The sequence below is a fragment of the Gordionus sp. m RMFG-2023 genome, chromosome 1 (assembly GCF_954871325.1).
Source record: "Gordionus sp. m RMFG-2023 chromosome 1, tfGorSpeb1-WG-v2, whole genome shotgun sequence".
Lineage (NCBI taxonomy): Eukaryota > Metazoa > Nematomorpha > Gordioida > Chordodea > Parachordodidae > Gordionus > Gordionus sp. m RMFG-2023.
Window position 1 is genome coordinate 57,792,810 of NC_088775.1, and position 72,089 is coordinate 57,864,898.

A 72,089-nucleotide genomic window follows, 5' to 3' on the forward strand; every position below is an offset into this window, starting at 1 on the left:
GAATAATAAGCCCACTTATATTGGGTATTGATAAATATATTTGTCTGCAACAATGTGGCCATAGATAATATTTCCACCTCTGTTGCCCAGACACCGTTTCCCCTAACATTTCTGTTAACTAGGTATTCCTCTACAGGATATCCTATAAATTTTCCCATTTCCAATTTGAAATCTTCGCTCCTCATAAAGAGAACGCATTCCTCCTCAGGTAATTATAATTATCCTAGCTATTTGATATCTATTGACTTAGACACCTATAAACATGGCAAATAATTAAATATTATATAAAGATACTAACCTAAAAAAACAGTTCCCATCACCCACAATATGATCGGTTGTGAAAATCTCTTTTAATATACCACATTTTATCGGTTAATGATGCTTGGTACCTTAAGGTACCATCTATCAAATTTGAATTTTGTTCATTTTTCATTTGGATAGGCACTACCAAATATATTTATAATATATATTTGAAAAATCGTGATTTTTGGAAAGCATCTATGGCCTAGTAGGCAAGAGCTTGGCTTACTTATCCTATGCTCCCGGGTTCGAATCCCGGAAATGATCATGTTTTTTTTCATATTCTAACTTGGTGGTTCCATCCTTGGGGGATGATATATAGAAGGCCGGACTCGACCACGTGATTCCGTATTAATATATTAAATAATAAGGGTCTTATTACATTTTAATAAATTTTGGTCGGTATTTAGCAAATTAGATTGGTATTTAAAATATTTCCATACATTCACTTGGTAGTAAGCATCATTAACCCATTTTATCTTGGGATAACGTCCAATTAGTTTGAAATTGAACCGTTTAGAGTGGTATAGCTTCCAATTCCTAGTTGTGGGCAGAAAAGTTTCACCAATATTTTGGTATTATTACATCCACAATAATTTCGTCATCTAAATTGGGCATGACTAAAATACTCGTCCCCGGTCAAACGGGTTTAATTTATATAATATTAATAAAAAATCTTATTTAGCTTTATAAGATGAGTTAAAAAATGTTTTTTATGATTTAAAAAAAAATTATAACTTAGTAAAATTTTTAAAAAATTATTTTGTTAAATTAAAAACTACGCGTGCCTACGCGTCCCCGGTCAAGAAACATTTTTTTTTTTAAATAAAAGCAGATTCATATTTAGCTCATTAAATGGATATAGAAAATGTTTTTTTTTATTTAAAAAAAAGAGGTAACTTAATAAAATTTTTAAAATACTAATTTTTTACATAAAAACATTACGCGTCCCCAGTCAAGATACATTTTTATTTTTTAAATAAAAGCAGATTCATATTTAGCTCATTAAATGGATACAGAAAATGTTTTTTTTGATTTTAAAAAAAAGTGGTAACTTAGTAAAATTTTGAAAAAACACTTTTTTTCTTCCTTTTTTGACTAAAATACGCGTCCCTACTCGTCCCCGGTCAAGATAGATTATTTTTATAATAATGAATATAGAATCGTGTATAGTTTTTCAAGGAGATTACGAAAATGGTATTTATAATTTTTTTTTTGACTAAACTACGCTTCCTACGCGTCCCCGGTCAAGATACATTTTTTTTAAAAAAATAAAAGCAGATTCATATTTAGCTCATTAAATGGATACAGAAAATGTTTTTTTTTTATTTTTAAAAAAAGTGGTAACTTAGTAAAATTTTGAAAAAACACTTCTTTTTTTTTCATTTTTTGACTAAAATACGCGTCCCTACGCGTTCCCGGTCAAGATAGATTATTTTTATAAAAATGAATATAGAATCGTGTATAGTTTTTTAAGGAGATTCCGAAAATGGTATTATTTGTTCCCCTCTATAAAGTGCTTTAATTTACTTATATTAGCCTTAATATGTAAAATTTTTCCTGTTGAAGACGATAATTCTACATTGCCTAAATATGTATAAATATTTTGTTAAAAAATAATAAATTTACTATTAACAATTGTATATGAACCTACCCAAGGCTGCAACATTTTCCCTCCTTTCCTGTCAGCCCGACAATTATTCCACACAAGCACTTTATCATTTATGTGATAAAGTGCATTCTTAGCAGCATTACGAGTTTTATAATCTCGTTGCTGCTTAAGTTGAGTCTTTACAATATTTTTTGTTGCAGTCTTGAATATGCCTTTCATATTGTCTGCCCTTCTTTGGAAATTGCATTCATAGTCTGTGTCAGAAAGATCATCAAGATCTGTATCTGGTTCTCTATCATCCTTAAATAATAAAAATAAATATTTATTATGTATAATAATTTTATACAAATAGTGATATATATATCATACCTCACAGGGCAGTAAAGCTTTCCTGCCATACATCATTTCATATGTATTGAAGGTCACGGTCCGGTCTTTGGTCCGGACTGGACCGATATCCTTAGACCGGACAGGACCACGGACCTTTATAAAAAGATCGATCCAGACCGTGGTCCTAAATAAAAAAACGGTCCTGGACCGGTCTTTTTATTTGTTTAAAAAACATATTTTTTTTAACCTAATTTAATTTGTTTTATCATTTTATTAAATATAAAAGTATTATATAAACAAAAAAATTTATCCAATGGTATTGAAGAAAGTGATTTTGTGCTTGTGGAGGGCATATTAAAATTAAGAGTAGATTGTGTTTTTGAGATATTTTCATTTTCATCATTAGAAGTATATATTTTATGTTTTATCAGATGTCTGCTTAAGGTACCTAATTATTTTATTAAGAATAAGGTTAAGTTATTTTGACAATGAATTATTCAGACAGTTTCTTAAGAAAAAATAGAACTATATAAATAATAACCAAAATATTTTAATAATAATACTGCTTATTTTGATTAATTTATTGCTTAAAAAATTATAAACAATTATTTTGTTACTTGTTGCTGACGATACATTAAATTTGGTACTGCAGTGAACACATACTCTATGTTTTTTATTGTGAATATAAGTAAAATGTTTCTTGGACAAACTTATGGTTTTCATATTGTAAATAAAAATTAACAAAATTTAAAATAACTCATCTAGAAAAATATCATAAAATAAAATATACAAAAAAATAATATTAATTGAATAGTAAAGCAAACTTAAATAAAAATAAAAGGCCGGTCCGGACCGCGATCTGGACCGTAAAAGATAAAAAGACCGGTCCGGACCACGGTCCTCAAAAAAGATCTGTCCGACAATCGGTCCGGTCCCGGTCTACTCATATGGCATAAATTTTGAGGATTCGTGTCTTGTAGTGTTGTTAAACGGCTCGTTTTGAGCCGATTTAAAAAACGGCTAACTCAACATCATAGCCAGGAAAATATTGCCTAAGCTTCGAGATTTCGACAATATATGTCTGTACCTTTGTTCTTTCTATAAGCAAAATCTTCAGGCTTGCATATTATTTTTCCTAATAAAATATTGAATTAGCCGTTTTTAAAAATCAGCTCAAAATGAGCCGTTTAACAACACTAGTGTCTTGATGTATTGTAGGCAAAAACAATACCAGGGTGAACTTTAGGCCAATCTTTCTGATTGCCTTTTGTACACTTCAAAAGTGAATTTTGAAGAGTAGGATTGGCTCTCTCTACCATCCCATTAGCCTGAGGATGGTAGGCACTTGTAACTGGGCTCCCACGAATGTATGATATTCATTGCTCACTTGGTTTACAAACTCGCGCCCCTGATCATTAATTTGGACCTATAAATATCATTATATTATAAAATTTCATCAACCTTGACTCTACCATGCCTGCATAACAGTGAATATAAAAAGAAGATCACTGAATGGGCTGTCTTATCCTTTAAAGGCTGTGCTTCGATATATTTTGAAAAATAATCAACAGCAATATATTTCTACCCATCAACTCTATGGCAATGAACATAGGTCTACCCCTATTTGTGTCCATACCTTAGATGGAATAGGAATAGACTGCATTTCCAAACTTTTTTTGTCAAATCGGGAATTCTATCTTTGACATAGGTCGCTTGATTTTACAAAGTCAATGGCATCTTGCCGAATTCCTTGCCACCAATATCTAAATGACATAATTGAAATGCTATATTGTTTTTTAAAGTTTTAAGCGTATTAAAAGAAATTTGTTAAAGGTTAAATTTAAAAATTTTTTCCTATCAATTGAAAGAGATGAGTATATTGGTACTGCTTGATGTATAAGTTTTTAAAGTTATAAATTCTTTTTAAAAGTGATGCAAGCTTTTTGGGTCATATCAGGTTAAAACTATTTATTTTAAGACAATATTCTATTAATTGAAAGAGCTTTTTATATTGAGTACTGTATTAAAAATTGTGGAATTTATCAGTAATATTCATAAAAATTTAGAAACAATACTTAAACCAGTTTATAAAATTATGTTATAAATAGTGTAAATATACCTTTCAACTATTTTATAATATGTCTTGTTGATTCCAAAGTGACCTGATGATGACATTTCTGTGAGATTTGTCTCTCATCCTCCATGGAATGAGACTAAAAGTTTTTGTTATTGGCTAAAGAGTGAGATAACTTCAGCATTATGTAGGTGATGGTATAATTTTTTGTCATTCTCTAAGAAACATTTGGCACATTTGACTCTAAGGTTTCTTTATAACCCATGATCGCCGATATAGGAGGTTGGGTAGGTTTTGCATTTAAGGTAATTATAAATATCAGTGATAACATCGAGATTCATTATTGAATTATTTTTATATTAAAATAATAAAATATGTTACTTTTTGAATTAGGATGTATGTTTTCATAAATAAAATTAAAATTCGATTTAAAATTTAAATTCGAATCAAATTTAATATCAAAAATTAAATTTACAAGAATTTCGGTAGTATTAAAAAAAAAATTGCATGATCATATAACTCTCCCTAACAATTTACATTGTAATTAAGATCTTTGTTATTAATCAACTCCCTCCTTAACACTATTTATTAAAGGGTGAGTTAATCTATCATAGTGATTTCTTAACTCCGAGGTATGTGATAAGGGGAATTAATGAATCACGCTATATATTTTTTGTAACGTTTTAAATGAACTCCCGATTTAAATAGATTCTAATTTAGTGATATTGGAATTTATGACTGACATGTTAAGATTTAACTTTATTTTTTTAGTGATTTTGAATGACTGAATTGGGAGTTGGTTTAACTCGGTATCTGATCTGTCAGATTCATTTAACTTTCTTTTGTCATCAAACTATTTAGGGTCAAATGGCAATTTTTTTTTTCTAAAATTTATCATTAAAATATTTTACATAATTATTTACACATATATTTTTCAAGAAAATTGTAAAATAAAGAACAATATTAGCAATATTCTCAACTTAGTATTAGCAAATATTTTTCTGAACCTTAAAGGCAAAGGTAATTTGATTAAAATATTTTACATAATTAATATTTAGATATATATTTTTCTAGAAAATTGTAAAATAAAGAAAAATATTAGCAATATTCTCAACTTAGTAAGCAAGATTCTATATTAATATTAGCAAATATTTTTCTGAACCATTCATAAAGGCAAAGGTAATTGGTTTTAATTAAAATATTTTACATAATTGTAAAATAAAGTACAATATTAGCAATATTTTCAACTTAGTATTATTAAGATTCTATATTAGTATTAGCAAATATTTTTCTGAACCTTAAGGCAAAGGTAATTAGTTTTAATGATGTGATTTATTATTTTTTAGATATTTGCAAGTATTTGACTGCAAGAAGAAGAAGTATTTTACAAAATAATAACAAATATTATCTTTTAAATTTTATTATAAATAGTTAATCAAAATTTTGTTAATATATTTTTTTTTAAATTTTATTATAAATAGTTAATCAAAATTTTGTTAATATATTTTCTTTTAAATTTTATTAAAAATAGTTATTCAAAATTTTGTTAATATATTATCTTTTAAATTTTATTCAAAATTTTATTAATATATTTTCTTTTAAATAATATTATAAATAGTTAATCAAAATTTTTTAAATATATTTTTCCATAATTATCATTGGGAAGAAATGAAGAGATTGTGCCTTCTTTGATATATCATGCACAAGAAGATCGAGAGGATGATCTCCTTGTTTTACCATTTTTGGATAAAAGTTATAGATGAAGAAGTTGTAATCGATATCTTCATTGCAGCTGATAGCTCTGTAACTTTACCAATATCAGTTAGTAACATTCAATTCTCGGGAGGGCCTCCTTTGATCGTATTATTTTGATCGTAAAATGGTACCTTTGTCCATTTCAGGTCAAAATGGTCGATTTTTTAATTCATATGAATTTATATGCACGTAATTTTTCTAATTCTTTATATCAGATTAATGTAGTAATGTATACCTATTAATAAACATATATCAATGTATTATTTATTAGATAATGAAGAGCTACTGATTTTGAATGCCTTTAATTGATGGAAATAGAAGCAACTATAAATATGATTACAACGCAATGATATATATAACTATAGATTGACGATCATGCATAAAAAAACGTCCACCTATTGAAATCAGCTGTAGCGCCATTTTGTAGCTTGTACGTTGATCAAATGCCTCAATAATAATAATAAATTTTTAAAATTTAACAATTTTATATCTAGATATAAATTTAAAAAAAATGGGTATTTGAATTTTTTTTTGGTGCGGTTTATCCGGTGCTACATTTATGGAAAACTAACAAGAATTGTTAATTATATAAATATATGTATTTTCTAGATCATACTACACTTGAATCATGGTCAGTACATAGATAGTTACATCTAAAGAAAGGTTTTGGTACTTGTGGAATCCTAATTATGGACATATATATATCTGTAATGATCTTACATTTGTGAATCCCTTAGTTACACCTAAAGAAAGGTTATGGTATCTGTAGAACCCTAATTAAAGGACAGGTTTTTTAGAACTGTAATGATTTGCATCTATAAATCCCTTTTAAGGAAATAGCATTTATTAACTATAATATAGATAAATACATCTTTTTTACACATATAACTTTAAACCATAATAGTTACTTGTTCAAAAATTTAAAATAGCCAGTTTAAGCAAGAATGCACTTAAATATAAGAAAATAAGGAAATGCTTGGTTCTCTAAAGGGGATTATAATAATGCATATCATACAAATTCTATAACCAAATGATGCAATTTTATATAATTACAGGGCTCAAACTCTAATAAAACTTAATAAGTATATAGAAGCAATTGATTGTAATAGAACTATAAATTTAATTAATAAAAGTCTAACCCTGATTATAAAGATTATATCCATCTTAATCCTAATATTCTTAAAATATTGTCGAAATCCTATTTTAGAAGAGACCTATCTAGGTATGAATTGTTTAATGAATAAACTTCAAATTTCAGATATTGACAAAAATAAGTCAATGCATTGGAGATCTTAAGATGATTTTAGATTTTGAATCTAGCAATGTAATTATTAAGCAATATTGCAAAATTATCAAAAATCTTTTTGAAGTAGCAAATAGTGGAGAACCAACACTTGCTAATGTAGAAATGATTAATATTACCACCATTCTCTTCTAACAACTCAGAATGCACCTAAAAATTTATATCAATTTCTTAAAGATATGTCATTCTTATCTAAATTACAGATTAAAAATATAAATGATCAAATTTTGCTCTTTAAATATATCTCAAATATCAATCCAACCAATTATTCAGATAAAATTGGAAAATCCTTAGAATACTTAGAATTTATAATTAAAATTTTAAAATATAGTCAACTCTCAAAGAATCAAAGTACAAATAATTTTCCAATTGATGTTCTTGGTCATTTAGAACATTTGAGCAATATTAAAAGATTTTGATACTATTGCAACCCTTTTTTAAATGATTCAGATAAACAAAATATCAAAGAAATTTTATCGAACTGTGAATCAAATATATCTGATAAATCCCATAAGATAGAATTATAAAAATTTATTAATTATATAGTTTATGATAAATGTAATAACTAATTCATGTTAAATACATTTCTTTAATATTAATCAACAATATTTGTCTATTATAATATAGCACTGTCTGTCTTTTAGGTTTGAATTTTCATTTGTTATACCATAACTGATGAATTGATAATTTGGGATTAGCTAATTGACATTTAATTTTAACTAGAAACTAAGAAAAAAAAATTGATATGGTAATGATTATCTCAAGTCCGTGAATAATAATGATAACGATTCCGGGCTCACTATAATAATGATAATGTGGTAAATAATGAGGATCCTGGGCATTGCTTGCTTACTACAAACAAGGATTTATAGACACTATTGACTCTAGAATGACGAGAATAATTGAAGGTAAAAAGAAGGAAAATATCAGACAAAGATAGTAAGCTCTTTTAGGATAATGGGTCTCAGGAATTGGGAATACAATTACAGGGAAGTTGGATGCCTCCTAATAGGACATGCTATATAGACATAACGTTATCTTACAAGGATATACATACCTAACATAAGAATTACTTTTTTTCCATCTCTAAAATATATGACCAGGCGTCAGGTATTTTATATTTGGTTACAACTTCTTAACACTATCTTGCCGGTAACGGAACTAATAGATCTCCTCTTTCTTACTCCTCTCTTCTTTACTATGCTAGCTGACTACATAGTGGTACCGTCCACTATAATAAAACGGGTATACATCATGTATAGGATCTATATAGTAGTGAATATACTTGGTGCACGCTACAACTCCTGGTGGGTGATGAAATTGCACTTCGTGCAATTTCTGGCGTGGTAATGAATGAATGAATGAATTTTATATCTAATAATTTGTTAATAATGTAATTATGTAAAATAATTAAATGAATCCTAACCTCAACTGATCTTCAATTAAATTACATTGGTATTCTCTAAAATAAAAAAACTCAACATTTAATACAATAATAGTACATAATATCATTAAATTACTTTCACCCAGAAATTATTTAGAAACATAGATTGCTACAATATCACTGAAGCAAAAATCACCAAAATTATACCCATACAAAATATTCCATACTTATATCTAATACACCCTCAAATATTCAACCTAATAAGGTCCACTGCCTATATATAATTGCCAAAAAAACTTATCACACAGATTCCTTTGACTCAATCAAGAAAATACTTCTTTCAATCATAGTTTTAAGTTAATTTATCTACTTGGTTAATATTATTATAAAAATAAATTTATTTTTAAACATTCCTCAACCATTTAACCCCCAATCATTTATTAGAAAGTCTAATTTATTTTATACATATTAATTGCAAATATCAAAATCATTTATTTTTTTATATATATTTGTTAATTTTTCTAATAAAATTAGTTTTTATAGCTTATCTAATTCACTTGATGTTTCAAAAAAAATCTTACTATCCACTTATTGTTCAATTATGGAATCCTTATTATTAAATATAATAATATTTTATGATTCATATCTTATTAATAAATAAAAATGATGCACCGATATTTATTGTAGTTGCTGGTACTTTTAATTTTAGATAAGTAATTTATACCTTAAAATAATAATCAAAATTTATATAAAAGATCTGTATAGATATAATTAAATAAAATCTACAAATTTTGTTTTACTAATAAGAGAAATCAAGGTCCGTGAAGTTGTAAGAACGATGTAAGGATCAATTAACAAAACCTATGCCATTATTTAGAGTCTTAATTGATCCTAATTGATCTTCAAACCAGACATCAGCAGAATTAAAGGTTTTTGATATATAAGCAAAATAATGAAAGTGCGAAGATTTGCAGCTGTAAGAATGATTTGAGGATCAATTACCAAAACTTATATCATTGTATAGCCCGTTAATTGATCTTCTATCCGGAAAGCAGCAGAATGAACCGTTACTGAGTTATGAGCAAAATAAGAAAGTGTTGGCACTTTGCCAAAACCGAAAATATAAAAGATCACGATCTGAAACTTGGCAATTATTTAAGCTTTAATTTGTGCGTTAATAATATCCAAACCGGATATCGATATCACTAACCGCAATTGAGTTATGACCTGTTTTTATAGCGTGAAGTTGTAAGAATTTTTTTAAAAAATGAGGATCAATTACCAAAATAGAGGCCAAAGTGTGGTGCGTTAATTGATCCTCCAGAATCTTTAAACCGCATATCAACAGAATGAACCGCTCGTGAGTTATAAGCAAAATAGAAAGGTTATGGCACCTTGCCAAAATTAAAAATTTAAGCAATCATTTTTTTAGTTATAGCCAATATTTAGTACCTTAATTGATCCTCCATATTCTTTAAACGGAATGTCAAAAAAATTAAAGGCTATTGAGTTATAAGCAAAATAATGAAAGTGCGAAGATTTGCAGCTGTAAGAATGATTTGAGGATCAATTACCGAAACTTATATCATTGTATAGCCCGTTAATTGATCCTAATTGATCTTCTATCCGGAAAGCAGCAGAATGAACCGTTACTGAGTTATGAGCAAATTAAGAAAGTGCTGGCACTTAGCCAAAACCGAAAATATAAAAGATCACGATCTGAAATTTGGCAATTATTTAGGCTTTAATTTGTGCGTAAATAATTTCCAAACCGGATATCGATATCACTAACCGCAACCGAGTTATGACCTGTTTTTAAAGCGTGAAGTTGTAAGAATTTTTTTAAAAAGTGAGGATCAATTACCAAAATATATGCCAAAGTGTGGTGCGTTAATTGATCCTCCAGAATCTTTAAACCGCATATCAACAGAATAAACCGTTCGTGAGTTATAAGCAAAACAAAAAAGTATTGGCACTTTGCCAAAACTGCCAAAACCGAAAATAAAAAAGGTCATGTTTTGAAACTTGGCAATTATGTAGTATTCAATACGTACATTAACAATCACCAAACCGGATATCGATATCACTAACCAATACCGAGTTATAACCATTTTAAAAACGTTAAATTGGCGGAAATATTTAAGCTGTAAGAACGATTTGAGGATCAATTACCGAAACTTATACCATTGTATAACCCGTTAATTGATCCTAATTGATCTTCTATCCGGAAAGCAGCAGAATAAACCGTTACTGAGTGATGAGCAAATTAAGAAAGTGCTGGCACTTAGCCAAAACCGAAAATATAAAAGATCACGATCTGAAATTTGGCAATTATTTAGGCTTTAATTTGTGCGTAAATAATTTCCAAACCGGATATCGATATCACTAACCGCAACCAAGTTATGACCTGTTTTTAAAGCGTGAAGTTGTAAGAATTTTTTTAAAAAGTAAGGATCAATTACCAAAAACTATACCAAATTGTGGTGCGTTAATTGATCCTCCAGAATCTTTAAACCGCATATCAACAGAATGAACCATTCGTGAGTTATAAGCAAAACAAAAAAGTATTGGCACTTTGCCAAAACTGCCAAAACCGAAAATAAAAAAGATCATGTTTTGAAACTTGGCAATTATGTAGTATTCAATACGTACATTAACAATCACCAAACCGGATATCGATATCACTAACCAATACCGAGTTATAACCGTTTTAAAAACGTTAAGTTGGCGGAAATATTTAAGCTGTAAGAACGATTTGAGGATCAATTACCGAAACTTATACCATTGTATAGCCCGTTAATTGATCCTAATTGATCTTCTATCCGGAAAGCAGCAAAATGAACCGTTACTGAGTTATGAGCAAATTAAGAAAGTGCTGGCACTTAGCCAAAACCGAAAATATAAAAGATCACGATCTGAAATTTGGCAATTATTTAGGCTTTAATTTGTGCGTAAATAATTTCCAAACCGGATATCGATATCACTAACCGCAACCGAGTTATGACCTGTTTTTAAAGCGTGAAGTTGTAAGAATTTTTTTAAAAAGTGAGGATCAATTACCAAAAACTATACCAAATTGTGGTGCGTTAATTGATCCTCCAGAATCTTTTAACCGCATATCAACAGAATGAACCGTTCGTGAGTTATAAGCAAAACAAAAAAGTATTGGCACTTTGCCAAAACTGCCAAAACCGAAAATAAAAAGATCATGTTTTGAAACTTGGCAATTATGTAGTATTCAATACGTACATTAACAATCACCAAACCGGATATCGATATCACTAACCAATACCGAGTTATAACCGTTTTAAAAACGTTAAGTTGGCGGAAATATTTAAGCTGTAAGAACGATTTGAGGATCAATTACCGAAACTTATACCATTGTATAGCCCGTTAATTGATCCTAATTGATCTTCTATCCGGAAAGCAGCAGAATGAACCGTTACTGAGTTATGAGCAAATTAAGAAAGTGCTGGCACTTAGCCAAAACCGAAAATATAAAAGATCACGATCTGAAATTTGGCAATTATTTAGGCTTTAATTTGTGCGTTAATAATTTCCAAACCGGATATCGATATCACTAACCGCAACCGAGTTATGACCTGTTTTTAAAGCGTGAAGTTGTAAGAATTTTTTTAAAAAGTGAGGATCAATTACCAAAACTTATACCATTGTATAGCCCGTTAATTGATCTTCTATCCGGAAAGCAGCAGAATGAACCGTTACTGAGTTATGAGCAAATTAAGAAAGTGCTGGCAATTAGCTAAAATCGAAAATATAAAAGATCACGATCTGAAATTTGGCAATTATTTAGGCTTTAATTTGTGCGAAAATAGAATAATATGTTTATCTTCGTCTTCAGATGATTCTTCAACCGAAAATTATAACAATAAATTTAAACTAAGCATACTTAATGGCAAATTTTTTTAAGTACTTCAAGATGATCATAATAAAGAAATTCATCGTGACTTTGGTATTGCGAAAAAGATTTAGCAACTGTTACAGATAACGGCTCTAACTTTAAGAAAGCTTTCAAGGTGGATATTCTATGGAAGCTGTAGAGAATGACCTTGACAACAATGATGATGAATGTATAGAATTCGAAATCATTGAAAGTATTATTTAATACTTCTTTAAAATATATTATATATTGTAAATTTAGTAAAATTTTTATTCAAATAAAATTATTATTTGTTTATTTAAGGGTCTAAAGAAGCCTCAATAACATTGCCTCAACACATTCGTTGTTTGTGCCATACGATAAGTCTAATTGCCACAACAGATGTCGAGAGAGTTATTATACTAACATTTCTAAAATTCATCATCCTGCAATAGCTAAATGTACTAAGCTGGAATGCAAATAATAGGCCTAAAACTGCAGAACTTATCAAAGCAGTTTTAGGAAAACAATAAGTTACGCCTTGTTGCACTAGATGGAATAGTTTGTATGATAGTCTTCATAGTTTATTAAAATTTAAAAGCGAACTTCCTAAATTATGTCAAAAATTAGAATTTCCTAAATTAAGAGATATTGAAATTCAATATTTAGAAGAATATTGCAATATAATGGCCCCATTGGCTATAGCGATTGACAAAATACAGAGTGAAATCAACTGCTATTATGGAGAATCAGCTCCAATTTTAAATGTCGTTAAAAAAATTACAAATTTAATTCAAACCAATCTACAATTTTGCAAACCATTAGCTGTTGCCATAGAAAATTATTTAAATAAAAGATTTAAAAATATATATGATTTTGATAACAATTTTAAAAGTGCATTTTTGGCAACTATTTCTCATCCCTATTTTAAAAATCGTTGGATTGATGGTGAAAAAGAAAAAAAATACCTTCAGGATTTGTTATTACATGAAGTTTTAATTGTTTTTAAAAATAATATTGAAATTAATACTTCAACAAAATCTTCAATTGATGAAGATGATGATTACTTTTGCCTTAAAAGTACCACATCCAATTCTAATAATTCAATAAATGATTTTGAAATAGAGGTCCTAAATTATATGAAAGATGACAGGCGGAGTATAAATATGTTAAATAGTTATAAATATGAAATATTTATTAAATATAACACAATATTACTCTCCTCAGTCCCCGTTGAAAGATTATTTAGCTTTGCTAATATGGTTAATCAAATCGTCAAAGATTGAACGAAAAATTAATAATATTAAAAAATAATGCTGATTTATAATGCTGATTTATTATTATTTACTAATTATATAATTATTAAATGGAATATCGCATTATCTTTTATAATAAATTTGTTATTTTCTACAATTTATTTTAAATTTTTTTTATAAATTTATATTATAGATAAGAAAATAAAGCTTTTATCTTATATCTTATTGAAATTTTTCAAAAGTATCTAGTATCTTGTTTTGGCAAAGTGCCAATACTTTTTTGTTTTGCTTATAACTCACGAACGGTTAATTCTGTTGATATGCGGTTTAAAGATTCTGGAGGATCAATTAACGCACCACAATTTGGTATAGTTTTTGGTAATTGATCCTCATTTTTAAAAAAAATCTTACAACTTCACGCTTTAAAAACAGGTCATAACTCGGTTGCGGTTAGTGATATCGATATCCGGTTTGGAAATTATTTACGCACAAATTAAAGCCTAAATAATTGCCAAATTTCAGATCGTGATCTTTTATATTTTCGGTTTTGGCTAAGTGCCAGCACTTCTTAATTTGCTCATAACTCAGTAACGGTTCATTTTGCTGCTTTCCGGATAGAAGATCAATTAGGATCAATTAACGGGCTATACAATGGTATAAGTTTCGGTAATTGATCCTCAAATCGTTCTTACAGCTTAATTATTTCCGCCAACTTAACGTTTTTAAAACGGTTATAACTCGGTATTGGTTAGTGATATCGATATTCGGTTTGGTGATTGTTAATGTACGTATTGAATACTACATAATTGCCAAGTTTCAAAACATGATCTTTTTTATTTTCGGTTTTGGCAGTTTTGGCAAAGTGCCAATACGTTTTTGTTTTGCTTATAACTCACGAACGGTTCATTCTGTTGATATGCGGTTTAAAGATTCTGGAGGATCAATTAACGCACCACAATTTGGTATAGTTTTTGGTAATTGATCCTCACTTTTTGAAAAAATTCTTACAACTTCACGCTTTAAAAACAGGTCATAACTCGGTTGCGGTTAGTGATATCGATATCCGGTTTGGAAATTATTTACGCACAAATTAAAGCCTAAATAATTGCCAAATTTCAGATCGTGATCTTTTATATTTTCGGTTTTGGCTAAGTGCCAGCACTTTCTTAATTTGCTCATCACTCAGTAACGGTTTATTCTGCTGCTTTTCGGATAGAAGATCAATTAGGATCAATTAACGGGCTATACAATGGTATAAGTTTCGGTAATTGATCCTCAAATCGTTCTTACAGCTTAATTATTTCCGCCAACTTAACGTTTTTAAAACGGTTATAACTCGGTATTGGTTAGTGATATCGATATCCGGTTTGGTGATTGTTAATGTACGTATTGAATACTACATAATTGCCAAGTTTCAAAACATGATCTTTTTTATTTTCGGTTTTGGCAGTTTTGGCAAAGTGCTAATACTTTTTTGTTTTGCTTATAAATCACGAACGGTTCATTCTGTTGATATGCGGTTTAAAGATTCTGGAGGATCAATTAACGCACCACAATTTGGTATAGTTTTTGGTAATTGATCCTCACTTTTTGAAAAAATTCTTACAACTTCACGCTTTAAAAACAGGTCATAACTCGGTTGCGGTTAGTGATATCGATATCCGGTTTGGAAATTATTTACGCACAAATTAAAGCCTAAATAATTGCCAAATTTCAGATCGTGATCTTTTATATTTTCGGTTTTGGCTAAGTGCCAGCACTTTCTTAATTTGCTCATCACTCAGTATCGGTTTATTCTGCTGCTTTCCGGATAGAAGATCAATTAGGATCAATTAACGGGCTATACAATGGTATAAGTTTCGGTAATTGATCCTCAAATCGTTCTTACAGCTTAAATATTTCCGCCAACTTAACGTTTTTAAAACGGTTATAACTCGGTATTGGTTAGTGATATTGATATCCGGTTTGGTGATTGTTAATGTACGTATTGAATACTACATAATTGCCAAGTTTCAAAACATGATCTTTTTTATTTTCGGTTTTGGCAGTTTTGGCAAAGTGCCAATACTTTTTTGTTTTGCTTATAACTCACGAACGGTTTATTCTGTTGATATGCGGTTTAAAGATTCTGGAGGATCAATTAACGCACCACACTTTGGCATATATTTTGGTAATTGATCCTCACTTTTTAAAAAAATTCTTACAACTTCACGCTTTAAAAACAGGTCATAACTCGGTTGCGGTTAGTGATATCGATATCCGGTTTGGAAATTATTTACGCACAAATTAAAGCCTAAATAATTGCCAAATTTCAGATCGTGATCTTTTATATTTTCGGTTTTGGCTAAGTGCCAGCACTTTCTTAATTTGCTCATAACTCAGTAACGGTTTATTCTGCTGCTTTACGGATAGAAGATCAATTAGGATCAATTAACGGGCTATACAATGGTATAAGTTTCGGTAATTGATCCTCAAATCGTTCTTACAGCTTAAATATTTCCGCCAACTTAACGTTTTTAAAACGGTTATAACTCGGTATTGGTTAGTGATATCGATATCCGGTTTGGTGATTGTTAATGTACGTATTGAATACTACATAATTGCCAAGTTTCAAAACATGATCTTTTTTATTTTCGGTTTTGGCAGTTTTGGCAAAGTGCCAATACTTTTTTGTTTTGCTTATAACTCACGAACGGTTTATTCTGTTGATATGCGGTTTAAAGATTCTGGAGGATCAATTAACGCACCACACTTTGGCATATATTTTGGTAATTGATCCTCACTTTTTAAAAAAATTCTTACAACTTCACGCTTTAAAAACAGGTCATAACTCGGTTGCGGTTAGTGATATCGATATCCGGTTTGGAAATTATTTACGCACAAATTAAAGCCTAAATAATTGCCAAATTTCAGATCGTGATCTTTTATATTTTCGGTTTTGGCTAAGTGCCAGCACTTTCTTAATTTGCTCATAACTCAGTAACGGTTCATTCTGCTGCTTTCCGGATAGAAGATCAATTAGGATCAATTAACGGGCTATACAATGATATAAGTTTCGGTAATTGATCCTCAAATCATTCTTACAGCTGCAAATCTTCGCACTTTCATTATTTTGCTTATAACTCAATAGCCTTTAATTTTTTTGACATTCCGTTTAAAGAATATGGAGGATCAATTAAGGTACTAAATATTGGCTATAACTAAAAAAATGATTGCTTAAATTTTTAATTTTGGCAAGGTGCCATAACCTTTCTATTTTGCTTATAACTCACGAGCGGTTCATTCTGTTGATATGCGGTTTAAAGATTCTGGAGGATCAATTAACGCACCACACTTTGGCCTCTATTTTGGTAATTGATCCTCATTTTTTAAAAAAATTCTTACAACTTCACGCTATAAAAACAGGTCATAACTCAATTGCGGTTAGTGATATCGATATCCGGTTTGGATATTATTAACGCACATAATTAAAGCTTAAATAATTGCCAAGTTTCAGATCGTGATCTTTTATATTTTCGGTTTTGGCAAAGTGCCAACACTTTCTTATTTTGCTCATAACTCAGTAACGGTTCATTCTGCTGCTTTCCGGATAGAAGATCAATTAGGATCAATTAACGGGCTATACAATGATATAAGTTTCGGTAATTGATCCTCAAATCATTCTTACAGCTGCAAATCTTCGCACTTTCATTATTTTGCTTATAACTCAAAAACCTTTAATTCTGCTGATGTCTGGTTTGAAGATCAATTAGGATCAATTAAGACTCTAAATAATGGCATAGGTTTTGTTAATTGATCCTTACATCGTTCTTACAACTTCACGGACCTGAGAAATCAATGTTAATTTTTTTCTTACTTTTTTAACTTATTTTTATTTTGTATTTATTAATTTTATTATAAAGGATGAACCAAAGATATACTCTAAAAGTAGATGAAGATCAATTAATTACGTTAAGAAAATAAGATTTTATAAAAAAATATCCTGTCGATTAAAAATTTTTTTGGATTATGTGTTCTAGATGAAATAAGTTAAACCATCTTAAAAGATGGGTTGAGAGCTCATCTCACTTAATTTTTATTGTAATAATCATTTATAATTTTTTTTGTTTTAATTATTTCATCTTAATTATAAATGACAAATGAAAACATCTTTTATTTTTTTTTCAATAAAAACATAGTGTAATAATAACATTTTTTGCATGAGTATAAATTATTATATAAATCATTTAAATAAGGTTTATACAAAATATATAAAAATATAAATGTGTACACTTTAAAAAACAAAATGTATTTTTAATAATGTGATGATTCACATTCATATTATCTTTGATTATAAACATTCATCTTTTTTGATTCTATCATCACCTATAAAAAATAAAATATATTTACATTAGCATAGATTATATATAATATCATAATTTTTATAATATGTCTTATATCAGGCCTGTTCTTTATACAATATAATTTTTAAAAAATAAAAGAAGATATAAATATTAATTTACATGACTTAATGATTATTAAATTGTATTGCTTTTGTAAGATTTTGCCTCATACCAGTTCTCAATTCCTGGTTTCTCAAGTCAGCAAAATGAAAAAATCTAATATTTAAATATCTTTAAAAAAAATAATATTAAAACTAATAAATGATTACCTTTGAACAATTAATTTTACAAGAATTTGAAAATGGCTGTAACCAATCTCATCATTAATATGTTCAGTAAGATCAATAAAAATATACCAATTATTGTGGAAAAAACCAACACTTCCATTTTTTTAATAATATTTTTACGTTTAATATCATTTTGATAAGTTCTAAATGAACTTTCACAAATTCTGCATGACATACTAGAAGAAGGAATCACTAACCCCCCATTATTTTTAAAATTTATGAGCATATTATTTATATTATTATCAATATATGAATCACTGACCATTGCATTAATGCAAACATCACATCGTACCTTTTTTCTTTAATAAGTTGTTGTACTATATATCCCAAAATATAAGTTGTTAAATTATCTAAATATAATGATAATTTCGGGATATGAGGATTTGTTTGGCTAAAATAATAAGATAATGCCTGGGGTATTATTGGAAAATAGTTTTGATAGAATTAAAATCATCATGATTATTTTGAAAATTTGAACATATTAATTGAGTATTGTCTAAGGAAATGCAATTTCCTGTAATTGTAGTATCCAATTTCGCCATTAATGAAATGCGAACAGCAGATCGAATACCTTTAAAAAATATTTAATAATTATATATTTATTATCAAACTTTCATTTTTTGTTTGTGGAAAGCAATATGTGCTTTGCGCAATTTATTTGCAGCACGTAAACCTTCGCACTCCTGCAATTTATGTAAATTTTGTATATGCTTCCAATCTATTATCTATAAATAAAAAATAAATATTTAATCAAATTTAATATAGCTAGCTACCTCTCCATTTGATTCATTTATTAAAATTTCCTACTCCGCTAATAAATTTCTAAGTAATTTTGAGCATATGACAAACATCTAGTAACATATATATTTTTTCGATTCATAAAATTCCAGCTCAATATATGGAATGATATTATCAGGATCCATACCAGTGGCATAGCTAGGAATTTTTCTTAGAGGGGGTCCATACATATAAAATGCAAAATCATAACCATATCTTCGATAATATATAACAAATATATTTTTTAAATGCATCAATAATATGTTATTATAATTTAGTCGATTATTCTCAATGACTTTATAATAATACTATCCAGAATAATTTCAATAGTAATATAATATCCTTCCACAAACATCAAAACCAGAAAAATATAAATATTAATGGTATTAGTCACTTTTAAGTCTTTAGAACGTAAAATCTAAAAAAAAAATTTTGCTCTGGGAGGGGTCCAAACCTGAAAACCACCCCCGTAGCTACGCCACTGATCCATACTAACACCAAGCAGTTTGCTCATTTTTTTATTAACAGCACAACCATCACATACTATGGCCTTACAGATAATTCCTGTTTTATTTAGATTGAACAATGCAACTCTCACTAAATAGCTACTGAATTCATTTGTGAAACTATAAAATAGGCTATTGGCATTTACCAGCTGGTATTAAGACATGTAGCCATAAGAAAGAGTGCCTTTGTTGCTTCTGGACAAGATTTATCTTCTTTTGTTGATTTTGTCCCATCACCTAAATCAACATAACCATGATATTCTGCTTTGTGGGGGTCATAATCTATTTGAGTTTTAATATGCATTTCATCAAGGCTAAGTACACAATACAACTGCTTTTCTGATTTTTTTTGGTAGCTTTTAATTTAAGTAAATGAAATAGAAAGGAAACCTTTATTTAATTTAATTTATTTTTTTAAAATTATTATAATAAACCTGGCATGATTTCAATCTTGCGACTCCATGCCCTTAATGTGGATTCCGGAGGCATACAAAAGTGTGATTTGAGATATCTGTAAGCCTTAGGTGAATAAAAATGCATAGTCAATGCAAATTGACGGAATTCATTTGTATATATTTTTTGTGGGTTTGAGATGCCTCCACTGTGTATGTGTTTTAAGGAATATAGAAGATGTCCCTGTAAATTGCCTGTCTATAATATTTTCGACATCATCTGATAACAAATTTTCATCTTTTAGTGAAGTGATTATTGTTTGTAAATTGATTCTTTTATTTTTTCCTCTTTTTGAGCTCCTATAATAAGCATGTGCCCTTTTTTTAAGCGTTTAATAATAGCCTCTTGGTAAATAATTTTTCTTTTTAATGTTTCATATGTCGCGGAATAATTATGATCATTTATTATATGTATAATTGGATCATTTTCATGTATGTTATTTGAATAAACATTCGTTTTCTAAAAAGTATACATTTTAAAATATTGTTTTAACTATGTAATGATATTGTTAACATACATCATGAAGTGGCTTAGATATACTAAATATCGATGGAATTGAATCTTCCTTCAATAAAATCTTTCCGGATAAAGTATGAATGAAACAATTTGTAGTAATACCAACTACTAAATTATAAACAATACGACTACTAATTTATATTTAAATTAATTTCTAACATCAAACTTTTTATTCTATTTTTCGAATGTTCGATTCTATTTTTCAATATACAATATACATAATTAATCATTTATTAATTTATTACATTTCCTTCAAACAATTTAAAGTTAGATTTCTTCAATAAACCTCTTTGTAGGTTTACGGTTTCTTGATGAGCAACGTAATGTGGTATTTGTATTTGTGTTTGTATTTGCTTCATTCACTGGCACAACCATTTCTGTAACTTCCAAAGAACTTTCATGATTTGGGATAACTAAACGATTTCTTAACTGATCTGCATGCTTCCGTAATGTTTTCCCGGAAGATTCAACAATATAAGAATAAAGTCCTATTCTTTCTTTAATTACTCCCTCTCTCCAACCATTGGTATTTTCATTATTTAACCATATAGGTTGTGAGATTTCAAATTCTCTTTCCTTTGAATGTAAATCATGATGAAGGCTTTGTTTATCATTAGCCCTTACTATTTCGTGTTCGGCATTTGGTCGGATCCAATCCAGAATTGTTTTCAATTGCCTCCCAAACATAATTTTAGCAGGAGATCTCCCTGTGGAACTATGCTCTCCCAATCGGTAGGTTGTTAAAACCTGTGTCATAGCTTCTTCGGGATCGCTAATTGAATCTCTCGTTGCATAATACCGACCTTTCAAAGTTCGTACTGTACGTTCAGCTAATCCATTAGTTTTTGGATGATAGGGTGCCGAACGTATATGACGTATGTTATTTAAATCACAATACCTACGGAATTCCCCTGATAAGAAATGTGTTCCTTTGTCTGACACACTGTACTTGGGTATTCCAAACCTAGAAAACCATTTATTTAGTCGTTTTATCATAGCATCAGCAGAGGTATTCTGCATTAGATCAACTTCTAACCATGGTCTATTTTTCTGGCATCCAGAACATATTTTGATAAAATTTTCTATATCAACATCACATCTGGGCCACCAACAATACAATCTAAAAATAGATTTCATTACATTTTCCCCAGGATGTCCCCAGTGAATCATTCCTAACACTGCATTTCTTAATTTATTAGGAATAACCAATCTCCCATTCCATTCTATAATATTACGATTGACAGAAAGCTCTTCCCGTCGATTATAAAAATTAACTATTTCTTTATCTTTATGACGATCAAAGTTTCGCCAACTTTGCTGAATATGTATTTCTACATTTTTTAATATTAAATCTCTTTTCGCAGAATATTTTCTGACAATTGCATATCATCCAAATTAATACTTCGAATATCCAAAGCATGTTTAGAATCTTGATTCTCTTCCGAAATTTCTTGGTGTTTATTAATCAAATCTCGAATTCTAGAATCTAGTGTTATGCAACATTTTTCTTTTTTAATATTGTTGACCAAATTGCGTACTTGTTTAATCATAACCTGACGAGGCATTTCTAAATTGAATGCTATAATCCATGGTAATCCGAAAAGAGGCACCCCAGTTGTATTCATTATTACCACTGGTAGAGTCCTTGTCTGTGATCCAATCATAACATTGACTTGGGTCTCGCCCTTGACGTCTAACGGATGATCACCATATGCAGTCAATGGACTGGTTGGCCTAATTTTTGGTCGCCCAATACTTGTCCATATATCAATTCCTATCAATGACGCTTGTGCACCAGTGTCAAAATCAAATTCAACATCTAACCCATTTATCTCTGCAGTTAGTTTTGCTCGATTCTCTCGATTTTGTTGAATCTTCCAAATATTATGAATAGAATCACTTGATGACACTCTTATATAATTTAAATTCTTTGATTTACAGCAAACTGCAAAATGACCAATTTTTTTACATTTATTACATGCCGCATTTGTAGCTGGACATCTCACTTCTCGGTTATGAATAAAACCACATTTATAACATTTAAGTTTATTATAATCTTTATCATTATTATATTTGTAGTTATTATTCTCTTTATCAAATGTATTATTATACTTGACTTTATTATAGCCTTTATCAATTGTAGTCGTCGTTTTTATTGGATGTTTATAATTATCATCATTATCATTTCTTTTGTTATTAACATTTATCTTATTAACAACTGGCATATTTTTATTTGCCATTTCTTTATCTGCTCGCTCAGAAGCTAATGCCAGATCAAGAATAAATTGAAAAGTCAGTACATTATTATCTCTATCAAGACCGTCGGGATATAGAGCTCTAAGATCTCTTTCCAATCCCGGTATTTCCATGCCGACCATAAACTGATCACGTAAACGCTCGTCAATATCATTAAGATAATGACAACGCTTGCCAATTGTTCTAATTTTATCTGCAAATTCAGTTATGGTTTCAGTTGTTCTCCGTAATCTAACGAAATCAAATCTAGAAGCAAAAGCTGTTGACGTCGGTTTAAATAGTTTAAAACATATTGACTTAATTTCCTTAAAAGATAAAGTTTCGATCGAATCAGGATAACAAAAACGGTCTACCAACTCAATATTCTTATTGCCAAAAAATGTTAAAAATATATCTTTATATTGACATTCAGATGGGCTTACGTTTTTTAACCGAAAACTGGCTTCCCATTGAGAAAAATATCTGTGGATAGAAGTATCCAACTCGAATTTATCAAATTTAATCGTAGATAAATCCGCTATTTTTTTTGAATCTCCATTTAAGGAATTATTTTCTCCATTTAAGGAATTATTATCTCCATTTAAGGAATTATTTTCTCCATTTATCGTCGCCATTTGTAGTAATACCAACTAAATTATAAACAATACGACTACTAATTTATATTTAAATTAATTTTTAACATCAAACTTTTTATTCTATTTTTCGAATGTTCGATTCTATTTTTCAATATACAATATACATAATTAATCATTTATTAATTTATTACACAAGTATTTTTAAAATGCCTTCCACAAATAATACTATATTTATTAGGCATAAAATTTTTCCTATTTATAGCCTGTAACCATTTTTACAATAATTATTTGGATTTTAATGGAAATCTATATTTAAAAATAGGTGAATAATAATGAGTAAAATATAAGATATATTTATGACATTGATACAAAGATAGATAGTATATAAAAATCAATATAAATATCAGATCAGTTATTAGTAATATAGTATTGAATCAGTGAAAATTTGTTGATTGGCAGAGCCTCTATTAATATATATATGGTTTACATATTTCTTACAAATATTTAAAATGAAACTGTATCATAGTAAATATGTATTTTAAAAATGGCTAACTTAATATTTTATCCAGAAAAATATTTAGGCAAAGTTCAAAATAGAAATCTTATCAACTCAAGAGGAAGAAGCATTATTTGTCCTAGCAATAAAAATGAGAAAACTTTATATTTTAACTAAATAAGGATTTTTTTTCAATGTTTGTAGCTTATTAATGCTTTATGTAATAAATATGTTGCATATAAAAAATAATATATATACTAATGATAAGAAATATGTGTATTAGATTCTATTTTATTTGTTTTATTACAATTATGAACACAGCACACTCCCATTATCTAAATAAAATAATAAAAGTGATATTAAAAGATCTGTTTTGCATGTATCCTAAGATGCATTAACATAAGATTTATAAGTCCATGCAGGATTAGGTTAAACTATATTTTTAAAAATTAAAAGGTGGGTTAGTCTTAGATTTATTTTTTAAATATAATCACCTAGACCACCTTCATAAAAAAAGTCTTATGAAATTTAAGAATAAAAGATACTATAAAATATTATATCATAAATCGAAACCTTTAAAACTAAATTATCGTAGTAGACTTGTTTTCTATATATTAATATTTCTTGCTGACAAATAATGGATAATCAAACTACAAAATGGCGCTACAGCTGATTACAATATGTGGACACTTTTATAAGGCTATTGTTACTTGCAACTATTGTTGCATTTAAAAATTTATAAAAAAAGTAAAACTTTCATTTTTTAAAGAACGCATGTTGTTTTTTTTACCATTAACAATATTTATTTATTTCAAAATAATTTTTTTTTTTTTATAAATAAATATATATTTTTTCATAAATAAAAATTATTTTATTAAAAATGGAAATTGTGAAATAGATACTATTGCAGGTAAAAAATATATTTTTTTATGCCAAATATTTATTTATGGTATTAAATTATAAAAAAAGTAAAATTTTCATTTTTTAAAATAATTTTTTTTTTATTTTGAATAATAGATAACAGCAGAAGAATTCCATGAAAATGACCAAAAAAACAACTCAAAACTTATCTTAATTCTTTTTATACTATAGGCATTACAATAAACTGGATAAATTGAGACTCTTCATAAGCAAATATTTTTATTAAGCTATAAATTATAAATATCTTTTTTTCCTAATTAATTAAAATTTTCATGTTTAATCTAATTTTCACAATATATATGTCTACACTAAAAATAGATAATAGCAGAAGAATTCCATGAAAATGACCAAAAAAACAACTCAAAACTTATCTTAATTCTTTTTATACTATAGGCATTACAATAAACTGGATAAATTGAGACTCTTCATAAGCAAATATTTTTATAAAAATTATAAATATGTTTTTTTCCTAATTAATTAAAATTTTCATGTTTAATCTAATTTTCACAATATATATGTCTACATAGATAATAGCAGAAGAATTCCATGAAAATGACCAAATAAACAACTCAAAACTTAGATAAATAGATTATATCTTAATTCTTTTTATACTATAGGCATTACAATAAACTGGATAAATTGAGACTCTTCATAAGCAAATATTTTTATTATAAATTATAAATATGTTTTTTTCCTAATTAATTAAAATTTTCATGTTTAATCTAATTTTCACAATATATATGTCTACATAGATAATAGCAGAAGAATTCCATGAAAATGACCAAATAAACAACTCAAAACTTAGATAAATAGATTATATCTTAATTCTTTTTATACTATAGGCATTACAATAAACTGGATAAATTAAGACTCTTCATAAGCAAATATTTTTATTAAGCTATAAATTATAAATATGTTTTTTTCCTAATTAATTAAATTTTTCATGTTTAATCTAATTTTCACAATATATATGTCTACATAGATAATAGCAGAAGAATTCCATGAAAATGACCAAATAAACAACTCAAAACTTATCTTAATTCTTTTTATACTATAGGCATTACAATAAACTGGATAAATTGAGACTCTTCATAAGCAAATATTTTTATTAAACTATAAATTATAAATATGTTTTTTTCCTAATTAATTAAAATTTTCATGTTTAATCTAATTTTCACAATATATATGTCTACATAGATAATAGCAGAAGAATTCCATGAAAATGACCAAAAAAACAACTCAAAACTTATCTTAATTCTTTTTATACTATAGGCATTACAATAAACTGGATAAATTGAGACTCTTCATAAGCAAATATTTTTATTAAGCTATAAATTAGAAATATCTTTTTTTCCTAATTAATTAAAATTTTCATGTTTAATCTAATTTTCACAATATATATATTTAGTCTACACTAAAAATAGATAACAGCAGAATAATTCCATGAAAATGACCAAAAAAACAAAATAGATTATATCTTAATTCTTTTTATACTATAGGCATTACAATTCTGGATAAATTGAGACTCTTCATAAGCAAATATTTTTATTAAACTATAAATTATAAATATGTTTTTTTTCCTAATTAATTAAATTTTCATTTTTTAAAGAACGCATGTTGTTTTTTTTACCATTAACAATATTTATTTATTTCAAAATAATTTTTTTTTATTTATAAATAAATATTTTTTTTTTCATAAATAAAAATTATTTTATTAAAAATTAGCTCTCCATTTTTTTTTATAATTAATTAAAGTCAAATATGATCGAATTAAACCCTACTGGAAATTGTGAAATAGATACTATTGCAGGTAAAAAATATATTTTTTTAAGCCAAATATTTATTTATGGTATTAGTCCCTCCTATGATCGAATCAAGCCCTACTGGAAATTATGAGATAGATACAACTCTTGCAGGTAAAAAATATTATTTATTATTATTACATACCTTTTGAAGTAAATGTTAGATATTCGTCATTCTTCACTTTAAAAGAATGGCTAAATAAATACGAAATTTCTAATGCGACAAATTATTCAATACACCGTTCTAAAAAATCGAAGGACCCAATACTTAAGTCTACAATAATGTACGAACGACTTTATTACCAATGTTATGAGGGCAAGATCAGACCATCCAAATCAAAAGGTTTTAATTTTTATTAACCCTTCAATACATACACCAGTGAAAAAAATGACGTTATTAGTACTCCGGTGGGGTTTAATAGACCCCAATTTCAAATGTATATATCTCCAGTTATATTCATTATTTTGATTTAATATTTGAATATAAGATAGAACTAACCTTAAACTTGTTATGATTTCAGGTTTTTGTTGGTTATTATTATCAATATTTTTATTATGATGGAATGTTGATAGCATTATGACATTTTTTCTTTTTTTTGGAACATGATAATAATGTTATGTTTTCCTGAAATGCATTTTAGCTAATTTTAATTTGCCTAAATAATACTTAACGGAGTATAAAAGGGTTAAAGTATATATTAAAATTTTTTAAAGGAAAAAGACAAAGATTGTCTGTCAAGAAAAATTGTTTATCCAGAATTTCTTTTGCCAAAGATGGACCATATCTAAAATGTATCAGTATACATGATATACATAATCATGATAGAGGTTTTATTATTTTTAAATGTATATAACATAATTTATTTATAGATCTATCTTTGTTCATGGCATCTTGCCGGCAAAGACAATTGGATGGTGATCAAAAGTCAATAATTCACCAAGCTCTTAAATATGATGGAAATCTTACATTGATACATCAAGAAATGAAAAGAAAGAATTTAAATATAACCAAAAGGGATTTATATAATCTAAAACATCAATATATGAAAAATCCATGTAGTGTTAATGATCTGGAAGATCTGATTAAAACTATAAAATTAGACATAACCAATATTGTGGAATTATTTGAAGAAAATGGCATATTTAAAGCCTTATATTATCAAACTAAAAAAATGCAAGATCATTATTTGCGATATCCAGAGGTGGTGTTAATTGATGCAACATATAATTTAAATTCCTACCACTTGCCAGTTTTCACTTTGGGTGTAATAGATGGTGAAGAGAATACCAGAATAGTTGCAATCTGGTTAGTTTTATCAGATAGCTCCACCACAGTTAAAAATATGTGCCAGATTTTTAAAAATTATAATAATGTTTTCCTAAAAACTCTTACAATTATATCTGATAAAAATTTTACAGAAAGAGCAATCTATCAAGATGAATTTCCCAATGCTAAATTGGAAATTTGTATTTTTCATGTTCTACAAATATTCAAAAGACAGTTAACAACAATAAAATATAATTTAACAATAATTCAAGTCAAAAAAATGCATGTCCTATTTAGACGTTTAATTTATGCAGAAACCCCTGGCATATATTGGAAATATTATTATTATTTAAAAAATTCAAAATATCAAAAGGTATTTTTATACTTTGATACAAATTGGCATGGAATTCGTGAGGAATTCTGCTTGGCATGGAGAAATAAATCAGTAAATTTTGATAATTTTACAAATAATAGAATTGAAGGGACAAATCGTGCCCTAAAACGAATTATTAAAAGGAATTCTTCCTTACATATTTTTTATAAAAATTTAAATGAATATTTAAATTGTTTGGAGGACAAGAATAAAGATATAATCCTTACAAATAGTAGACTTAATTATACAAGTCTGCCACCATCTTCCCCACAATTTTTATTCTCCAAATTATTGACTCTAAAAGCTTATAAAAGAGTCAACCTTGAAATAAAATATTCTTTTAATATAACTTATGAAGATTTCAATGTTAGTGAAAATTTATGTAATTGTGGTTTCCAGCAAAGGTATCTTTTACCTTGTAAACATATTTTCAGATACAGGGAAGATAACAATATCTCCCTCTATGATGATTCCTTATGTGCTTTAAGGTGGTGGAAGGAATACAATTTATACCCATATTTAAGTGAAAATAGTATAAATTATGAAGAAAGGGATGATAATATTGATATAGAAATTATTTCAAAAAATACTAAAAATAAATGTGAATCAACAGATATAGAAATATATAAAATGACACAAGAATATTTTCAAAATAATATTGGCAACTTTATTAAGGAGCTACCAAATGACCTGATGATTATATGCTTTCAGGAATTAAAAGAAACATGTGAAAAGGTATGTAACCTAGAATATCTTAAAAGCAAAAAAAGAATAAATACATTGGAAAACAAAGAGAATATTAATAGTTTACCATCATCTTCGAATTCCTTAGAATTAGTTAAAAATTTAAAAATGCCTGAAAAAATAAATAGAAAAAAATGCAGTACACTATTTTTAACAAAAAAAAAGTTTTAAATAAAGAAATAGATAATGAAATCGATCTTTCTATAATGCAGGATATCACGAATCAAGAAAATCTACAATTATCCAAAGAGAATCTAGAACTACCCAAAGAAAATCTACAATTATCCAAAAAGAATATAGAACTACCCATACAGGATCAATTACAATTACCTAAAACCTTGTCATTTCACAAATTGCATTCAAAATTATTATAATTGTATCTATTTTTATTATAATATATTTAAATAGTGTAATCATATTTAAAATACAAATGTTATGAAAAAGAAATAAATATTCAGTTTATTGTAAAAAGAATTAAGATATAATCTATTTATCTAAGTTTTGAGTTGTTTTTTTGGTCATCATGGAATTCTTCTGCTATTATCTATTTTTAGTGTAGACTAAATATATATTGTGAAAATTAGATTAAACATGAAAAATTTAATTAATTAGGAAAAAAACATATTTATAATTTATAGTATAATAAAAATATTTGCTTATGAAGAGTCTCAATTTATCCAGATTATTGTAATGCCTATAGTATAAAAAGAATTAAGATATAATCTATTTTGTTTTTTTGGTCATTTTCATGGAATTATTCTGCAGTTATCTATTTTTAGTGTAGACTAAATATATATATTGTGAAAATTAGATTAAACATGAAAAATTTAATTAATTAGGAAAAAAACATATTTATAATTTATAGCTTAATAAAAATATTTGCTTATGAAGAGTCTTAATTTATCCAGTTTATTGTAATGCCTATAGTATAAAAAGAATTAAGATAAGTTTTGAGTTGTTTTTTTGGTCATTTTCATGGAATTCTTCTGCTGTTATCTATTATTCAAAATAAAAAAAAAATTATTTTAAAAAATGAAAATTTTACTTTTATATAATTTAATACCATAAATAAATATTTGGCATAAAAAAATATATTTTTTACCTGCAATAGTATCTATTTCACAATTTCCATTTTTAATAAAATAATTTTTATTTATGAAAAAAAATATATTTATTTATAAATAAAAAAAAAATTATTTTGAAATAAATAAATATTGTTAATGGTAAAAAAAAACAACATGCGTTCTTTAAAAAATGAAAATTTTACTTTTTTTATAAATTTTTAAATGCAACAATAGTTGCAAGTAACAATAGCCCTTTTATAATGCATTGAATGAATGAATCGCCAATCTATAGTTATATATATCATTGTTACAACGTTTACCTATTAATAAACTGATAAAAATGATTAAAATTTATTATTTATTAGATAATAAAGAAAGAAGAGCTACTGATTTTGAACTCCTTTAAATAATGGAAATAGAAGCAACTGATAAATATGATTACAATTTATTATTTATTAGATAATTATAACTTATAAATAAAATTAATTGATAATTTGGTCAGAATATTATATTTTATTATACATCTATATTATAATTATACATAAGTTTTAAACAAATAAATATTTATTTATAATTATTAAATTATATTGAGTAATTAGATTTTGAATATTCTTTTCTTTTGTTATATATTATCCATCATGATACAAGCACAAATTCCCTTTTGAAGTTGGAATATATTGTATATCTAAAAATTACAGTGTCAAAATATAAATTATTTATAATCAGATTATGTAAATATAATAATCAGATTATGTAAATGTAATAATCAGATTATGTAAATGTAATAATCAGATTATGTAAATGTAATAATATAATTTATTTACTTAAATTTTCTTTGTTGGAATTATGTAAGTCTAATAAAATTCCTGCATTGTTAATGTCTTCCAGGTCTAATTATATTAAAATATAATTTAAAAAAAATATTTGTAATCTACTTGTAAAAGTAGTTTGATTATTAGTGTGGTTAAATGCAAAACTTTGTATTTGGGCCACATTTGTTAATATATCTAAAAAAATGTTTATTAATTTATACAATTATTTTTATTACTTGAAATTGGAGGGTAAAAGTTATCTCTAGTAATTGGTTGTAATATTTGGGGCTGTATATGTTGTGGTTGTATTTGTTGAATTGTATTAGCTTGTTTATTCAAAAATAATTATTTTATTTGTTACTTATTGATTACTAGATGAGCTACTGGGTTGGCTAATATTCTGATCTATATTACACTGAGAATCTTTATCTAAATTAATGTATGTAATCTAGATAAGTTTAGTATTAAATATACCTTCAGCTGTTAGATGATTTTGTGTCACTCTAAAAAAATATTTTTTTAAAAATCAAATTAAATATATCATACTTTGTAATGATTCATTTCTTCTTTTAAAAAATAGTCTTAAATTATCAGCTACAGTATTAAGCATAATGTTTTTAAATGATTTTAATTTACCGCGATTAAATAGACCAATCAGAGAAAAATGGACAAAATTTACGATCAAATGACTTTACGATCAAAGTTAGGCAAATCCAATTCTCATATTTAAATGTAGAACAGCCATATAATTTTATTCTTTCCCCGAAAAAAACGTAATTAATTATATTCAAATAAATGTCTATATATTCATCATAAATTTGTCTGCATAGTATATGTTAAAATATAGTTTTTTTCAAATTATAATGTTAGAATAGAATCTGGCCATATTATTACTAATTAAATATTATATTTCATTAAAGGATATTTGTAGCTTATTAAATTTTATTGTCATTTAAATTCCAAATTTTTGAAAATTATATTTTAAAATAAAACTTTATTATTCATATTTTTTGTATCATGTCTATCTAAATAAATATATGGAAGGAGAAAATTGATAAAAGAAATGTAGAATCTAAAAATAATCATTATTTTATTCAAATAATCAATTTCAATTTTTTAACTTAAAACAATCGATTAATTAATTATTAGACTTTTATATGTCTTGGTCAATCATAGGTTTTAATTAAATAGGTTAATAAATTAAGCCGGCAACCGACAGATGTTCAATCCTAAGTATGATCCGAATAAAAATGATAAAATCTGCCTCTTTCAAAAAATATAGAGCTTACAATTTAAATAAATATGTTATAGTAACCAATGACATATAATAATACCTAGACTGACGATTCATTCATTAAAATGCATTTTTAAGCGTCGTTAAAAGCAAATCAGCTGGACCCGCCATTTTGGTAACAGATATCATTATTAAAATTTTAAACGAGAGCCTAATTTATTACTATATCTGAAATTTTTCCTATGATACTTAACAAAGAATTTAAATCCACATCCATCTGCATTAATGGTACCATCAAGGATCCTATCCCACAAATATTCCAAAGCTATTCTTCCAAGAAGATATATATTTAGCAGACCAAATTCAAATAATTTAAAATTATATGACTAAATTATTAAAATTTATATTTTAAACATTTTTTTATACATAGAATATAAAGTATCTAATAAAGTTCCCTTACTTATCATTTGTTTTTCTTAAGACACAATATAATTGTTTTTAGTTTCTATTCTATTCTTAAAATATCTAATAAGGTAGATATATTTAAATCATTGCTTAAATTTATGTTTATCTTAATATGAGACTTTACTTGCCCTTTTAATATTTCGAATCATACAAGGTAATAAACTGAATCATCAGGATTTTTATTATAAATATTCATATTGTTTGGCTTAAACATCTAAACATAAGTTAATTTTTAAAGAATTCTAGCTAAAAATTTACATTATGATATTAATAAAAAAGTAATATATAACTTAGAAATCCAGAATATTAGGCATCCTCTCCAATATTTTTCTTAAATAATAAATGTAAAGTTCTCTCAATTTTAAAGTTGTGATCCTGAATCTTAAAAATAGAGGTATTTCTTTTTTTTTAAATATAAAGTTAATGTTTAATCTTCAGATTCTCAATAATATATATATTATAAAAAATATGTTATATTATTAAAGAAATACAATATGAATTTAATATTTTAATCAGTTGTGCTAATTGGATCATATTGATTTAATAGATTAGGATAAATTATGTATTGCAAATAAAAAATTATTTTTCCTTATATTATATTATCCAGTTTATTTTATCAATAAAAAAAATATAGATTAAATAAATTAAAACATTTCTAAGACTTCAGATAAATTTAGCTTAATCTTACCTATTTATTTTTTGAAGAATTTCATAACTTAATATTATGAGATTATTAATCTTATGATGAAAATCAATAATTGTTTATTATAAATTAATAAATAGAAATAATATTCATGAATTACAAAAAGGATTTATAGATATTATTTATATTTAAATATATATAGTTACAATATATATCTAATATCATTTAAATTAAAAAAGATTATATAGATATATTTATTGTCCTTTAAATAGAATGGTTTTGGTCAGCTTCTGACGAATGTTGGTATTTTCATTTTTATTTTGTTTATCTGCAAAATGATAAAATCTTATGTTTATGTAACGTTCAACTATTAATCTAATTAATTTTTGATAATGGCTAGATGTTTCTTCTTGATCTAGCATGTGATCAACCAGATTATCAAAAATATTTGTTTCTATCACTTTTGAAATCACAAAAGATACTATTCGTTTAAATATACAAGGCCTATTAATTTGATTATTATGTTCAAATGTACGGAAACCACTTCCAGCATATTGGCATAATCTAGATACATCTCTGGAAGGAATTATTAATCCCTGATTGTTTTTAATTTTAATTAAATTATAGCTCTCTTGATCTTTACAATTTTTAACAATCATTGCAGAAATACATATATAACACTTTACCTTATTTTCGGATATAAGTTTACGTGTTATATATCCTGATATATAAGTTGCGATGTTATCAACGAATGGCGATAATTTTTGGATATCTGGAACATCTATAAAAGAAAAATCTATAGCTTGTATATTGTCATATTATCATTATCTTGATAATCTCCACAAAAAAGATTTGTATTATCGAGTGGAATACAATTACCTGTGCATAAGGCTCCCATCTTTGCTATCATAACGCCTCTTATAACTGATCGTAATTGATAGGCAGAAGGGTTATTATTAAAACCTCCTCTGCTACGTAAACAGCTAAAGAAGAGCTCTAGTTGATCTTGAGATGTTTTGTAGGTTAAAAGATATCTAAAATATGAAAAGCAATAAATATACAAAATATATATAATGCTAAATAAAATACTTGAGTTTGGGGTTAGGTCCTAATAATAATTCCCTCCCAATTCCCAAAATGCTTTTCATTGACAAGATTAAGCCTATAATGCAGACTTTTTTTTTGATCTATAAGCGTATTTTCCACTTTCAAACTTTAAGAATTTTAAAGTTGTAATGCACATCTCAAAAAAATTTTCATAATAAGAAAGTGAATTTGTAGTTAGTGGTTTTTTAAACCCTTTAGCAACTATGTTCCGTGTATTTAAAAAGTCAAACATTCTATAAAAATATTATTTAAAATATTAATATATTTTAATACTGATCAATCATTTTAATAAAGTCAACTGTGCTCTCACAATTTTCAAACCCATCAATCTTTAGCTCTTGTGCCAAAAGAATACCTTTTGCCACTGAGCTAAACTTGTACAGCAAGTTTAACCTTTAAAAAATATAAGTAAATACTTTCATTTTTTGTTTGTGATAGTCAATATGAGATTTATTAATTTTATTAGCAGCACGAAGTCCTTCTTTATCTTGTAAATTGTGAAGATTAGCTATATATTTCTAATTTATTATCTATTAATTTATAAAAATATATATTTTAATAGTAATTTAATTACTGATCCATTATTATAAATTAAAATTTTTTTATCACCGAGAAGATTTCTCAACAACTTAATCATGTGGCATACGTCCAACATAATGTAGACTTTTTCATCAAAATTTAATGGGTGAGTAAAATAGGGTATACATAGATCAGGATCTATAGATGCACCAAGTAGTTGGTACATTTTTATATTAGCCGCCAAACCATCACATACTATAACTTTACAGGAAGTGCCTGTATCATGTAATAAATGAATAGCATTAGTGACTATATTAGCAAGCAAATCTCCAGTAGTATTTGATACTAAGAAGTATCCTATGGAATTTTCCATGTACCATTAAGACATGTTGCCATAAGAAAAAGAGCCTGTTTGGCTTTAGGAAGAGAATCAGATGGTTTGATTTCATTGCCCAAATCAACATATCCATGGTACTCCTTTTTGTCCCATTGTACAATATGACGAATGGACATTTCATTAAGGCTTAATGTGGTGAGTAATTTTACTTTTGAATCAGATTGAAATCTTTTAATTCTATCAAAAGAAGCATCGAGAAAACCTAAAATCAAATTATTAATATTTTAATTAATAAAATATAAACCTGGCCTTATTTTAATTTGTTGGCTCCAGGTTCTCAATGTAGATTCTGATGGTAGGCAAAATTGATCCCTTAAGTATTTATATGCTTTTGGAGAATAAAAATGAACAGTGGAGGCAAACTGTTTCATTTCTTGGGAAAATTTTATTCTCCATGGATTTTTTATGCCTCCACTGTGTAATTGGGTTTTGATAAAAGCTAAAGGGATGCCTGTAAAAAATTTTTCCAATTGATCCTCCCCTTCACCATATATTAAATTTTTATTCTTCAATTGTTTAATAATTGATTTTAAATCGATAATCTTCTTATTTCTTATAGTTTCCCTCTTATAAGAGGCGCTCATTTTTTTTCTTAATTTTAAAATATATTTATCTTGATATTTGATCTTTCTTGATAAGAATGATAAATTGGCTGTATATATATGATCATTGGCTATTGTTTGTGAAGCATATTTTCTCTTAATTAAAATATAGACAAATAAAAAATCTCACAAGGATTTTAATAAATAGGGCTTACATGACTAGCAGGTTTCTCCAAATCTACATCTTCAAGAATATTAATAGTGTCAATTGTTTTTGAATCATTCTTATAAAAATATGTTTTATAATATAAATATTGTAATAAATATTAAAATATAGACAAATAATAAATCTCACAAGAATTTTAATAAATAGGGCTTACATGACTAGCAGGTTTCTCCAAATCTACATCTTCAAGAATATTAATAGTGTCAATTGTTTTTGAAACATTCTTATATAAATATGTTTTATAATATAAATATTGTAATAAATATTAAAATATAGACAAATAATAAATCTCACAAGAATTTTAATAAATAGGGCTTACGTGACTAGCAGGTTTCTCCAAATCTACATCTTCAAGAATATTTAAAGTGTCACTTGTTTTTGGAAAATATTTTCTCTAAAAAAATATTTTTTTTAAATAAAAAGGTTATTATTTTTTGAAGTAATATTATTTAACCTTTCTGGTAAAGGTATAGTTATTTGCAGCATAGTTATGATCAATTTTTTTTATAGAGTTTGATATTGTAATAGTATTATTCAGATTATTTGTTATCTTTGAAGAATATTTCATAATAAATATATATATGAATATTTTATCATCTTTGGAAATAAGATATTATGTTTTTCGACATAAAGGGAACTCATTTAAAAAAATATTAACATTAGTGTAAAAAGTGATATTTTTTATTTAAAACTTAAAACACTCTTATAAGGAGATCAAAGTTTTCGAGTACTTAATCCTATATGTTTTACCTCCTAATGACTATGTCTCATGATGGGTTAGGAAAATAAAATATTTATATTATAATCATACATCCTGAAGAGGAATGGGTATTTTGAAAATGGTAGGTATAGATCCTTCCTTTAAACTTCGTAGCCCCGTAACAGATGGAATAAAACTATCAATGGTGAAATGATCACCACATATTTTGGAATATTTAGTGGGGTTGAAGTTTTTTCTATTGATTGCCTTTAACCATTTTGATAATAAGATATGATTCTTTAGAGGGAATCTGGAGATAAATTTAATATTCAAATATTCTTTATACATATAAATAATAAATCTACCTATGAAAAGATTTTCTATTATTACTAGATTTTGAATTGCAAGATATTGCACAACAAAAACTCATCTAATTCTTACATAAATGAAAAACAAACCATTATCAAATATCAATCATAAATTATTAATATACTTGGAAAATATGAGTGGCAAATATCTTCAAATATTGAAAAATCTTTTTAAAATAACATATTTACAAATAACATCAATCTTAATCATAAAATTAGGATAATATATATTTGTTTTTTTAATTCCAAAAAATTAGAAAATATATAGCAGCTTTTTACATGAGAATAATTACTTTATAGGTTACCAAAATGGCGTCCCCCAATTATAAATATAAATTTTTATATATTAATTTGTGCTGTAAAGTAATGTAAAAGAAGTAATGTAGTTACTAATGTCGTTACCTTGAATTTTATTCAAAAAACATCTATTTCAGAGGTGATTATTAGCAGTGAATATTATATATTTCAAATCTTACAATTATTATTTTGCTTATGAATTTTTTTTAAAATTTACAGATAAGAAATAATTATAATTTTATTAAATGATATATAGAAAAATAAGTTATATTATTCAAATAAAACAATTTTAGAAAGTTTATGTTCTCCAATTGAAGAGAGAAAATTAGGTAAGTCTCTTCCTCTTCTCTCTTCTAAAAAATCAATACATAAATTTTTCAAAATATTTTTTTTTGTATGGTAACTACGATTTTTTTGAGTGTATGTCCCAATACTCCATTGGCCGATTTTGCCCATGTCGACGGCTATTTCCATCCTCATCTTTTCAATTAGTTTCCATATCTTAGGTTTTTGTGGCTTATAATATGCTGAAAATTGTTCCACCCTTCACATACATTATTTATTCGATTTTCCCCAGAAATCATAACGTTGAATTAAAATCTATTCTATAAAATTTATCATGTTTTCTTTTTTTTTCCGGGTAATTATTTTCCTCTTACTATAGCGGCCCCACTATGGGGAGGGTGAGGGGTATTTTTACAGAATAAAAAAAAACATTTTATTTTCTATACACAAACAGACACCGTGGCATCCCCTTAGTTGTGATGATTTAATGAAACATATACCATTCATATAAAATTATTTTCTTTGCTAAAATAATTAAAATAAAACACTTGTAATTTATAAAAAAATTTAACTTAATTACAACTTGTAATTAAGTTAGTTAGATTACCGGGGATTATTAACTGTGAATAAAAAAAGTTTTGAAGATGGTTAAGTAACTATATATAAACTAATAATTATATAAGAGAATTTAACATAGTCTGGAAGAGAAAAAATAGTTAAATCAAACAAACTCTGCCAAAATCATCGCAATTTGAACAAATATTTGAATTGTTATTTAGAAAATAGGATTAATGTAGAAAAAATAATAAAGCCTACTAATTTATAATTAAATTTAATTGTAAAATAAGATTTAAAAGATTAGTAAATGAGATTTATTTTTTCTTAGTTTACCCAAGGTAGAGTAGAGCTGTGCAAATTCAATTTTATTTTGCCTGATTGCAATTTATTTTGAAACCCTATCTCAGTTTATACCTATTGATCTTTAGGCACTACTAGCACCTTTCTCCTTACTTTAGCTCTGAGATAAAAAGCATTTTAATTTTTATATAAAGTTAAATTTAATTAAACCATAATTAGATCCGATTAAAAAAATTTTTATCCCGAAGTTGACTTGCTTGCAGGGCTATGCTATTTAACAGTTATAAACAACTCCTGGTCTGGACCCCATGTCTGAACCTCTAATTTGTACTCAGAGCAGGCTTGAGCACAAATTTGATTCGTAAATTTGACGACCAAGCAAATTAACAACACTTGTGAATCATTTTTAAAATTTAGACGCAACACGGCTCGAATTTTCTATAAGAGCTTGGAAGGGAAAAGTTACTTCAAAATATTTTTTTTTATCGATTGATTAAATTTGAGGAGGCATCTTATAATACCTTAACTATTTCGTTTTTCTCTCCCTTTTCTCATTATATACTATGTGTCCGCTTTAGACTCCAAATATTGTTAAAAATATTTAAAAAATAAAATTTAATTGTACTATAAAATTATTAATTTTTTATTAGTGTTGACAATGAAAAGCCAAATAACGATGTACACTTTAAAACCATTTCAAAAATTACATTTTCTAAGTATAAGCTATTGTGGAATAAAATAAGGGAAATCTTCAAACTCTGCAGCCATTTTTAAGGGAAGCATGGGAAATAAATCTTTCTATAACTCCTAGAAATTAATAGATAGTCTTATTAAGGATAATTGCATATGACGATTCTTATGATAAATCTGAATTACAGAGGTTTTCAGATAAAGACAAGTTGTTCAACGCGCGTTCCTTTTTTAAGGTAACCTTAACGCGTTTTTTTCAGATGTCGCGTAATTGTAACGCGTTTCTTTTTTGTAGTAACGTTTACAGCACTAGAAATAATTACACACTTTTGTTTTAACATATTAATAAAAAATAATATTTTAATATGATATACTGTATTATATTAACTATTCAATTTTTAACTATCCACTTAAAGATCTTCCTAAATATATACACATTCCACTATCAATGTAAATTTATTATAGCTTAGAATCAGATGGGTTCAGAAATTACAAATTAATCTTTTACATCTGACAATTAACATAAGCCAGATTGTCTACATTCTGTTATTAACAAAAATAATATATATTAATTAATTTATTATCATAAATTATTTTATCGATGATTATATATTTAAATATATTCTTTCTATATTTTATTTAATTAAATATTATATATATTTAAATATTACTTTTTATATAATTTAATATTACTTTATATATATATATTTAAATATTACTTTAGATATATTTAAAAATTTTATATTTAATTAAATATTCATAAATATATATTTCATAAATTATAATATAAATATTTTAAAATTAATAAATTTAAATGTTAAAAATGTCTTGTTTGTATTCACCATCTTTCTTTTTTTTTGACGCTAAATCAGCTGTGGGAATATTTCGGCCCCGAACCTAAATTTTGCAATTATAATGAAGAGTGTATCAAGATCAATTGTAAATAATATATCTTTCTAATATCTTAATTTAATCAATTTTAGATAAAGTATATTAAAACATAGCCAATTGCTGGCCTACACAGTAATTGTATATTATTATTGAAAAATTTATATATATTTGATAGCATTATAACAACGATTAATTTATAAACTGGCATAAAAACTTGTGCCTATATGAAAAATTTATATATATTTGATAGCATTATAGCAACGATTAATTTATAAACTGGCATAAAAACTTGTGCCTATTGCAAACAAAATAATTGCCTAAATACACTGAAATATTCTTTATTTACATTGAATAATATATTATTTATTGTAATTAAGTTTATTTAAATCTTTGCTAACTTAAAAAATTTTAAAAAAATATTGCAAATTTTTCTATATGATAAATTTCAGTATTGCAAACAAAATGATTGCCTAAATACACTGAAATATTCTTTATTTACATTGAATAATATATTATTTATTGTAATTAAGTTTATTTAAATCTTTGCTAACTTAAAAAAATATTGCAAATTTTTTCTATATGATAAATTTCAGTATTGCAAACAAAATGATTGCCTAAATACACTGAAATATTCTTTATTTACATTGTATAATATATTATTTATTGTAATTAAGTTTATTTAAATCTTTGCTAACTTAAAAAAATATTGCAAATTTTTTCTATATGATAAATTTCAGTATTGCAAACAAAATGATTGCCTAAATTCACTAAAATATTCTTTATTTTAATTGAATACTATAAATTAAATTTTTGGATATGGACTTAGGCCATTTATTATATATATTATTTTTTTATTCATTTCAATAGTTGTTTTTGATACCAAAATTAGCCTTCGTTTCCCCAATCAAATGACGAAAGACAATAAAAATCAAGTATATAAATTTTGTTTAGTATATTTCTATTCATTTTAATAGAATTCGATGAGATACAGGATTATATCTTTTACCAAAAATATCCATCATCTATGTCTTACAATAAAAGCTTAAGACGCAATCTGCGAGTTCAGGCTTCGAGATATAAAATTTGTAATGGTAAAATGCATCACCATTCTTATAATGGTGAAGTCATTTTGGACATTGACCGAAAAATTCAACTTCTTCAAATGGTTCACAGTGGATGTGATACTAATGTGTCAGCAATATCTCTTGCTGCCCATTTTGGTATCACCAAGACTTACAGCAAATTGGCTGATAGGTAAAATATATAAAAAAAAAATATTATATGATCAATAATATATTTTTAGATATAATACACAATAATAAATTGTTTCACCATTTTTATAATAGTGAAACAATTTTAGATTGTAACAGAAGAGTTTAACTCCTTTAAAATGTTATAGTGGAGTGGATGTGATACTAATGAGGCAAAATCTTTAACTGACCATTTTGGTATCACCAAGACTCACAGCAATTTGACTGGTAGGTAAAATATTTTTGCATAATATATCTATTTATTATATCATGTATTATATTTTTAGCTTCTGGTGGCCAAATATGAAATTGGATGTTGTTAATTTTGTAAAATGTTGTGACATTTGCCAGCGTAGCAACACAAGATTTAACAAAACTAGTAATGAGTTGCATTCAATTCCTATTCCAACAAAGGTAGTAAAGTTGATTACATAACAAATCCTTAATTTGAAAATTTTTATAGTTTGCATTATAATTGTATCTAATTTTTGTTTATGTATTTTCAGAGTTGTTAAAGTATCTAGATATAAAAATGCGGTATCTGTATCTAGATAGATTTTTGAATAAAGTATCTATATCTAGATATTATTTTAGAGGTATCTGTATCTGTTTTTAGATACTTTTAAATATACATTTTGATATACTTCTATTTAACGCTTTTTTATATTATAAATAAAAATACTTGAATGTAAAATTTATTTTATTTGAGCATATAACTATATTAATATATATATTAAAAAATTATATATATATATATGTAAATTATTAAAACTTATATATAAAAAAGCATATATAAATATTAATTAAATATTCTGTCCGAGTTATCAATAACAAGCAAATTCTGATATTACAATCCATCTCAAGGAATTTGCCATTTTTAATTGCAATGGAATTGGTATTTATTTTATTCTATTATATTAATTATTATATTAATTTTTAAGATTAATATTGATGATGAAAATGATGACATTCTTCCATGGTATTTATAGACCATATTTTAATATAATATCTCAAAATAAAGAAAACAAATCTCTGTTAGTAAAATGTTTGCTATGCAAATTTTAGTTAGCATTACTTCAACTTGCAACATTGTAAAACATTTAAGGGTATAGATACTAAATAAATGTTTACATTTTAAATTTTAAGAGAAAACATCAAACACTCTTAATCCAAATAAAAAAGGGGAAGGAGAAAAAATCTATTAAAGAAAATATTGGACTAGGCTCATCGTCCATTGATTTTTTTTCCAAGAGACCTCAGACTTTAACCCAAACCACTTTAGATGGTTTAATAACTGATTTTATTATAGATAGCATTCGGCCATTTTCAATTGTTGAAAATCCTTCATTTATAAAAATGATCAAAACATTAGCTCCACAAAAAAATATAATTTGCCGACAGAAGTGGTTGTTACTGAAATCTAATAATTATTTATAATCATTTAATCATATATTATATTATTTTATTAATGATATATAATAATTATTTATTTTAATCATATATTATATTAATATCTAAAAATCATTATTTTAGTTATTTTGATAAATGTGATATCGAGTCAATAAATTTTTTAGATCATTTCATGAATTTTCACAATAGAATCCTAATTTAGGTTTATTCAAACCTTATCAAAGAGTATAATAAAAATGTATCTGTACATAGATACATTTTGAATTGTATCTGTATCGAGATAACTTTTTAGAAGCTGTATCTGTATCTAGATAAATTTTTAGACTATGTATCAAGTATTTTTTAACAACTCTGTGCATTTTATATTTTTCATTTGTAGCCTTATTAATGATCTGTCTATTAAAGCTTATATGTATGTGGCACTTGTTTTTATTAGTTATGTTGGTTTCATATATTGAACCATTTAAATTTTATTGAATTTTCCAGACCTTGGATGGGTCCTTATACAATAATTAGGATTCTTAAAAGTAAAATTTATCATTATTATTAAATTATTTTTAATATTTAGGCAATGTTGAGCTCATGAATGCTAGCGGTGCATTTTAAAAAGCAAAGCAAATATATGTAATATAAAACATTACTTTGCAAGAAAAGGTATACAATTGTCTTAATTACTTAGTAATATACATATTTTTTGGATGATAAAAACTCTGAGGTAGTGAGTTATAATGAGGAGTTAAATGCCCAAGAAAATCACTTGAACGGTATTATTTTTAAAACTCACATTAATTTTTAAATATTTAGCTTCAAAATTACTCAATACAATTATTGGAGAAGAGAATAAGAATTGTGAAGACCAAAAATATAATATTTATTATTATATGTATTTTTTAGATGATGCAGATTTTAAGAGGATAAAGATGTTAAATGATAAAACGAAGATAGTAGAGCTTTCTAGCCATCGAGAAAATAATAATATTTTTATAAATTGATATTAATTTGTTTTTTAAATTATTGGTTATGCCTCTTAATCCTAATATACCAGCTGTAATTGACAAAGTGGGCCTGTTTATTGAGAAAGGTATGAATATGTATTATTATTTAATTATGCATATTTTTTAGATAATGAATTAACAGTAGAGACTGTAATTTCCAAGAAAGATGATGCAAATCTTTTTCTTCCCACCAACAGAAATTAAAAAATTTATCATTCTGAACGCTTTCATTTTGCGATCAAGAAAAGATATCCAAAATATGATAATGGTGTGATGGGAGATGATTTTTCTACCGAGCGGATTATTGGTGATGGAAATTGTCTCTTCAGTTATATATATTTAAAATAAATTATTGTTAATCATTATTATAGATGTATAAGCAAAGAAGTTTGTGATGACGAATGCCACTACGATTTTCTACAGCAATGCATTCTCTTTATGAGAAGCAAGGATATTGTTGAGCAGATGGAGGGATTTTTGGGAGAACCCGTTGACAAGTATTTGGAGAGAACAGGCATGGCTCAAAATGCAACTTATGGAACAGAGGTGGAGATAGTTGCATTGGCAACTATGCTCCAAACAAATATAATTATCCATACTATTTATAAATGGGCATATTACACACCAGTTAAAAAATTAAGTTACATCAAAAAATTTAATTTGAATATCTATTTATTTAAGAAATTATCGCGAACATTTTGACCGCATAATAAATTTTAATTAATCTTATTTAATCGCAAATTAATCTTATTTATATCGTATATCTTATTTATATCGCATATCTTTATAACGCATATCTTATTTATATCGCATATCTTTATCACGCATGTCTTATTTATATCGCATATCTTTATAACTCATGCAGTGGCGTAGCTACGGGGGTGGTTTTCGGGTTTGGACCCCTCCCAGAGCAAATTTTTTTTTAGATTATACGTTTAAAGATTTAAAAGTTACTTTATATCAAATAAATACCATGAATATTTATATTTTTATGTTCGTGGAAGGATAATATATTGAGATAATCTACTAAATTATAATAATATATTGAGAAAATCTACTAAATTATAATAATATATTGAGATAATCTACTAAATTATAATAATATATTGAGATAATCTACTAAATTATAATAATATATTATTGATGCATTAACTATATTTATTATATAATATCGAAGATATTGTTATGATTTTTAAGATAAACCCGGCCGAAGGCCGGGCAAAAGAGCCGAAGGCCCGTAAAAGGGGGTCTGGGGGGCGAAGCCTCCCAGTCTTATATATGTATGGACCCCCTCTAAGGAAAATTCCTAGCTACGCCACTGAACTCATGTCTTATTTATATCGTATATCTTATTTATGCCGCATATCGTTATAATGCATGTCTTATTTATATCTTTTCTAATCTTTATATGTGCATAATATTTATATACAATATAAATTAAGTATTTAAAATATTTATAAAATGTAATTAACTTATATATTATTTTTAATCCTGTTTTATCTCACATCTCTATATTAAGCTTTGACATTTTCGAACTTAACCTTAAATTAATATATAAAATTTTAAGAGTTAATATTAAATACAAATTAAGCAAAATTTCCTTAAATATCAATATAAGAGTAGAAAATATAATACTTAATCTTTACACGTCAGTCATAAATGCCAGTATTACTAAAAATATTATATTTAATCTTTACACAGCAGTCATAAATGTCAGTATTACTAAAAATATTATATTTAATCTTTACGTCAGTCATAAATGTCAGTAATACTAAAAATATTTTTTTTAATCTTTACACGTCAGTCATAAATGTCAGTCTTATTAAAATATTATATTTAATCTTTACACGTGTAACGTGCTAGAATCACTCATGTATTAAAATCACTCTTTTTGGCTTATTTTAATGAGTAAATTTAATACTTATTCTTCTATTATAATGTAATTACATACCTGAGTAAGTTTTTACCAGTGTATTTTTAATAATGATATATCTAAAAAAATATTTTATAATTTAATTTCATATTTTTTCTAACTTGTCAATCAAAAAACATAAATTTTCTATAAAATTAAAATATTCAAATTAGAATCAACATTTATTTCAGAAATGACAATTGATAATGAAGATAGTAAATTAAATATTTGAATTTTATATAACTTTTTTAGATTATGAAGAAATTAAAAACTTCATATTATAATTATACAAAAAATCCCCAAATTTACTATGGGCAATGATAAATAATATCACCATACACACAATGGAGAAGTATTATGAACACTACTAGAAGAAAAGAACTTTTTAAATCAGTTCACAATGGTTGTGATAATAATATTGAAACAATTTCACTTGCTGGCCATTTTGGTATTAACAAGACCCATAAAAAATTGGCTGATAAGTAAAATGTCTTCATTGTCATAATTAATATTATATTTTAGCTTCTGGTGGCCAAATATGATAGATGATGTAGTCAAATCTATTAATTCTTGTGAACTTGTCAAAGGTGTAATACAAGATTTGATAAAAGTCTTAAATGTCAAATAAGTGAATAATTTTTATAATAGTGTCAATATCACCATATTTATTATATTTAATCTTTACACGTAGTCAAAAATATCAATTTCCTTAACTAAGTGAGTAATTTTTATAAGGATTAAAACATATCAGTATAAAATGTCAATATCATTAAATAAGTGAGTAATTTTTGTAAGGAGTAAAATATGTCAGTCAAAAATGTCAGTATCATTAAATAAGTGAGTAATTTTATAAGGAGTAAAACATGAAAGTCAAAACTGTCAATATCATTAAATAAGTGAGGGAGTAAAACATGTCAGTCAAAAATGTCAATATCACTAAATTTATTATATTTAATTTTTACAAGTCAGTCAAAATGGTCAATATCACTAAATTTATTATATTTAATTCTTACAAATCAGTCAAAAATGTCAATATCACTAAAAAAATATTATTAAATTTATGCACGTCAATCGTAAATGTCAATATAATAAAAAAAATGAGTAATTTTTATACGGAGTAAAAATAGTACGTTGCACCAGCTCGGAATTTTTTAAAATTATATTCGACCTGGTATATACAATAATTCACTTATTTGGTATTTCATCATATTTTTCGCGAGTATTATCATTTAATAGGCAAGCATATTAGCTAATCTTAAACGGTTCGGTTTGAGCCGATTTTTAAAAACGGCTAACTCAATATTTTCGCCAGAAAAATATTGACTAAGCCTCGAAATTTTGATACTATATGTCTAGAATTTTCAGGCTTGCATAATATTTTTATGGATAAAAAACTGAGTTAGCCGTTTTAAAAATCGACTCAAAACGAGCCGTTTAACAACACTAAAAAAAATTTTTTATATTCTAAACAGATATTTGGTATATTACAAATTGATACTATAAAAAATTTGTGTAAATAATAATTTGAGAATATACTATATTAATTGTATTTATAAAAAAATAAAACTGATATTTTAATTAATAAAAAATATAACATATATTATATAATAATGTATTTAATCCATTGTGTATTTATTCCATGGCAGGAAAACTATAATTATATTATGTCAGTGGCATCTCTGGGGGGGGGGCAGGCGCTCGAGCCCCCTGGAAAATTTGAATAGCCCCCTGTAGCAAAATAAAAAATTTTTAAATGGAATCTTAACCTCTTGAACTAAAAATAAATTTTTCTGATTGCCCCCTGAGAGATTTCTTTTATAATTCTATAAGTAAAACATAGATTTAATTTTATTATTTAAAAATTAATAAGACTATTTAAATACTTATTAAATGAATACTATTTTAAATATTAGATTAAATTAATACATATTAATTATATTTTCACTATGTCAGCTAGCAATCAAATTTTGTGTTAAAAATAGAATATCAATATCACTCACTAAATATTAATTTAGTAATAACAGTTGAATCTTAATTGACTATTGAATTTAACTAATAAATGCTTTTGATAATAAATATAGTAACAATTTTCTTTCAAGTATTTAACGCCATCTATTGAGTTATAAATAATTTTAAAATTTACATTTTATTATTCATCCTACAATAGATGTATTAAATTTGACTTCTTTTCTTTTTTACGTTAGGAAAGGTATTTTTTTCTTTTTCAAAAAACAGTTTTGAGTTAAATTATTAATACTATATTTTTGATATTTTTACAAACTACTATTATTTTAAGATATAATATACCAACTAGAGGTAATGAGACAATATATACAATCTTAATTGTTTCATCAAATCATTCTGGTCCTTATTTTATAGTTCCAAAATGTTTCATTTCTAATATGGCATCCTTGTCGTCAGAGTTGGGCAGTACCGCGAATACTTGTATCTAAGATACAAGATCCTTTTGTATCTTGTACTCAGTATCTTATTGACATTTTTAATAAGATACTAGTATCTGTATCTAAGATCCTTTATTTTGAAAAGTATCTTGTATCTTTTTCATTTTCTTTAAAAAGATACAGATACAGATTCTTTTTAATTTTCATGTTTAAAACATTTACATATCACACAATGTAACTTTATTTTCATCGTGAAATCTAGTATTATTTTCTTTATTTTTTCCTCCTATATTTTAAATATATTGATAACCAAAATTAGTTGGAAATTTTACAAATCACAAAGATAGATAGATTAAAAATAACAACACCAAAACTAAATAAGTAAAGGTTATATTTTATATGTAATATTTTTTAATTTGTAGAATGTTTAACATTTATATTAGTGAAGATGAAATTATGGAGATAGGTTCTCCTGAATCAAACCCGAATCTTAAAATTCTAGATGGAAAATTTTTTAAAGTAATTCATGTGAAAAGGACAACAAGCTGAATGTCAAAATTGCACAAGTAAAAAAGTTATTAAAGATTGAACAAACTCCTCTACAAACTTTGTAAACATATTAAAGTATAATATATACATTTTTATTTTATAATTATTAACATAATAATACCTATACTTAAGTCCCTCTTAGATATTTGTTATTAAAATTTTTATAGAAGATAGTTGATTATCAAATTAAAATCATTTTGGATATATATATTTTAGGGGTGTACTGATACCACTTTTTAGAGGTCGATCCGATCCGATATTCCCGATATTAAATTGCTATCGGCCGATTACCGATCCGATATCATATCTAATTTAGTATTCTGTAAAGATAACAATGGTTTTAATTTTTAATATACTATTTATTAGTACAACATCTATAATTTAACTATACCATAAATTATGTCATTTAAATATATTATAATGATAGTTATAGTTTATATTCATCTCAATTGCAATTCTAAAAGTATAAAAAATATTTTTATTGTTAAATTACTTTTATATAATAAGTAATAACATTAATCTATATACTTATTAAGCAATAAACATTTATATTATGAAATTTGAAATAAATATTTAAAATAATATTTAACATTAATATAGCGAAGATTTCTTTTTAGAAATACCAATATTTCCAATTTATCAGAGGTCAGCTTGCAGCGATAGCAACTGTCAATATCACCAGCTTCACTAAAAACAGATTCTAAAGTGATTATCGCACACTTTTATAAACAGAATGCGCAAAAAAATAACAATATGGTAAAATGTTTATTAATTAATTATTATTATTAAAAAAATATACATAAAAATGGATTTCGATTTTATTTATAAAAATAAATGATTTTAGATAAAACTATTTTTTTAAATTTTATAACATTTTATTTTTGTTAAAGAAGCCTCGGATCAAATTTTATAATATTGACCGATAATTGATATTTTAAAATGGGTAAATTATTGGCCCGATCCGATTCGATAAAAAAAATTGGCACATCCCTAATATATTTTATATTCAATTATTTTAGCAAGTTCTTAAATATTTAAGCTACAATTGATATATAATATTAGACATTTAAAAGGCTCTTAATAAAATTATTATAATAAGGTAGAATTTAACTTTATTAGTTATTTTTATTTATTACTGATATATACAGTATTTATTTAGTCAATTTAAAATGCATTAAAGAAAATTGTTATGTATTTAATAATTATAATATAATGTTGTACATAATTTTTTGCAAGAAATAAAAAAAAAATTGAAAAGAGATTTAAATGATATTTATATATATGATATTACAAACGCAAGAATTAATAAGTTATATTAGAAAATAAATTTAAAAAATACATAAATATCACAAACAAGTAATGATAAATACTTATTAAGGATCATGAAAAAAATAAAACTGGTATTTTTTTTAAGAGATGCCATTTAGCCATATACTCCGAATATAAGCTATATTTCAACACAGAAAATAACCTGCAAATTCTAATAAATCATTTGATTTAATTTTTTTTCTTATTTGCACATTTTTAATTACCATTAAATATACTACTCTCCCTTCCCTGTTTAAGCTATTAATGGGTAAAAATTAATATTAAAATCCCTGGTTATTATAATTAATTCATCAATAAATATTTTATTAATTATTGCAAATATTCATTCTTATATGTGTATGCTATGTTCTTCACAAATAAATAATAAAAACTGTATTCTATAAACTATTCTAATTTAATTGGTAATGATAATTTAAAAGTATCTTGTATTTAAGATACTCTAATTTAGTAAAAGATACAAGTATCTTTTATCTTGTATCTTTTTGATATTTTGAAAAAGATACTAGTATCTGTATCTAAGATTCATTTTTTTATAAAGAATCTGTATCTAGATTCTTTTTCCGGAGGACCTGCCCAACTCTGCTTGCCGTGTAAATAGGTTGGTATAACTTTCCGTATAACCACTAAATCGCCATGTTCAAAATCGCCAAATCGTCCAATAACATCCTCAAAACATCCCCAAAAAGTGCTTCAAAAAATGGCCGCTAAAATTTAAAAAATAACCAAAGTTGTTTAGAAAGGATTATTTTATTTATAATATTTAACAGAAACCTTTTTGCCTCAATGTGAATTTACAAGATTATTCCAGGATACAAAATATTCAATTTAAAGTAAATTACCATTGTTATTACATTATATATTTTTATTAGAAAAGCCAAAAAAACAATGATGTAATTGTCTATTTGGGCTATGAATATTTAATCAAGGGCAATGGTCAAAATTACATTTACCTAATATGCCGTGGCAAATGTGGGGGTCGAGCTAAGCTTTCATTAGTAGATGTTGTTGTTACAAAACAACATATTGACACTTGTAAATGTAAGAATATATCTTCTTCATTTATTGTAACAAATTATTATATTATTTATTTTTAAAGATGCAACAGTATCAAGGCTCCCTATTCCTTTGCAATGTATTTTAAAATTTTTATTAAACTTAATATTTTTTTAGCAAATAATAATCTTATCCCCCAAATACCTCAAATTAGGACAACAGGTGGTATATTATTACAATATTTTATTTTATATCATTTATTTTTAAAGATGCAACAGTATCAAGGCTCCCTATTACTTTGCTATGTATTTTAAAATTTTTATTAAACTTAATATATTTTTTTTAGCCAATAGAGTCCTCCAATTTCCTCAAATTAGGGCAACAGGAGGTATATTATTACAATATTTTATTTTATATCATTTATTTTTAAAGATGCAACAGTATCAAGACTCATGGTAAAAATATAATATAATGATATAATATATATATATGTTATTAAAGGCCAATTTGTTAATGGTCAAAAGGGAAAACCATTCCTCTTTTACCGAGAATATCTCTATCGTTTTCACTATGAAAGGAGGGATGTATTACCGTTGCAGGAAACCAGGCTATCCTGTAAAATGTAAATATGACCATATTTACATTTCATCAGGTGTACATGAACACCAACCTGATGTCGGGGATTTTGAGCTTCTCAAAACAAAAGAGGTTCTTGAAAGAACGATTGCCCAAGATCCTACCGAAACAAGGATGAGGATTTATCAAAAAACTATCGATATTAGATGTTTAGAGACTACTCACATCGAAAATTATCCAGAGGCAATCCCCCATTTCATATCAATTAGGGGTCATATTGACAGACTTCTAAATAAATATAGGCCTTCCATGCCTCATTCAATTGAGGATATAATATTAACGCCTATATATGCAACCTCTACCAGATCTCAAAGATTTCACATCCTTACTGAATCGAATAGGATATTGGTCTTTGGGACTACGGATATGTTAAAATTGTTGGGAACTGCTACGACAATATATATGGACGGAACTTTCTACATAGTTCCGAGATTATATTGTCAGCTCTATACCATACACGTGATGTATGAAAACATCATAATACCAGTTATATATGCTCTCCTTCCAGATAAATCAAGGGAGACATATATTCAACTTTTTCGTATAGTCAGAAATTTTTGTACCCTGGAAGGCATCAATTTCAATCCTCCAAATGGTCAAACAGATTTTGAGGCAGCGGCTATATCTGCTCTTCGGTTTGTATTTCCGAATTTAGTGATCAAAGGTTAAATTATAATATATGTAAATTATAATTTAAAATATTTAGGATGTTTCTTCCATTATTCTCAAGCTTTATGGCGGAAATGTCAAGCTTTGGGTTTAGTTAGGGACTACCTGAACGACTCTCATGTCCATATAGTTGTTAGGCGGATGACAACTTTACCATTTTGCAAGGAGGAGCATTTGGCTGAGGTTCTTTTATCTTGCTACTCAATGGCAACTAACAATCCATCCCTACTTCGTTTTATGGAGTATATGGATCATACGTGGCTTGGTGAAACTGCCTTATTCCCCCATACTATATGGAGAAGGTATAAAAACTTAAAATAATTGTAATCAATCATTCTAATATTTTTAATATTTATTAGGTATCATGTAGATGGGCCCCGCACAAATAACCATCTCGAGCCCTAAAAAGAAAAACAAGCAGGGCACATCCGAATGTGTACGTCCTAATAAAAATATTGATCGAAAATCAGAATTCGAACGATATTAAATTGATACAAATTCATAATGGATCGATTGTTCGGCGGGCAAATCGCACTTATGAAAGATTGAATCATAAAATAGACAATTTAACGTCTATGTATGATAGAGAAATTTTAAATTTGTTTTCTTTTTTAGATAAAATATCATTTTTAGTTAATTTTCAATCATCTAATATATATTCAAGTTATTCTGATTAAACTATATATATATTAAATTGTACATTATTACTTTTATTTTTTATTATATTTATAATCCGAAAATATAATAAATATTAATACTTTTTTATATTTTTACAAAGATATACGTATATATTGAAATTGTACTTTATTAATACTTTTTATTTTTACAAAAGATATACGTATATATGAAATGTACTTATGTTTTTTATTATATTTATATTCCTATAGTATCTAGTAAGACAAGTGAGTTACATATACTTATGAAAGAATAAAAAAATTTATTCCTATAGTTTATAGTAATACAAGTGAGTTACATATACTTATTAATCAATATAAACCTTAAAAAAAATTTATTCCTATAGTTTCTAGTAAGACAAGTGAGTTACATATACTTATGAATCAATATAAACCTTAAAAAAAATTAAGTCCTATAGTTTCTAGTAAGACAAGTGAGTTACATTACTTATGAATTAACAAAAAATTATTCCTATAGTATCTAGTAAGACAAGTGAGTTACACATATACTTATGAAACAATAAAAAAATTATTCCTATAGTATCAAGACAAGTGAGTTACATTTACTTATGAATCAAAAAAAAAATTATTCCTATAGTTTCTAGTAAGACAAGTAAGTTACATATACTTACGAATCAATAAAAAAATTATTCCTATAGTTTCTAGTAAGGCAAGTGAGTTACATATACTTATGAATCAAAAAAAAATTATTCCTATAGTTTCTAGTAAGACAAGTGAGTTACATATACTTATTAATCAATATAAACCTTTAAAAAAATTTATTCCTATAGTTTCTAGTAAGACAAGTGAGCTTCATATACTTCCGAATCAATATGACCACCATCCACTACATTTCAAATATTATTGAAGACGCCTGATTAAAACATTTATATTATTATTATATATTTTATAATTATATATATCTTATATTATATTACACTTATATTAGGATTTTATTTTATTATAATATTACAATATTATAATATTATAGTGTACATTATTAGTTATATATATTTTATTATATTATACTTATATTAGGATTTTTTTTTTATTTTATATTTTATATTATGTATATTTAGAAGATTAATTATATTATTAGAATGTAGTATCTTTTTAGTATTATATTATTAGTATTATATTATTAGTTTTATATTATATTATATTAGTATTATATTATATTTGTATTATATTATATGTATTATATTATATGTATTATATTATATGTATTATATTATATGTATTATATTATATGTATTATATTATATGTATTATATTATATGTATTATATTATATGTATTATATTATATGTATTATATTATATGTATTATATTATATGTATTATATTATATGTATTATATTATATGTATTATATTATATGTATTATATTATATGTATTATATTATATGTATTATATTATATGTATTATATTATATGTATTATATTATATGTATTATATTATATGTATTATATTATATGTATTATATTATATGTATTATATTATATGTATTATATTATATGTATTATATTATATGTATTATATTATATGTATTATATTATATGTATTATATTATATGTATTATATTATATGTATTATATTATATGTATTATATTATATGTATTATATTATATGTATTATATTATATGTATTATATTATATGTATTATATTATATGTATTATATTATATGTATTATATTATATGTATTATATTATATGTATTATATTATATGTATTATATTATATGTATTATATTATATTATATGTATTATATTATATTATATGTATTATATTATATTATATGTATTATATTATATTATATGTATTATATTATATTATATGTATTATATTATATGTATTATATTATATGTAATATATTATATTGGTATTATATTATAATACACATTATAATATTGGTATTATATTATATTTTTATTATATTATTATTATATATCTTTTATTAAATTACACATAATAATATTGGTATTATATTATATTGGTATTATATTATATTGGTATTATATTATATTGGTATTATATTATATTGGTATTATATTATATTGGTATTATATTATATTGGTATTATATTATATTGGTATTATATTATATTGGTATTATATTATATTGGTATTATATTATATTGGTATTATATTATATTGGTATTATATTATATTGGTATTATATTATATTGGTATTATATTATATTGGTATTATATTATATTGGTATTATATTATATTGGTATTATATTATATTGGTATTATATTATATTGGTATTATATTATATTGGTATTATATTATATTGGTATTATATTATATTGGTATTATATTATATTGGTATTATATTATATTGGTATTATATTATATTGGTATTATATTATATTGGTATTATATTATATTGGTATTATATTATATTGGTATTATATTATATTGGTATTATATTATATTGGTATTATATTATATTGGTATTATATTATATTGGTATTATATTATATTGGTATTATATTATATTGGTATTATATTATATTGGTATTATATTATATTGGTATTATATTATATTGGTATTATATTATATTGGTATTATATTATATTGGTATTATATTATATTGGTATTATATTATATTGGTATTATATTATATTGGTATTATATTATATTGGTATTATATTATATTGGTATTATATTATATTGGTATTATATTATATTGGTATTATATTATATTGGTATTATATTATATTGGTATTATATTATATTGGTATTATATTATATTGGTATTATATTATATTGGTATTATATTATATTGGTATTATATTATATTGGTATTATATTATATTGGTATTATATTATATTGGTATTATATTATATTGGTATTATATTATATTGGTATTATATTATATTGGTATTATATTATATTGGTATTATATTATATTGGTATTATATTATATTGGTATTATATTATATTGGTATTATATTATATTGGTATTATATTATATTGGTATTATATTATATTGGTATTATATTATATTGGTATTATATTATATTGGTATTATATTATATTGGTATTATATTATATTGGTATTATATTATATTGGTATTATATTATATTGGTATTATATTATATTGGTATTATATTATATTGGTATTATATTATATTGGTATTATATTATATTGGTATTATATTATATTGGTATTATATTATATTGGTATTATATTATATTGGTATTATATTATATTGGTATTATATTATATTGGTATTATATTATATTGGTATTATATTATATTGGTATTATATTATATTGGTATTATATTATATTGGTATTATATTATATTGGTATTATATTATATTGGTATTATATTATATTGGTATTATATTATATTGGTATTATATTATATTGGTATTATATTATATTGGTATTATATTATATTGGTATTATATTATATTGGTATTATATTATATTGGTATTATATTATATTGGTATTTTATTATATTGGTATTATATTATATTGGTATTATATTATATTGGTATTATATTATATTGGTATTATATTATATTGGTATTATATTATATGTATTATATTATATGTATTATATTATATGTATTATATTATATGTATTATATTATATGTATTATATTATATGTATTATATTATATGTATTATATTATATGTATTATATTATATGTATTATATTATATGTATTATATTATATGTATTATATTATATGTATTATATTATATGTATTATATTATATGTATTATATTATATGTATTATATTATATTATATGTATTATATTATATTATATGTATTATATTATATTATATGTATTATATTATATTATATGTATTATATTATATTATATGTATTATATTATATTATATGTATTATATTATATGTATTATATTATATGTAATATATTATATTGGTATTATATTATAATACACATTATAATATTGGTATTATATTATATTTTTATTATATTATTATTATATATCTTTTATTAAATTACACATAATAATATTGGTATTATATTATATTGGTATTATATTATATTGGTATTATATTATATTGGTATTATATTATATTGGTATTATATTATATTGGTATTATATTATATTGGTATTATATTATATTGGTATTATATTATATTGGTATTATATTATATTGGTATTATATTATATTGGTATTATATTATATTGGTATTATATTATATTGGTATTATATTATATTGGTATTATATTATATTGGTATTATATTATATTGGTATTATATTATATTGGTATTATATTATATTGGTATTATATTATATTGGTATTATATTATATTGGTATTATATTATATTGTTATTATATTATATTGGTATTATATTATATTGGTATTATATTATATTGGTATTATATTATATTGGTATTATATTATATTGGTATTATATTATATTATATTGGTATTATATTATATTGGTATTATATTATATTGGTATTATATTATATTGGTATTATATTATATTGGTATTATATTATATTGGTATTATATTATATTGGTATTATATTATATTGGTATTATATTATATTGGTATTATATTATATTGGTATTATATTATATTGGTATTATATTATATTGGTATTATATTATATTGGTATTATATTATATTGGTATTATATTATATTGGTATTATATTATATTGGTATTATATTATATTGGTATTATATTATATTGGTATTATATTATATTGGTATTATATTATATTGGTATTATATTATATTGGTATTATATTATATTGGTATTATATTATATTGGTATTATATTATATTGGTATTATATTATATTGGTATTATATTATATTGGTATTATATTATATTGGTATTATATTATATTGGTATTATATTATATTGGTATTATATTATATTGGTATTATATTATATTGGTATTATATTATATTGGTATTATATTATATTGGTATTATATTATATTGGTATTATATTATATTGGTATTATATTATATTGGTATTATATTATATTGGTATTATATTATATTGGTATTATATTATATTGGTATTATATTATATTGGTATTATATTATATTGGTATTATATTATATTGGTATTATATTATATTGGTATTATATTATATTGGTATTATATTATATTGGTATTATATTATATTGGTATTATATTATATTGGTATTATATTATATTGGTATCATATTATATTGGTATTATATTATATTGGTATTATATTATATTGGTATTATATTATATTGGTATTATATTATATTGGTATTATATTATATTGGTATTATATTATATTGGTATTATATTATATTGGTATTATATTATATTGGTATTATATTATATTGGTATTATATTATATTGGTATTATATTATATTGGTATTATATTATATTGGTATTATATTATATTGGTATTATATTATATTGGTATTATATTATATTGGTATTATATTATATTGGTATTATATTATATTGGTATTATATTATATTGGTATTATATTATATTGGTATTATATTATATTGGTATTATATTATATTGGTATTATATTATATTGGTATTATATTATATTGGTATTATATTATATTGGTATTATATTATATTGGTATTATATTATATTGGTATTATATTATATTGGTATTATATTATATTGGTATTATATTATATTGGTATTATATTATATTGGTATTATATTATATTGGTATTATATTATACTGGTATTATATTATATTGGTATTATATTATATTGGTATTATATTATATTGGTATTATATTATATTGGTATTATATTATATTGGTATTATATTATATTGGTATTATATTATATTGGTATTATATTATATTGGTATTTTATTATATTGGTATTATATTATATTGGTATTATATTATATTGGTATTATATTATATTGGTATTATATTATATTGGTATTATATTATATTGGTATTATATTATATTGGTATTATATTATATTGGTATTATATTATATTGGTATTATATTATATTGGTATTATATTATATTGGTATTATATTATATTGGTATTATATTATATTGGTATTATATTATATTGGTATTATATTATATGTATTATATAATATTCGTATTATATAATATTCGTATTATATTATAATGGTATTATATTATATTGGTTTTATATTATTATTGTATATTTTATATTATATATTATATTACACTTTATAATATTACATTATTTTAGTATTATAGTGTATTACATTATTAGTTTATATTATTAATTTATATTATTATTTTATATTATTAGTATTATATTATATTATATTATTATTATATATTTTATATTATATTACACTATATTATATATTTGTATTTTATTATATAGGAATGTTACTTGTGGTGTTTTAAATTACGTACAAATATATTTGGCTATTTTGAACTTGACGATTTCGTGTGGGAACCATAACTTTCATATAAAAACCTTTCATATAAATAATTGCGACTTTATAGGCTATTGTTACTTGCAACTATTGTTGCATTTAAAAAATTATAAAAAAAGTAAAATTTTCATTTTTTAAAGAACGCATGTTTTTTTTTTTACCATTAACAATATTTATTTATTTCAAAATAATTTTTTTTTTATTTATAAATAAATATATTTTTTTTCATAAATAAAAATTATTTTATTAAAAATTAGCTCTCCATTTTTTTTTATAATTAATTAAAGTCAATATTTTTTTTATTAAATTTTCTTTTTTAAGCTATAATTTAGAATAATAGATAACAGCAGAAGAATTCCATGAAAATGACCAAAAAAACAACTCAAAACTTATCTTAATTCTTTTTTTACTATAGGCATTACAATAAACTGGATAAATTGAGACTCTTCATAAGCAACTATTTTTATTAAGCTATAAATATGTTTTTTTCCTAATTAATTAAAATTTTCATGTTTAATCTAATTTTCACAATATATATTTAGTCTACACTAAAAATAGATAATAGAAGAAGAATTCCATGAAAATGTCCAAATAAACAACTCAAAACTTAGATAAATAGATTATATCTTAATTCTTTTTATACTATAGGCATTACAATAAACTGGATAAATTGAGACTCTTCATAAGAATATTTTTATTAAACTATAAATTATAAATATGTTTTTTTTCTAATTAATTAAATTTTTCATGTTTAATCTAATTTTCACAATATATATATTTAGTCTACACTAAAAATAGATAACAGCAGAATAATTCCATTAAAATGACCAAAAAAACAAAATAGATTATATCTTAATTCTTTTTATACTATAGGCATTACAATAAACTGGATAAATTGAGACTCTTCATAAGCAAATATTTTTATTAAGCTATAAATTATAAATATGTTTTTTTCCTAATTATTTAAATTTTTCATGTTTAATCTAATTTTCACAATATATATTTAGTCTACACTAAAAATAGATAATAGCAGAAGAATTCCATGAAAATGACCAAAAAAACAACTCAAAACTTAGATAAATAGATTATATCTTAATTCTTTTTATACTATAAGCATTACAATAAACTGGATAAATTGAGACTCTTTTTAAGCAAATATTTATTTCTTTTTCATAACATTTGTATTTTAAATATGATTACACTATTTAAATATATTATAATAAAAATAGATACAATTATAATAATTTTGAATGCAATTTGTGAAATGACAAGGTTTTAGGTAATTGTAATTGATCCTGTATGGGTAGTTCTATATTCTCTTTGGATAATTGTAGATTTTCTTTGGGTAGTTCTAGATTCTCTTTGGATAATTGTAGATTTTCTTGATTCGTGATATCCTGGATTATGTATATCATGTATACTGATACATTTTAGATATGGTCCATCTTTGGCAAAAGAAATTCTGGATAAACAATTTTTCTTGACAGACAATCTTTGTCTTTTTCCTTTAAAAAATTTTAATATATACTTTAACCCTTTTATACTCCGTTAAGTATTATTTAGGCAAATTAAAATTAGCTAAAATGGATTTCAGGAAAACATAGCATTATTATCATGATGTAAAAAAAAGAAAAAATGTCATAATGCTATCAACATTCCATCATAATAAAAATATTGATAATAATAACCAACAAAAACCTGAAATCATAACAAGTTTAAGGTTAGTTCTATCTTATATTCAAATATTAAATCAAAATAATGAATATAACTGGAGATATATACATTTGAAATTGGGGTCTATTAAACCCCACCGGAGTACTAACGTCATTTTTTTCACTGGAGTATTGAAGGGTTAATAAAAATTAAAACCTTTTGATTTGGATGGTCTGACCTTGCCCTCATAACATTGGTAATAAAGTCGTTCGTACATTATTGTAGACTTAAGTATTGGGTCCTTCTATTTTTTAGAACGGTGTATTGAATAATTTGTCGGATTAGAAATTTCGTATTTATTTAGCCATTCTTTTAAAATGAAGAATGACGAATATCTAACATTTACTACAAAAGGTGTGTAATAATAATAAATAATATTTTTTATCTGCAAGAGTTGTATCTATCTCATAATTTCCAGTAGGGCTTGATTCGATCATAGGAGGGACTAATACCATAAAAAATATTTGGCTTAAAAAAATATATTTTTTACCTGCAACAGTATCTATTTCACAATTTCCAGTAGGGTTTAATTCGATCATATTTGACTTTAATTAATTATAAAAAAAAATGGAGAGCTAATTTTTAATAAAATAATTTTTATTTATGAAAAAAAAAATATTTATTTATAAATAAAAAAAAAATTATTTTGAAATAAATAAATATTGTTAATGGTAAAAAAAAAAACATGCGTTCTTTAAAAAATGAAAATTTTACTTTTTTTATAATTTTTTAAATGCAACAATAGTTGCAAGTAACAATCGTTTCCCTAACTTTCATATAAAAACCTTTCATATAAAAAATTGCGACTGAGAAATAATTGCGACATTTTTATGATTGGTTTTGATAATTGCGACTTTATGCCCATTGGATATTAAAAATTAAACGTTTATTTAAATTTTAGCTTTCAAATAGGATATTACAAGATATTTATAATAAAATGCTCAATTCAAGTTTAATAAATATATACTTTAATTATCCATAATATTTTTTTTATAACTTTAAGATCAACATAATTTTCCAAATTTATAACATTTTTATGTATTATTTTAAGATCAACATATTTCAAATATGGAAGAACTTCCAATTATGACTGTTTTCAAATAGGATATTACAAGATATTTATAATAAAATGCTCAATTCAAGTTTAATAAATATATACTTTAATTATCCATAATATTTTTTTTATAACTTTAAGATCAACATAATTTTCCAAATTTATAACATTTTTATGTATTATTTTAAGATCAACATATTTCAAATATGGAAGAACTTCCAATTATGACTGTTTTCAAATAGGATATTACAAGATATTTATAATAAAATGCTCAATTCAAGTTTAATAAATATATACTTTAATTATCCATAATATTTTTTTTATAACTTTAAGATCAACATAATTTTCCAAATTTATAACATTTTTATGTATTATTTTAAGATCAACATATTTCAAATATGGAAGAACTTCCAATTATGACTGTTTTCAAATAGGATATTACAAGATATTTATAATAAAATGCTCAATTCAAGTTTAATAAATATATACTTTAATTATCCATAATATTTTTTTTATAACTTTAAGATCAACATAATTTTTCAAACTTATAACATTTTTATTTTAGCTTTCAAATAGGATATTACAAGATATTTATAATAAAATGCTCAATTCAAGTTTAATAAATATATACTTTAATTATCCATAATATTTTTTTTATAACTTTAAGATCAACATAATTTTCCAAATTTATAACATTTTTATGTATTATTTTAAGATCAACATATTTCAAATATGGAAGAACTTCCAATTATGACTGTTTCTGCAAATCTGAGAAATTTAAGAGAAACAGGGGGTATATAATAATGCAAATTTTATATTTACTTAATTTCATATTTAAAGGCTTGATTTCATTCAAGCGTTCTAGTCATAAAAAAATGATATTATGTCATCTAAGGAAAAATTATAGGAAGGATAAAAAAAGAGGGGACAATATATATTTTAGATGTTGTGTATGTAATGGCAGAGGAGTTTTTTGTAAAGGTATTTTTAAAATTACCAAAGTGCATGCTTCTAACTGTGGTGATGACATAATAAACAATCAGATTCCTCAAAGTAATCAAGGTATAATATTTCAAATCAAACTTATATTGGCATTAATATTTTAATTTTTTTTTTAACATATATAGTTGTAATTGTAAGCATAAATGAAGATGCTCAATCCACTGGTGTGTCCACTTCATCTAATTTTGTTTCACAAGCTGAGCCTGGTATTTAAAATATATTTTATTGATATCTAGGTTTAGGTATTTAAAATTTATTTAAATAATATTTATATAATTAATATTTATGTTTATAATATTTCAAATCTTTTCCTATTTAAACATTTTAGATCAAACCTCTATTCAAAGCACGAGATTTGATGGTGGAACTTCATCAAATTCTATATCTAATCAAACTGATTTTGTTATTTAATACTTTTTTAATTATTTTATTCTATTCTGTCAATAGTGAGAAGTTTAAATGATGGAATTCGATTAGCGATCGATGGTTTTGTTTCAAATCAAACTAATCTCAGTATTCAATAATACTTTAAATCAATTTCTAATTCTATATTATAGATCTTATTTCTGTCATACTAACAACTGATTCATTAGATGAATCAAATTTAATTCATCAAGATCCTAGTAAAATATTATGATGATTAATTTTTACATTAAATATTTGCAGATAATTTTGAATATATTAAATCAAAAAGATACAATTTATTAATATTTCATCAAAAGTATCTATATGTTTGCAATCGAACATACAAAGAGACCAAATATTATATGTAATTAAACAAACTTTTATAAATAAATATTATACGAAGTTATATTTTGAGTGTTTATTTAAATTTTATTTTAATTTTTTATAAACAGATGCCGCCAACTAAACTGCCCCTCGCGTGCTATATTCACAAATAATCAATTCCATGTAAAATCAAAATATGTACATACACATATTGATGATTTATCTGAATATTACGGTATAAAAACCCGTAATAGTCTTAAAAATGCGATGATAGCAAATCCATTTTTAAATATTTCCACCATCTACAGTAATGTGATGGTTGAAGTTATGTCTTATCCAGATATACATAAATATCCAGAGGCGATCCCACCCTTGCATTCTGTTATAAAAATGATGAAAAGAGTGGTACCTGGTTATGTGCCTTTCCTCCCTCAGGACACATATTCAATCAATTTAACAAATTACAATAATACTCTTCAGGGCTTACCATTTTTATTGGCACATACGCCAAATAAAGATATCATAATATATGGGACACTTGATTTTTTAAAACTTATGTGCTCATCCAAAAATTTATACATGGATGGCACGTTTTTTACTGCTCCAACTCATTTCACCCAATTATATACAATACATGTATTAATCGGGAAAAGTATGATATGTGTGATTTTCGCTATATTACCTGATAAGCGAAAATCAACTTATATTAAATTCCTAGAAATGGTTAAAGATAAGTGCGCTCTACATGGAGGACTTCTGCTAGAGCCCGAATCGATTCAAATCGATTTTGAAATTAGCATGAAGCTAGCTCTTCTAGTTGTTTTTCCTTATGCTGTGATCCGAGGTAAATTAAAACAATATATATTTTATAATATTTATTTATTCCAGGGTGCTTCTTCCACTATGGTCAATCTTTGTGGAGAAAAATCCAAAGCTTATCATTGACCAGAGATTATAAGGAAAGAGCCGATGTTCAGGGTATACTTCGGAGGATATTTGCACTACCATTTTGCAATCCTTCGCAGTTATCCACTGTGTATACCCAGACATTTATTGAGTCAGAGGCTTTAAATATCGAAGCTCTGAGGCAATTTATGTTATATTTTTCAAAGACGTACATATGTACGAATAACTTTAACTCCACGTTTTGGAGTCGCTACAACGTAGAAGGCCCAAGAACTAATAATAACGTGGAGGGTTTTCATAATGGGCTGAAAAAATTAATTAAAACAGCCCACCCGGATATTTATACGTTTATTAGTAAGTTGCAAATAATTCAAGCTAATATGGAATTAAAACTCCAACAATAGGGTCATTCCATGTCAAATCAATCACTTTTCGGCCGACCCCTTTCGATTTCGATAAAAATTCGTAGGCTGGTTATATATGTTCCCATTAGATTATAAACAAAATTTTAGCGCATTAGAAACTATATTAGCGGAGATATTCGGGGTTAAAGGTCCAAAAAACGTCTTTTTTTGCTTTTTACTGATGTTAAATAATTAGTTTTTAATTTAAAACTAAATATGATCAAATATTGAATCTAATATCAATAGCCAAGTTAAAAATTGATGATTATGGCGAAAACATCAAAATTAATTTTTGATAAAATATGGGTCATCTTATGGTCAGTTGAAAACTTGAAATTAATATTTCGAAATGTATATGATCTCCGATTTTTAATTTTTTAAGAATTATTATCCGTTTACTATTTTTTTAATAATTTATTCGACAATCAGTATGGCTGGGTATTTATTTAAAAAAATATTGGGATTATTATACTTTAGAAAAAATAGATGGCGCTATATATAATAGTTTTAATATGTTAAAATTTATTTTTTTATTGATTAAAAATATTTTAATGTATATATATCATACTAAATCGATTACAATGTGCATTAAATATATTATTTGTAATTCAGATCATAAATTTTTAAAATCTTCACAAATTTTGCCTAATTAAGATAGTTTATAAATTAATTAAATCTTACTTCATCTAAAGGAATACAAAGCCTGGCTAGCTTGTGAGATTCTTCAGGAGATAATATATATGTTCGACTGGTGGGAGTAGAAGGATTGACCAGCGAGAGAATATGAGATTTAGGCAACACTAAAATATTATCTTTCAGAGGAAATTTAAATGAGGCTGAAGGTCCACAAGGGTGTAAAAATCGGATTTTTACTTCTTCATTTGTATAACTTTTATCGATTATATATCCTAACCACCATTTATCATCATATACACATGTTATATATTCATTAATATTTTAAAATATAATTTTCTCATTTAAAAACGGAACTTGTTTTATATTATATTTTTTGGAATTAGAATATATTTTGGTTTTTAGTTTATTTTGATCAATGGGAATAATCCCGTGAATTTTTTGGGTCCCATGTATGGGCAGTGCAGAATTAAATCTTTTACGAAGGGCTAATTCCTCTTCGATTTATTCTTGATTGGATACATATTCAAATAAAATATTAATATTTTCTTTAGCATAATTATATAATTCTAATGGGGTTAGGATTTGATTTTTATTTGGCCTTTGAAGACTAGCTCTGGCAAATCTTTTGACAGTTCCTCCGATACCGTCACATGCATTTTTGCCGTGAGCAGTGACAAAGAAATGCCATTCGGAAAATCGTATTTATGAAGGCATATGTTCAGAAAATTTTTGCGATTCTTGTATTGAGACGCGGCTTCATCCGAAAATATATTATTTTTTATGGTTTAGAATGAAATTTGGCTGTTAAGAATTTAATGAATTTTTTTTGATAAAGGTGGACTGCACTAGTATTATGGCTTAATGATTCGGACAAAATAACAAAATTTATATTTTTTAATTCTTCTCCAGATTTATAATATGCTACAAATGGATGTATAGTGGCCTGCACATTGTTCCAATGAAATCCCTGAACTTCATCTTGTAAAATGAAGGAATAATTTTCAGAATAATCTAGAATTGTTAAAAATTCCTCATCTTTTAAATTTTCTTTGGAATTCTTCAAAAATAAACTTTGTGTTTAGCTATAAACGAGTGACGCAGTAAAATTTGAACTTTTTATAATAGATATTCGATGAAACCATCAATGGACTTTATAATAGTTTCAAGATTTGCTCTATCCACCGTGATCCATTGTTTAAACGTGACATATTCTATACGATTTCTCTGAAACAATTCGTATAATTGGCCCATAAGAGATTCTATACCAGGGCATTGATCACAATTTGTTAAATAACATTTTGGCTGAGATGGATTATAAATAATTTGCGCCAAAAGATTGTTATAAGAATTTATACAGTAATCTTCTCCTGCTGTAATTTCAGCTATTACATTTGTCATTAATTTCACATTCTGATGAATGGCGCAGACACAAACAGTGTGTGTGCCATCCAACTAAAATTCAGTTTTTTGGTCTAAGTTCGGCAAATTTAGGGAATCTAATTGATATACTTGGGTATTCTTCCTTAAACATCTTGAATATTTCTTTAAGATTATTTAATATAAATCTTTGCTAATTTATTCTCGCCTTTAACAGATACAATCTTTTATTCCAGGCATGAGTCGGCTTATTTCATCAGAACTATAATTTTGTTATTTTTATTGCTTAAAAAATTTTTCAAAATCTTTGAAATTTTCTTTATCTCTGGTTATTTTAATAATGTAAGATAATGACAATTTCATAACATTCTTGGTCTTAATGGGTATGACTTAGTCTGGGGAGGGGGTGGATAGGGGGTTGGGGGTAGGCCTAGTAATTAATGCGATTTTCGATTTTTCCCTTAATAATTTTTCTGCACCCCTTTAATCCTGCTTTTTTGTTCGTGTGCTAGTCCGATTTTTTAATTATTTTAATTTACAATGAAATATTAAAAAAATTATTAAAATTTTTTATCCTGCGAATATCTCAGGGGAATAAGGTTTACAAAGTTATATAATCGAATTTTATGATATATTTACATTAAAATATTTTTAATCAATAAAAAAAATGAATTTTAACATATTAAAACTATTATATATAGCGCCATCTATTTTTTTTAAAGTATAAAAATCGCAATATTTTTTTAAATAAATATCCAGCCATGCTAATTGTTAAAGAAATTATTAAAAAAATAGTAAACGGATAATATTTCTTAAAAAAATTAAAAATCGGAGATCATATACATTTCGAAATATTAATTTCAAGTTTTCAACTGACCATAAGATGACCGGGTATGACTAAATACTGTCTTGCTAAACTGTCTTGCTAAAAAGCAATTAATCATAATTAATCATAATTTGATGATATAATATCTTTTAAAAAAAATTTTTCTAAAACATTTTATTTATTTTACATAAATCAATTTTTAATTAATTAAAAAATTGATAATAAATATCAAATAATTTAAAATTCTATTTTTAATTAATTTTATTGGAAAAAAAATATATTTACTAGCTTATTACAACTTATATTTTATTTTTCAATTACAAAATTTAACAAATTTATATCCATAAGAGGGCGTTAAATACATAAATATGAAAATATATTCTTAGGTAACCAGAATAAATATTGGATAGCGCTTTTTTTGTATTTGGGTGTAAATACATGTGAAAAACCTAAAAAAAATTTTAAAAATAGAGGTTTCTTTGAGAATTAATTAATGAGTAGGTTTAGAAGCGAAAAATAGTAGAAAGTTTGTAAGGAACATATTGCTGGCGTTATTGATCAAAATTTCTTCATTTTTGGTTTATACTTGTATATTTAGGTGTTAAACATTATCCTAAAAAATATTTTGAAAATATTATGATTTGACCGAATGCCGGGCTTAAAACCGACCAATTACTAATATTCGATCGACCAAATTTGGTGTTAATATTATTTGGAAAATGTTCATTTTTTGGTTTATTTATCTATAAATACGTGCAAATCATTATCCCCAAAAATATTTTAAAAATATCGTGATTTGACAGAAAACCGATTTGAAACCGGCCCAATGACTAAATACTGTCTTGCTGGCGTTATAGATGGAAAATTCTTTATTTTTGGTTTATAGGTGAACAATAACGTGTTAAGCATTATCCTAATTAATTTTTTGAAAATATTATAATTTAACCGAATGGCGAGCTCAAAACCGACCACTTACTAAATATTCGATCTACCAAATTTGGTAGTAATATTATTTGGAAAATGTTCATTTTTGGTTAATATATCTATAAATACGTGCAAATCATTATCCCAAAAAATATTTTAAAAATATCGTGATTTGACCGATAACCGATTTGAAACCGAAATACTGTCTTGCTGGCGTTATACATAGAAAATCTCTTCATATTTGGTTTATAGGTGTATATTTAGGTGTTAAACATTATCCTAAAAAATATTTTGAAAATATTATGATTTGACCGAATGGCGAGCTCAAAACCGACCACTTACTAAATATTCGATCTACCAAATTTGGTAGTAATATTATTTGGAAAATGTTCATTTTTGGCTAATATATCTATAAATACGTGCAAATCATTATCCCAAAAAATATTTTAAAAATATCGTGATTTGACCGATAACCGATTTGAAACCGAAATACTGTCTTGCTGGCGTTATACATAGAAAATCTCTTCATTTTTGGTTTATAGGTGTATATTTAGGTGTTAAACATTATCCTAAAAAATATTTTGAAAATATTATGATTTGACCGAATGGCGAGCTCAAAACCGACCACTTACTAAATATTCGATCTACCAAATTTGTTAGTAATATTATTTGGAAAATAATCATTTTTGGTTTATTTATCTATAAATACGTGCAAATCATTATCCCAAAAAATATTTTAAAAATATCGTGATTTGACCGATAACCGATTTGAAACCGAAATACTGTCTTGCTGGCGTTATACATAGAAAATCTCTTCATTTTTGGTTTATAGGTGTATATTTAGGTGTTAAACATTATCCTAAAAAATATTTTGAAAATATTATGATTTGACCGAATGGCGAGCTCAAAACCGACCACTTACTAAATATTCGATCTACCAAATTTGGTAGTAATATTATTTGGAAAATGTTCATTTTTGGTTAATATATCTATAAATACGTGCAAATCATTATCCCAAAAAATATTTTAAAAATATCGTGATTTGACCGATAACCGATTTGAAACCGAAATACTGTCTTGCTGGCGTTATACATAGAAAATCTCTTCATTTTTGGTTTTAGGTGTATATTTAGGTGTTAAACATTATCCTAAAAAATATTTTGAAAATATTATGATTTGACCGAATGGCGAGCTCAAAACCGACCACTTACTAAATATTCGATCTACCAAATTTGGTAGTAATATTATTTGGAAAATGTTCATTTTTGGTTAATATATCTATAAATACGTGCAAATCATTATCCCAAAAAATATTTTAAAAATATCGTGATTTGACAGAAAACCGATTTGAAACCGGCCCAATGACTAAATACTGTCTTGCTGGCGTTATACATGGAAAATTCTTTATTTTTGGTTTATACGTGAACAATAACGTGTTAAGCATTATCCTAATTAATATTTTGAAAATATTATGATTTGACCGAATGGCAAGCTTAAAACCGACCAATTACTACATATTTGATCTACCAAATTTGGTAGTAATATTATTTGGAAAATTCATTTTTGGTTAATTTAAAACCGAAATACTGCATTGCTGGCGCTCTCCATGTAGAATTCTTCATTTTTGGTTTATAAGTTAACAATAAGGTTAAGTAAGCATTATCCTAAATTATTTTTTGAAAATATTAAGATATGACCGAATACCCAGCTCAGATAATCTTTATTACAATAAATTTTTAATCTCCAAAAAAAATAATTTCTATAAAAAATCATCCCTCCCCTCACCTCCATCGAAAATTCTCGGGTTCCTGTTATTTTTTTATTTCATAAAAATTAAAAATTTATACAAAATTATAATTTTTTCAAAAAAATAATTTTTTAAAAAATAATTTGGCATATTCCTAAAAAAAATAAAAATCAATGTGCATAAAAAAATAATAAACAAATAAATAAATAATTTTAAATATTTTCCGTTAAAATTTATTATTATTATATAATTATAAATATTCTTTTTGTGATAAAATGCCTGATTTCCTGCCCTATATGAATCGGTAAGTTCTATAAAATTATAAATATTAATTTTTTTTTATATTAGATTAATTGAGAAGCCATCTCCTGAGGTGGCTCTCGAAATTCTTAAAGAGATAAAAAGTGAAGATATTGTGCCTATGATGTATCATTCTTCAAATGGATTAGTCGGGTATGTTGATGTAATTACTAAGCATATATTAGAGAGAATTCAACCAACAATATTGTTGAAGTAAATATAAATATATATATATATATTACAACTTTTATCCTTGGCCCCGGGTATATGTAGCAGGCCATGTTTTAATTTTTTAAAATATAAAAAAGACAATGGCCGTACCGAAAAATTTTGTAAAATAAAAATTCTACCCGGGTTGGTATTTTTTTTAAAAAATTCGACCAGGCCGTTTAAAAGGAAAATCTGCTTTTATATGAATATTGATTAGATTATATGAACTATATTAAACTTTTATTTGAATCATTTTTAATTGTTTAAAAAATAATGAATATTTTTTTAAAAACAAACTATATTATTAAGATTTTCACCAAGGAAAACGATTGGGGATGGAAATTGCCTATATCGTGCTGTGTCATTAGCAATTTTCGGTGAAGAAACGTACCACATTTATATTCGTATTATAGCCGCAATCGAGGTCATACTCAATAGAGACTTTTATGATTTAGAAAATGTTAATTATATTGTACCAGTTTCCATGAGAGAACGTATTTTATTTTATTCTTATAATCATACTTTAAATAACATACTTAAAATAGGGGATTGGTCAGGCATGATTATTATTTTTGTTTTAAGTGGGGCTTTAAATACGCCTATTAAATCTTTTTGTCCCCCTTTATCATTTAATTTATTAAGCCCAAGTCCTTATACCCTTGATATATATGGTCGGGATGTTAGCAG

The 72,089-nt window shown here is 24.8% G+C and overlaps 3 protein-coding genes and 3 long non-coding RNA genes across 8 annotated transcripts; 2 read left to right on the top strand and 4 right to left on the bottom strand.

Moving 5' to 3' along the window:
* Positions 1 to 18,084: 18,084 nt before the first annotated feature.
* On the bottom strand, positions 18,085 to 24,749 carry LOC135931823 (uncharacterized). 3 transcript variants are annotated; one of them, XR_010573178.1, is made up of 5 exons: positions 24,716 to 24,749; positions 19,175 to 19,288; positions 18,546 to 19,134; positions 18,397 to 18,507; positions 18,085 to 18,259 (listed from the first exon to the last, which is right to left on the bottom strand). It is a non-coding gene; the product is annotated as an uncharacterized LOC135931823 (long non-coding RNA). The 3 variants fall into 3 exon arrangements; XR_010573177.1 differs by lacking the exon at positions 18,085 to 18,259 and having other exon boundaries at positions 18,269 to 18,507; XR_010573179.1 differs by lacking the exons at positions 18,085 to 18,259; positions 24,716 to 24,749 and adding an exon at positions 19,337 to 19,377 and having other exon boundaries at positions 18,269 to 18,507.
* A 2,441-nt stretch (positions 24,750 to 27,190) lies between these two features.
* On the top strand, positions 27,191 to 27,978 carry LOC135931056 (uncharacterized). The gene is made up of 3 exons (XR_010572921.1): positions 27,191 to 27,208; positions 27,580 to 27,693; positions 27,736 to 27,978. It is a non-coding gene; the product is annotated as an uncharacterized LOC135931056 (long non-coding RNA).
* A 3,270-nt stretch (positions 27,979 to 31,248) lies between these two features.
* Positions 31,249 to 31,621, bottom strand: LOC135922874 (uncharacterized). Its single transcript, XR_010571062.1, has 3 exons — positions 31,498 to 31,621; positions 31,362 to 31,451; positions 31,249 to 31,320 (listed from the first exon to the last, which is right to left on the bottom strand). It is a non-coding gene; the product is annotated as an uncharacterized LOC135922874 (long non-coding RNA).
* A 2,022-nt stretch (positions 31,622 to 33,643) lies between these two features.
* LOC135931581 (uncharacterized) lies at positions 33,644 to 35,404 on the bottom strand. The gene is made up of 4 exons (XM_065468808.1): positions 35,149 to 35,404; positions 34,557 to 35,104; positions 34,347 to 34,501; positions 33,644 to 34,248 (listed from the first exon to the last, which is right to left on the bottom strand). Exons 2-4 carry the CDS (start codon positions 34,613 to 34,615, stop codon positions 33,722 to 33,724), a joined length of 741 nt encoding a protein of 246 aa, XP_065324880.1. The 5' UTR covers positions 34,616 to 35,104; positions 35,149 to 35,404; the 3' UTR covers positions 33,644 to 33,721.
* Positions 35,405 to 35,443: 39 nt separating this feature from the next.
* Positions 35,444 to 37,388, bottom strand: LOC135931580 (uncharacterized). The gene is made up of 8 exons (XM_065468806.1): positions 37,324 to 37,388; positions 37,070 to 37,268; positions 36,713 to 36,808; positions 36,578 to 36,652; positions 36,413 to 36,481; positions 36,248 to 36,316; positions 35,735 to 36,188; positions 35,444 to 35,692 (listed from the first exon to the last, which is right to left on the bottom strand). Exons 1-8 carry the CDS (start codon positions 37,386 to 37,388, stop codon positions 35,451 to 35,453), a joined length of 1,269 nt encoding a protein of 422 aa, XP_065324878.1. The 3' UTR covers positions 35,444 to 35,450.
* Positions 37,389 to 62,729: 25,341 nt separating this feature from the next.
* On the top strand, positions 62,730 to 65,612 carry LOC135931564 (uncharacterized). The gene is made up of 11 exons (XM_065468786.1): positions 62,730 to 62,813; positions 62,907 to 62,955; positions 63,057 to 63,134; positions 63,182 to 63,403; positions 63,469 to 63,549; positions 63,672 to 63,745; positions 63,790 to 63,856; positions 63,901 to 63,966; positions 64,010 to 64,112; positions 64,201 to 64,916; positions 64,961 to 65,612. The coding sequence occupies exons 2-11, from the start codon at positions 62,943 to 62,945 to the stop codon at positions 65,380 to 65,382; spliced, it is 1,842 nt and encodes a 613-aa protein (XP_065324858.1). The 5' UTR covers positions 62,730 to 62,813; positions 62,907 to 62,942; the 3' UTR covers positions 65,383 to 65,612.
* Positions 65,613 to 72,089: the final 6,477 nt, after the last annotated feature.

What these genes read in the sequence shown, in the direction of transcription:
- LOC135931581 (XM_065468808.1), bottom strand. Translation starts at nt 34,615, where the DNA reads ATGAAAAGCATTTTGGGAATTGGGAGGGAATTATTATTAGGACCTAAC. An exon ending in GGACCTAACCCCAAACTCAA is followed by an intron (nt 34,502 to 34,556) that starts GTATTTTATTTA and finishes TTCATATTTTAG; the next exon opens with ATATCTTTTAACCTACAAAA. An exon ending in GATGGGAGCCTTATGCACAG is followed by an intron (nt 34,249 to 34,346) that starts GTAATTGTATTC and finishes TTTCTTTTATAG; the next exon opens with ATGTTCCAGATATCCAAAAA.
- LOC135931580 (XM_065468806.1), bottom strand. Translation starts at nt 37,388, where the DNA reads ATGAGTTTTTGTTGTGCAATATCTTGCAATTCAAAATCTAGTAATAAT. An exon ending in ACTATACCTTTACCAGAAAG is followed by an intron (nt 36,653 to 36,712) that starts GTTAAATAATAT and finishes ATATTTTTTTAG; the next exon opens with AGAAAATATTTTCCAAAAAC. An exon ending in TGGAGAAACCTGCTAGTCAC is followed by an intron (nt 36,482 to 36,577) that starts GTAAGCCCTATT and finishes TATTTATATAAG; the next exon opens with AATGTTTCAAAAACAATTGA.
- LOC135931564 (XM_065468786.1), top strand. An exon ending in TTCAAATCAAACTAATCTCA is followed by an intron (nt 63,857 to 63,900) that starts GTATTCAATAAT and finishes TCTATATTATAG; the next exon opens with ATCTTATTTCTGTCATACTA. An exon ending in AAAGAGACCAAATATTATAT is followed by an intron (nt 64,113 to 64,200) that starts GTAATTAAACAA and finishes TTTTATAAACAG; the next exon opens with ATGCCGCCAACTAAACTGCC.